This window comes from Mauremys mutica, chromosome 21 (genome assembly GCF_020497125.1).
Source record: "Mauremys mutica isolate MM-2020 ecotype Southern chromosome 21, ASM2049712v1, whole genome shotgun sequence".
Lineage (NCBI taxonomy): Eukaryota > Metazoa > Chordata > Testudines > Geoemydidae > Mauremys > Mauremys mutica.
Window position 1 is genome coordinate 20,058,561 of NC_059092.1, and position 72,089 is coordinate 20,130,649.

The following is a 72,089-nucleotide window of genomic DNA, read 5'->3' on the forward strand; positions in this document are numbered from 1 at the left end:
CTTCTGCTCCGTGTGGCGGTTTCAGTCTCCCTGTGGGGTGGTCCCGGCTCGAGCCACACCACCTGCCCTCCTGGTTCGCTGAGGCTCCGCCTACCCGTCATTCCAGGGCTGTGGGTGAGGTGGGAGGCTGTGGGTGCTCTGGGGTTGGGGAGCGGGCGGGGGGCTAGCCTGGGGCAGGCTAGGGGGCTAGCCTCCCCCAGCCAGCGGGTCATGCGCCGCTCATGGGTCTTTCTTCACTGCAGAATTAACCTGGGCTCCTATTAGGGTGTTGTCCCTAACTTTCCTCCTGTCTACACATAAAGCTTTCTGATGTGAGTTTAGTGGTGCTTTCAACCTGGACTTGCTGGCCAAGCTTGGGGAGAGATTAGAGCTCGCGTGCCACTCTCAACTCAGGCTGGTAACTCACTCATTTTGCAGTGAGGACACAGATTAAATCACCTGAGTGCTGATCAGAGTCCTCCATTGCCCGTCCCACAATTCCCCCCTCCCCCGTGCCTAGAAGGACAGACAACTTCTCCCATAAGTCACTGGGAAAGAATCACAGAACAACTGTGATGGGATCCGCAGAGTGGAGCCTGGAACTGGGGTACTGCTGTGCACCCTTAACTCTCTCCAGCCTGGGCTGTCTCTCACATTGCTTTACTAGTGACAAGCAGCAAACCGCTCCATGTGCTGTGATCACTCAGCATAACAGCATATGGAGCCACACATTCACTTGCATGAATGCTCCCACAGACACTCATGAATTACACAGAGAAAGGCACCAGAGCCAAATCCCCACAGCTCCCAGCACTGTACCTCAGGAATATACCGTCTTTCACTGCTCAAGATGGGCAGTGCAAATTTATTAATCATTCCACCACTTCATCAATGGAAAAGACATACACAACAAGCCTTTGTTAACCTCAGCAGATTTACCACACATTTCAGGCAAACTCACTGGTAAAGATAAACAGTAAAACAAATTTATTGACTACAAAAGATAGATTTTTAAGTAATATCAAGTGAGTTAGTTACCAAAATAAAATATAACAGTCTGAACTCTCAACCCTGTTAGAATGGGCAACATTGAGATTAGCAGTTTTTCTCACCGCACTGGATAGTGCAGTTCATAGTACACAGATTTCACTCTTGAAATCTGGGCCAGTCCCCTCAGTTACAGTCTTCAGAGTGTCCTTATTGCTTACAGCGTAGGTGGGTGAAGGAGAAAGGCCCAGCATGTGGCCACTGTGTCTCTTTATACCCTCAGTCCATGTGCTGGGGGCGTTTCCTGAGTCTCCAGGCAAGGTCGAGCAATTCCCTTGGTGTGGTTTCATGCAAGTGAGTCACTGCATTGTAGCTGGTGACGGGTTGTTTGACACCCCGCTCGGTTGTTGGCTATTTTCCTTCCTGTTGCCTCTGGGGAGCTAATATCTGGCTGATTCCCCCAATTTACAGCATGTTTTATTGACAACCATACAACAGAGTTCTCATAATTTCGTATGCATTAATTATATACATTTATGGATAGAGAAACGACTTTCAGCAGCTCATAACCTTTCCCCTCATACCTTACAACGCATGCTTTATATTCAAGTTCACAATCATGTATAAATGAGGAATATGGGGGTTACAGGGCACTCCCCCAAGGTCACACAATGTCACAGCCACTCAGCTCACTGCAGCACAAAGAGCCATGGGATGTGCCCCCAGAAGTCCTAGCGACACACACAGATGAGTGCAGCCCTAGTGAGGACCCAATTACTCAGGTATGGCTTTGCACTGTGGCTGCTAGGCAGTGGTGAATGTTACACACAAGCATTGCAGGACCACGAGGATCAGAAGTTCCATGACATCATTCCAGACCTTTTTGCGGGAGCCAGAATGGGGTCCTAGAGCATGCCAATGGACTCAGACACCAGCGCTAGGCTAAGGCGAGTACTGAAACATAGGTGCCGATCACCTGAGTTAACTCTGCCATGAAGACTTGTTGCCTCTTAATATGCACATGAGCGCATACATGCACAAACATCCCCACGCACATATAAACACATGTGCATTTATGCACACATATATATACACACATACACACATGGGAACTCGTCAATGTTTTAATAAAGCCAGTATATTCCTATTATGCTGTTTATGATCAATTTCAGCTAAGAGAAGAAAATGTTTGTAGCGTGCCAAAAGTATGGGCTACACCACCTCCCAAAGGAACCTTTTTCCATTTCAAATGGACATCAGTCATTTTTTCATCCACCTCTGCCTCTCCAGTGGAACAACATGTACCCCCCTGTCGCTTGCTTACACTCATTCTGACCACAGGTAGTTTAACCCCATTATTCCCGCTGTGCAGAAACCTGGAACTACGTGGTTTAACCCACCAATACCCCCTCCAGGACCAGACTCACAGTCATTCATGCCCCTATAGTTGTTAGGCACTGGCGAGGCAGTGAAATGTTCCTGTTGAACACACTCTGTGTGCGTGCAGAGGCTGAGAGTGCAGAGTGTTCGGTTTGGTAAGAGAATTGTTTACCTAACTTTTGTTTGACATTTGCCTATTAGAGATTGCTTGCAATCCTGCACTACAGTTCTGGAAATAATGGGCGAACTGCTGGCCGCATGGAAATCAAGGGGTATTTTGCCCTTGACTTTAGTTGAGCCAGGACTTCATTCTCCATCACTTGAGTTCAGCCTTGGTTCTAAACAGTACTGTGTGGGCACCACAAATGGTGGGGAATGTAATAGTTCCTACTTTGGGGATCAGGATGTATAAATAGTGCCAGGCTAGACTCGGGTAGTTCACTTTTCTTCAGGGGTGATGTGTCAATGTCAACCCACTGTGCTTTGGGGTCCTGCAGTGTTCCAGATGACTGTGATCTTCCAGCTGATGGCTTTCTGCCTGGGTCTCCTCTCCACCCTCCTCCTCGTCGTAGCCACCTGCACCGATTGCTGGATGGTTAATGCTGATGATAGCTTGGAGGTGAGCAGAAAAAGCACAGTCTTTTGCTCAGTGTTCAGTGCTGTGACTACGGAGATGCTTTACTTTATGAAGTATCAGTTAAAGGTGTCCGGTTTTTTTGCCCCGTTGCATGAATAGGGCCACAGAACATCTGCATATATTTTCATAGCTGTGTCTTACATGGAAATAGATATCAACTTAATGGTTTTTTTTAATGCAAGCTTAGAATTTGCAGAATATTTCACAATGTAGCAAAAATTGTGGCAGGCTCATGAAATCACTGGCCTGATGGTTCACAGCTGTAGCAAAGAAAGGCACAGGTCATACCATCTCTTCCCTCTCCTTGCTCTGCCCCATGGCTGCACCCCATGAAGCTGAAGATGCCCCAAGGACGGGGCATAGATGGGTAGATCTTATCCACCATATGGTCTGTTGACAGTGTTTTGCATTTAACATGTTTCATGTATTTTATAGGTTCACAGAGTTTAAGGCCAGAAGGGACAATTAGATCAAAGTCTGACCTGCCTAGAACCAACCAGAGAATTTCACGCAGTTACCCCTGTGTTGAGCCCAGGAACTTGTGTTGGCTGACATGTATCTTCAAGAAAAGCAGCCAATCTTGATCTGAAGACATCAAGAGATAAAAAATCCACCACTCCTCTTGGTAGTTTATACTACTACGCTCACTGTTAAACGTGTGCCTTGTTTCTAATTTAAATTTGTCTGGCTTTACCTTCCAGCCATTGACTCTGGTAACATCTTTTTCCACTTGATTAAAAAGCCTTTAGAACCTGGCATTTTCTCCTCCTGAAGATATTTATACCTTATTGTCAAGTCACTTTTTAAGCTTATTTTTGCTCATTTAAGCAGATTGAGCTCTGAGACTCAATGCAAGGTATTTTTTCAGCACTCAAATCATTTTCATGACTCTTTTCTGCTCCATCTCCAGATTTGTGCCAGTGATCTACAGAGTTTTCAAAGTGTCACAATTGTCTGGCAGCGCATAGAATATTAGGGTTGGAAGAGACCTCAGGAGGCCTTCTAGTCTAACCCCCTGCTCAAAGCAGGACCAATCCCGAACTAAATTATCCAAGCCAGGGCTTTATCAAGCCAGGCCTTAAAAAACCTCTACGGAAGGCAATTCCATCACCTCCTTAGGGAACTCATTAAAGTGCTTCCCCACCCTCCTAGTGAAATAGTGTTTCCTAATATTCAACCTAGACCTCCCCCACTGCAACTTGAGACCATTGCTCTTTGGTCTAGCATCTGCCACCACTGAGAACTGCCTAGGATCTATCCTCTTTGGAACCTCCTTTCAGGTAGTTGAAGGCTGGTATCAAATCCCCCCTCACTCTTCTCTTCTGCAGACTAAACAAGCCCAGTTCCCTCAGTCACTCCTTGTAAGTCATGTGCCCAAAGCCCCAATCATTTTCGTTGCCCTCCGCTGGCCTCTCTCCAATTTGTCCACATCCTTTCTGTAGTGGGGGGGCCCAAAACTGGACAGGTGTGGCCTCACCAGTGCCAAATAGAGGGGAATAATCACTTCCCTTGATCTGCTGGCAATGTCCTAATATGCCCTGATATGCCGTTAGCCTTCTTGGCAACAAGGGCACACTGCTCACTCATACCCAGCTTCGCATCCACTCCCCCAGCTTAGTGTCATCTGTAAAGTTGCTGAGGGTGTAATTCAGCTCATCATCCAGATCATTAATGAAGATGTTGAACAAAACTGTCTCCAGGACCAACCGTGCATTGAACCGTTGATCACTCCCCATTCGTTTAGGCTAGCCCCAGAGGATCATGGAATTTTTTTTTGCTTGTGTGTCTCTATCTCTAATTTATTTCTTCCTCTTCTAGGTCAGCCTCAAATGCCGGGGGCTGTGGCGGGAATGTGTCACCAACGTGCAGGATGGCATCAGGACTTGTGACCAGTATGATTCCATTTTAGCAGGCCATCCATGTGAGTCCTGCTTGTTGTGATGAGAGTGGGTGTTCGGGAATAGGGTGTTTTTACAAAAACTTATGTTACAACGTTAAGCAAGTCATTGTGATTTGGACTTTGCATTGAGCTATATAGTTTGCCTCTTCCCACTCTAACAACCAATGCAGTAAAAAATCCACTTTAACCTTTAACTAAACACACATAAAAATATTTAAAACGTTAAAAACCCAAAGTGAAGTAAAACATGTCACCTCTTTTCCTTTAGTTGTTTAGATTCTGATTAGCAGTCACATTTAGACAGTATTAAAAGCTTCGATTGTGTAATGGGGGTATAAAAACCCTGGGCAAGAAGGGGTTAAGAGATTATTTTGGGTTCAGCCAGCCCCATCCGCCAAAATCTGCAGCAAATGCTCCATCTGTTGGAGGAATTAAAAGACAAGAAGTTAGCTCATTTGGGCAGCAGAGCAGATCTGCACCCACAGCTCCAGCAGAGCAGAGGGACGACTAAAGGCTCTGACAAACCTGCCCAAAGGGGCACTACCTGAGGGAAAGGAGGACCCACCCCAGACAACCAGAGAGGAAATAGACCCCTCTCTTCCATCTGTGGACCCTGGATATTTGTTGCCCCCTCATATGTATTTTGGTTTGGACTTCCCAACATGGAACTGGTTTGGACTAAGCTGACCCAAGGGAAGGATGAGAGGAAGTGGCCAAGGGAGGACAGCCTTAAGCAACCTTGTTTGCCAGAATACTGGTAGCACAAAGGACCCGGGCTCCCCTCCCCACAGCGCCCTTGGCAATCAGAGGTTGCGGGCATGACCACTAGGTCACGCCCCCAACCAGACCGAAAGCGAAGACTATTACGGATTAAGATAAAGGGTTGCGCAGATCTCAGCTGGTGTCCATTGCCATGGCTCCAATGATGCCAACGGAGATTTGACAATTTACACCAGCAGAGGAGCTGCCACAGTCAATTTAAGATGATTTTTAATTGTTCTTGTCATTATCCTGAACAAAGGCCTTATCTAAACATACGAGTTCTACCAATGTCTCATACATCGATGTCGACAGTGGGCGTTGACTCTGCATCAGCTGCATTACAATTAAACCATGCGTCCAAACAGCGCTGTGCTACCTGTATAGTCACACTTCATTGTACGTATTTGCCTGGTAGACGTCCCAAAGTTTTAAGTGTGGTGGAAAGGGAAAATAACTATTCTGAAATTCAGGCACCTGTGTCTTGCGTAACATGGTGAAATTGACTTCAGCTACGCTATTCACGTAGCTGAAGTCGCGTACCTAAGGGTACGTCTTCATTACCCGCCGTATCACCGGGTAGCAATCGATTTCTCAGGGATCGATATATCGCGTCTCATCTAGACGCGATATATCGATCCCCGAACGCGCTCATGTCGACTCCGTAACTCCACCAACCCGAACGGCGGTAGCGGAGTAGACATGGGGAGCCGCGGACATCGATCCCGCGCCATGAGGACGGGTAAGTGATCGATATAAGATACTTCGACTTCAGCTACGTTATTCACGTAGCTGAAGTTGCGTATCTTATATCGATTTTCCCCCTTAGTGTAGACCAGCCCTGAAGTTGCGTATCTTATATCGATTTTCCCCCGTAGTGTAGACCTGCCCTAAGTTCGACCCCCCCCCCACCAGTGTAGATCAGGCCTAAGGGTAGGTGCATAATTACCCGCCGGGTCGACGCGGAGAGTTCGAGTTCTCGGAGTTCGAACTATCGCGTCTAATCTAGACGCGATAGTTCAAACTCCGAGAACGCGCTCCCGTCGACTCTGGAACTCCACCACCACGAACGGCGGTGGCGGAGTCGACGGGGGAGCCGCGGAGTTCGATCCCGCGGCGTCTGGACAAGTAGGAAATTCGAACTAAGTTCGACCCCCCCGTAGTCAGGGGCGGCTCTATACAATAGGGCGCCCCAAGCAGGGCGGCGCGCTGCGCCGCCCTTCCCCGGTCCCGCGGCCGGGGCAGAAGTGTCTGCGGCAGGTGCGGTGGTCCCGCAGCTCCGGTGGAGCTCCGTCCGAGCCATGGGACCAGCGCACCCGCCGCAGGCATGCCTGCGGCAGGTCTGCTCGTCCTGGGCTCCGGTGGACCTCCTGCAGGCATGACTGCGGAAGGTCCGCCGGAGCCAAATGCCGCCCCCCCCGGAAAGGGCTGCCCCACGTGCCTGCTTGGCGCGCTGGGGTCTGGAGCCGGCCCTGCCCGTAGTGTAGACCAGGCCTTAGACAACACATTAGGATTGAACAAGGGGTCTCCATGGCTAAGCTAGACCAAGCCAAGGCTTTTTGCAGCTGGGGGTTGTACCAGACTCATATCCTCTTTGGATTGGACTCACAGGGGGACCTGTAACAAACACTCATCTGTGGTTTACAATAGCACACGTGTTACCCATGGAACAGCAGCACGCCTAACACAGAGTGATACAAGGTGTTTGGAGTCAAAGCCATACTGTCATGCTTGTGAGCTGTCCAGTTTTTGCTTTGTTCGCTTTTCTCAGTGAAGATCGTGGTGACGCGAGCCCTGCTGATCACAGCAGACATTCTGGCGGGCTTGGCTTTGATTATGCTGCTGTTGGGTCTGGACTGCATCAAGTTTCTCAAGGAAGCGCCCCATATTAAACTGAAGATGTGCTACATGGCTGGCTTAACTCTTGGCCTTGGAAGTAAGTGTTCCAAAGCACCAGCAATCTGCCTTGTCAATAACAAACCCTGGACCTGGGAAGTGGTGCCGACTGAGTGAAGCTGGGGCTGGTGGAGCTGGATAGGCTAGAAGAATATTGAGTGGGACGGGGCCAGGTCATGGTGATGCTGTGGTGTGTCATGGGTAGGATAGAACTTTACTGTATGTGATAGACTCAACTGAAGGGAGAGGATGTTGAATTGATTGCTGTGGGTCAGTGGCTCTCAACATTTCCAGACTACTATGCCCCTTTCAAGAGTCTGATTTCTTTTGCGTACCCTCAAGTTACAACACACTTTAAAACTACTTGCTAGCAAAATAAGACATCAAAATTACTGAAGAATTGCTACTTTCTCATTTTTACCATACATATATAAAATAAATCAATTGCAATATAAATATGGTACTTACACATCATTGTATAGTAAATAGAGCTGTACAAAGACGTTATGGATGCACAGACTTTAAGGTCAGACAGGACCATTATGATCATCTGGTTTGACCTCCTGCACAATGCAGACCACAGAATCTCACACACCGACGTCTGTAACAAACTTCTAACTATGTCTGTTATTGAAATCCTCAAATTGTGGAGTCCTCCAGCAAGTGAACCGTGGTCCATGTTGCAAAGGAAGGCAAAAAAACTTCCTGGGCCTACGCAAATCTTCCCTGGAGGAAAATTCCTTCAGGACCCCCAACTATGGTGATCCGTTAAACCCTGAGCATGTGGGCAAGACTCACCAGCCAGCACCAAGGAACTCAGATCCCAGCCCATTTAACATCCCATCTCAGACCACTGGGCATACTTACCTGCATCCCCTCCATAAACTTATCAAGCTTAGTCTTAAAGCCAGATATGTCTTTTGCTCCCACTACTCCCCTTGGAAGGCTGCTCCAGAACTGCATTTCTCTAGTGGTTAGAAACCTTCAACTAAAGTCATTGGGAATATGAAATTTTAGTTTGTACTGACTTCACTAGTGCTTTTCTGAAGCCTGTTGTAAAACTAGACAAATCGCTAGATGAGTTGATACACCTCCGAGAAGACCTCTGCTGTTACGTACCTCTGTTAGAGAACCACTGATGTAGGGCAGCAGTAGAGAGACTAATGGAATGGCATTGGGTGGGGCAGGGTGGATGGGGTGAGTGAAATAGCATTGGGTGGGTGGAGTGAGTTTTGGGTTTAAAAAGGATGAGTTGGGAATAGTGAGGATGATAAGAGTGCGATGATAATACATATACATAAACACACGTATATTCTTCTATACAGTGATTTTGGATAGCATCATTGAGTGGGACTTGCATAGAAACCCAAGGTCTGGTCTACATTACAAAAATAGGTTGTTGTAAATCGCTAAGCAATCATATTTGTCTCCAGCTGCCCCATTCATAGAATATCAGGGGTGGACGGGACCTCAGGAGGTATCTAGTCCAACCCCCTGCTCAAAGTAGGACAAATCCCCAACTAAATCATCAGGGCTTTGTCAAGCTTTACCTTAAAAACCTCTAAGGAAGGATATTCCACCACGTCCCTAGATAACCCATTCCATTACTTCACCACCCTCCTAGTGAAAAAGTTTTTCCTACTATCCAACCTAAACTTCTCCCACTGCAATTTGAGACCATTACTCCTTGTTCTGTCATGAGGTACCACTGAGAACAGTCTAGATCCATCCTCTTTGGACCCTCCCCTTCAGTAGTTGAAAGCAGCTATCAAATCCCCCTTCATTCTTCTCTTCTGCAAACTTAACAATCCCAGTTCCCTCACCCTCTCCTCAAAAGTCATGTGCGCCAGTCCCCTAATGATTTTTGTTGCCCTCCGCTGGACTCTTTCCAATTTTTCCACATCTTTCTTGTAGTGTGGGCCCCAAAACTGGACACAGTACTCCAGATGAGGCCTCACCAATATCAAATAGAGGGGAATTATTACGTTCCTTCGATCTGCTGGCAATGCCCCTACTTATATAGCAACACAATATTTATGACAAAACAGTAAAACCACCTCCCTGGAAGGCCTACTTAGTGCAAGTGTAAACACTGCATGAGCTGTGTCGACCCTAACAGTCCTCCAGCAGCTATCCCACAATGCCCCTTTCCCTGCGACAATACCACTATGTTCAAAATTTTAAACTCCACCATCCGTGGGTCACAGAGCCCAGAAGCCACCACTCCTTCAGCGCCACCTCTCTTGTGTGCAACTGCCCACCGACCAGATCAGCTCCATGCTCTCAGAGAAGTACTAGATGCACTTCTGCCTAGAGTAGATGAAAGTATTTGATCTCTTGGGACATCTATGAATAGGTTTGGACAGGGGATGCAGGTGATGGGCTCCAACAGGTATCAACAGCAGTGCTTTGTGAAAGCCAAGGAACTGCTCCCAGCATAACACAAGGCCATGGAGCACAACAATAGATCGGCTGCTGCAGTGCAGACCAGCCATTTCTACAATGAATTGCCTGCCAGACTTGGCAGAGATCCTATCAGCAGCCAATAGCCTACTGTGGATCCATTAGAGACATAGAATGCTGCCACGAACAGCAAAAAGTAGACAAACCAGGGCACCTGGCTCACCTGCTCAAGATTCTGCCACAATCTGGCCAGTCCAACCAAGTGAGCACAGATGAGCCTGATGAAGGGAAAGGGAACTGGGATAAGTGTTTAAAGACGTTTTTCCTTACAATGTGGCCTAATTGGGGTGTGGCCCAGCTGCAATTACTTTCCCAATCAGCCCAGTTTTTAGAGCTCCAGCCCTCTCCAGCGCAGCTTTTTAAATCCCTCAGGGCAGTAGTGGGTAACCACCCAGCTACACAGTACAACAGAGTTGACAGAGTTGGCATCTGCTTTTCATTCCCCTATTGCATTAGGCGGGTGTGGGGAACACTGAACACTTTGTTTATGTGACATTTATTCTCCTGCGAGATCTCATTGAAACTTAGGTGGAGATAATCTGCAGTTCCCTCCCAAAGTTTCTAAGGATAGCTGCCTTATTTCTTCATCCGAGGCAGAACACTTTTCCATGATGAGTTTGGCGGGCACCATTGCAGTTAACAGGCTTGTGGTAAACAAGGAATGGGTGGCTTTGGGACGTCAGAACAATCCGTGGCCTCTGTGCTTTGTGACCCTCAGGCCTTAGATATCACCTAAATTCATCACTGCTTCTGAAACATAGTGCCTATATTCCTACGCCTGTGAATTAGGGACCGAAATTTTATAGCTCCATGCAACAGAAAATCTTTCCCCACCTCACCCCTGACAGGCCCATACTCACCATGGCTGGGGCTGGAGAGGGTGCTGTACCGAGGTGCTCCAAAACTGGTGTCTATATGCAAGTCTTATTAAAAGTATTTAAAGAGAAGGGGAGCTTTGAAACGTCTCTTTCCCTTTTCCTTGTAACTTTAAATCCAGTGGTACAGCTTTTTTTCTCCAGCCGCTTCTGGCATGGTGACCTTGAGGGGTGCCCTCCTCTGACCCACAGACCATGTGACAATGAGGAGGAGGAGAAAGAAGAGGACTAGGAAGAATATGTGCTGTGAGAGCCTTCAAGCCAGTGTTTCATTGGCCCGTGAACAAAGGGCTTGACGTGACTGACAGCATGGACAAGGAAAGAGAGGACAGGAAAAAGGCCCACGAGTCCTGACAGGACAAAGAAAGGGAAATAAGCAGGGACAGCCTGGGATTTCTCACGGAGCAAGCCCAAATGCTGCAGACCCAAGTTGAGCTACAGATCCAAAAGGCCTCGATTCTCTGCCCTTTGCATTCTTTGGAGAACTCCATGATTACTTCGCCATACACCCTCCAACATACCACACAGCATCATGTATTCCTGCGTTTACCACTTCACGCTACAAGGAGAGCAAGAAAAACCACAGCTTCACATAAACTGATCTGTGGGAACCACCACTGGGATATGTGTGGCCACAACAGACTATATTTGTTCATTCAAATGGATGTATATGTTTAATTCCTCTCTCATTTTAAATTTTCATCCCATTATTTAAAAAATGTGTATAACATTGCATATGGGTTTTGTTGCACTTTGATTTTTCAGCATGGTTTATTTCCATCCAATAAAGTACTATGTTTAGATAATCAAATGTTTAGAGTGCATAGTGCTAAGTCAAAACAAACAATATTTGTAAATGTACACTTAGAATCACGTATCAGAAGGATAGCCGTGTAACTCTGTATCTGTAAAGCAGCAAAGAGACTTGTGGCACTTTATAGACTAACGACTTATTGGAGCATGAGCTTTCGTGTGTGAATATCCACTTCGTTGGCTGCATGTCACACAATTCATAGCTTCAGGAAGACACCCAGTCATATTTATAAATATACAGCAAGCACTGCACAATTCCTAGTAGCACCAAAAGTTCCAGGCCCAGAGAACACTCCAGCACAGAACACTGCTGACAGCTAAAGTGCCCTTTCAAAGACGTCTCAACCAATAGCTCTATGTTGGGGGGGGGTCCTGTAATAGCTGTTGTGCCTGGTTGGTCACTCCATCACTGCCCCCAAATCTGGGGGCAACTTTTCCCCACTTTGTCTCACAGGACAAAACAGGCAGCTACAAGCATTGGGATATTTTTCTCTCTGAGATCCAATCTAGTGAGTAAACACTTCCAGCATCTCTTCAATCTACCAAAGTACATTCAGCTGCCATTCTGTATCTTGTGTACTGGTAGTTGAATCTTTCCCTGATGCTGTCGAGGTGGCCAGTGTACGGCTTCATGAGTCAAGGGAGCAAAGTCCCCCAGAATCACTATTGGTGTTTTGTTAGTGCCAGTCTGCCAGTCCCTGCTTCAAGCTTTGTGAAGAGTTCTGTTTTTACAGAGGCGGGGAACACATACCTTCCAGAAGTGCTGAGGGGAATGCATCTTCAGTTGATCAATGGCCAACAGAGCCTTTGTGGACTAGGCAAATCAGGCCCTCTATTCAGAAGTGTTATTGGGGTACTACCAGGCTAGAGACGGCTTTAATAAATCACCTCGCTATTGGCAGACGCCGGGAATTGCTGCACCCCCACGTACATCCTTGGGTGCAGCACAATTGCCTATTGCTGCCACCTTCGACAAATCCCTGGTGAGTCCCTCGGGATTTCTACGGTGTCCCTAGTAAACTCACGTTTCACAAACAAGGTGTAGAGGTGGTTTTTGGCAAAATTCTCCAAGACAGTGTGCACTTGATTATGGCACTCCTGACTTTCAGAGAAAATGAGGATGTCATTCAGACAGCTAATGGCACAGGCGCAGATGCCAGGAAACAGGGCTGAAGGGAGTTTGAGTTTGTTGGGCGGGCAGGGGGAACTGTGCGGTAGTCTGGTTTTGTCTTAGGTTTGTTTTTGTTTGTTTTTTTTCCCTTGACAGCTGCTTAGAGAGGAAGGCAGCTGTGGTAGTGACCTAAGGAATGGACAAGACAGTAAAGATGAACAGATGTGGAAGCTGCGGGATGTACATCATTGTGGAACGGGTACCGAAAAAGAGCTTTGTTTGTATGAAGTGCTACCTGACAGACCTGATGGAAGAGAAAATCTGAGGTTTGGAGATGCAGGTGGAAACTATGGTTGAGGTTTGAAGGTGATTGGACCAGATAAAGCAAGGAAGGCAAAAGTTAACACTCGCAGATGCAAGCTAGGCTGGAGAAATCTGAGAGGTGACTGCTGGGTGAGGAAAGTGACCAGTGGACGCAAGTGACTATGAGAACCAGGCAGAGGAAAAGACGGGCTAGTGAAGGAGAAATAGAGCTCAGGAACAGGTTTGCTGAGTTGGAAAATGAAGACGGGGCACATCAGGCAATAACAGAAACGATGCGCCAGAAAGAAGAATAGGAGAAGAGTCAGAATAAGGAAAGAGTCTTCCTATAAGAAGAGGGGAAGAATCAGATGCGATAGTCAGAGTCCAGCCCCCCAGGCGGACACAGGATGACTCACAAAAGAATGCAAAGGGGAAAAAAGATGAGAGGACTTGCAGCCAGAAAGAACAGGAAGTAGGCTGGAGAACCACACCAACACCAGGAAGAGGCAGGTCTATGTGATTGGGGACGCCCTACTAAGAACAGTCAGGCTTGTAACCCAGGGCTGATGCGGAGAAGAGACAAGTGTGCTGTCGGCTGGGATCTAAAATATTGGATGTGAACCTGAGGTTGAAGAGGAGCCTAATGGGGACAGGAAAGAATCCACTGATTGCTTGCACATAGGAACAAATGCGACTGATACATTCTCAGTAAAACACATCAAGAAAGACTATACCAGGCTGGGGAAGACACTTAAAGAAATGGCTCAGGGACTCTTCAGTGGGATTCTACCTGTCCTTAGAGGAGGAGAATGAAGACGAAGTAAGATTATGATGATCAACATATGGCCCAAGAAGTGAAGGCACCTTTGGGATGTTCGCTCACTGGGAGGCATTCATGGACAGAGAACTGGACTCCGTCGGAGGAGGTAGGGAAATAGACTTCTGGGAAGGAGGTTGACATAACTGATTAAAAGAGTTTTAAATTAGGAACTCAGAGGAGACAGGAGATACTCATGTAATTTCCATGCCTTATTCTAATATTTATTGGAAGGAAAAACAAGTAAGAAAGGACCAAGAACTAGAGCAAGGACCAGCAGTGGGTAGGCGAATGGACCGTAAGAGGAAAGATAGTGCTGATACCAGTGAAGCTAACAGTCAGCTATATAATTATGTGTGATTATGGGAGACTTTCATGTCCTAGATATAGACTGGAGGACGTGATACACACTCTAGCGGGGGTGTAGATTTCCATGGAACGGATAGCTCCCAGATTTCTGCACCAAATAATATGTATTGGTGAGTAGAGAGGACCATTTGGAAGAACTGGTTGTAGGGGACAACCTTGGTTCGAACGATAATGCGTTAATTTAGTTTAAACTAAATGGAAGGACAAACAAAAATAGATCTGCATTTAGGGGCCTTAATTTCAAAAGGGAAAACTTGAAAAAAGGAAGGGCATTGGTGAGGGACGTGGACTGGACTGAAGAACACAAGGATCTGAATATGGAGGAGGCTTGGAATTACTTGTAATCAAAATTGCAGAAACTATCTGAAGCCTGCATCCCAAGGAAGGGGAATAAATGCATAGGGCAGGGTTGCAGACCAAGCTGCACGAGTAAGCATCTCAAATCGGTGATTAAGAGAAAGAAGAAAGCCTACCAGGAATGGAAGATTAGATGGATTAGCAAGGAAAGATACCTCTTGGCTAAGTATAATGAAGAGTTTAGGGATAGTGGCAAGGTGGCTAATGGGAATGAGAATATGGAACTAGATATTACCACATCCGAGGTGATATCAAAATTCAAAGTTAATGGGAATAAATTGGGAAGCCTGGGTAATTTGCATCCAAGTATATTAAAGAAACTGGCACATGAAATTGAAAACTCAACAGCAATAACTTTTCATGCATATGGTTATGCCCTATGACAGAAAGAAACCAACAGGACTCCACTGGTCATCACATACAGTCCCCAGCTCAAACCCCTCCAACGCATCATCAGGGATCTACAACCCATCCTGGACAATGATCCCACACTTTCACAGGCCTTGGGTGGCAGGCCAGTCCTCGCCCACAGACAACCTGCCAACCTGAAGCATATTCTCACCAACAACTGCACACCGCACCATAGTAACTCTAGCTCAGGAACCAACCCATGCAACAAACCTCGATGCCAACTCTGCCCACATATCTACACCAGCAACACCATCACAGGACCTAACCAGATCAGCCACACCATCACCGGTTCATTCACCTGCACGTCCACCAATGTAATATATGCCATCATATGCCAGCAATGCCCCTCTGCTATGTACATCGGCCAAACTGGACAGTCTCTAAGGAAAAGGATAAATGGACACAAATCAGACATTAGGAATGGCAATATACAAAAACCTGTAGGAGAACACTTCAACCTCCCTGGCCACACAATAGCAGATTTTAAGGTGGCCATCCTAGAGCAAAAAAACTTTAGGACCAGACTTCAAAGAGAAACTGCTGAGCTCCAGTTCATCTGCAAATTTAACACCATCAGCTTAGGACTAAACAAAGACTGTGAATGGCTTGCCAATTACAGAATCAGTTTCTCCTCCCTTGGTTTTCACACCTCAGCTGCTGGAACAGGGCCCCATCCTCCCTGATTGATCTAACCTCGTTATCTCTAGCTTGCTTCTTGCTTGCTTATATATACACACCTGCCCCTGGAAATTTCCACTGCTTGCATCCGAAGAAGTGGGTATTCACCCACGAAAGCTCATGCTGCAAAACGTCTGTTAGTCTATAAGGTGCCACAGGATTCTTTGCTGCTTCTACAGAACCAGACTAACACGGCTACCCCTCTGATACTTGCTAATATAGTTGCTACTTTTAAGAAAGGGAAAAAAGTGATTGGGGAAACTACAGGCCTGGTCGTTTGACCGCAATAGTATGCAAGATCTTGGAATAAATTTTGAAAGGAAAAAAAATCCCTGTAGACGTAGATGTAAATGGTAATTATCATAAAATACAACAAAAGGTAGACCAACCTGAACTTTTACTTTGAGAAGATAACTGATTTTTTTTTGACAAAGGAAATGCAGATCTCATCTACCTGGATTTCAGTAAGGCATTTGATACAGTTCCAGATGGGAAATCAATAATTAAATTGGAGGAGCTGGGGATTAATGTGAGAATTGAAAGATGGTTAAAGGGGAGACTGCAATGGGTCATACTGAAAGGTGAACTGTCAGGCTAGAGAGATGTTACTAATAGAGTTATTCAGGGATTGGTCATGAGACCAATTTTTTAAAAAAATTTTAACAATGACCTTGGCACAAAAAGTGGGAGTGTTCTAAAAAAATTTGCAGATGGCGCAAGATGGGAGGTATTGCCAGACTATGATGACCTTGAAAAATGAAGTAATACAAATGCGATGAAATTTAATAGTACAACGTGCAAGGTCAAGCACGTAGGGACTAACAAGAATTTTTTGTTATAAGCTTGGGATTTTTTTAGTTGGAATTGAAAGAGGAGGAGAGCATTGATTGATCACAGGGTGACTATGAGCGACCAATGTGATGGGGCCGTGAAAATGGCTAATGTAGTCCTAGGATGCGTCAGGCAAGATGTTTGCAGTAGAGGAAAGGGAAGTGTTAGATTTACAATTATTACTAACATTGTAATAATTGTAAAAACACTGTATTGCACTGGTGATACCTCATCTTGAGTATTGTGTACAATTCTGGTCTCACATGCTTAAGAAAGAAAAACTCAAACTGGAACAGGTGCAGAGATGGGCTACTAGGATGATCTGAGGAAAGGAAACACCTAACATATAAGAGAACACTCAAAGAGCTTGGCTTGTTTAGCCTAACCAAAAGAAGGCTGAGGGGGGGATATGATTGCTCTCTGTAAATACATGAGAGCGATTAATACCAGGGAGGGGGAGAAGTTATTTAAGGAGAAACAATGTTGCCACAAGAACAAATGGATATAAACTAGCCATCAATAAGTTTAGCCTTGAAATTAGACAACGCTTTCTAACCATCAGAGGAGTGGAATGTGCTCTTGTTACCAAAAAGTCTAATGGTATTTTGGGCTGTATAATTAGGAGCATTGCCAGCAGATCGAGGGACGTGATCATTCCCCTCTACTCGACATTGGTCAGGCCTCATCTGGAGTACTCTGTCCAGTTTTGGGCTCCACAGTACAAGAAGGATGTGGAAAAAGTGGAAAGAGTCCAGCGGAGGACAACAAAAGTGATTAGGGGGCTGGACCACATGACTTATGAGGAAAGGCTGAGGGAACTGGGATTATTTAGTCTACAGAAGAGAAGAGTGTTGGGAATTTGAGAGCTGCTTTCAACTCCATTCCAGAGAGGATGGCTCTAGACTGTTCTTTATGGTACCAGATGACAGAACACGGAGTAATGGTCTCAAGCTGCAGTGGCGGAGATTTAGGTTGGATATTAGAAAAATACTTTTTCACTAGGAGGGTGAAGTACTGGAATGAGTGGTGGAGTCTCCTTCCTTAGAGGTTTTTAAGGCCTGGCTTGACAAAGCCCTGGTTTGGATGATTTATTTCGTGTTGTTTCTGCTTTGAGCAGGGGGTTGGACTAGATGACCTCCTGAGGTCCCTTCCAAGTCTGATAGTCTATAATTCTATTAATTCCATGTAGCGAAACTGCAACTACTGGTAGCAAATATCTACAACTGTTGGTGATGTGACACTAGATGGGGTGGCTCTGCGTAACTACAAAGAATTCTTTTCCAGGTGTCTGAGTGCTGAGTCTAGCCCACATGCCCAGGGTCTAACTGATTGCTATATTTGGAGCCATGAAGGAATTTTCCCCTGTGTCAGATTAGCAGAAATTCTGGGGTTTGTTACCATCCTCTGCAGCATGGGGCATGGGTTACTTGCAGGTTTAAGCTACCATTAAATGGTGGATTCTCTGTAATCTGAAGTCTTTCAATTATGATTTAAGGACTTCAGTATTCAGCTACAGATTATGCGTCTATTACAAAAGTGGGTGGATGAGATTCTATGGCCTAGATTAGCATTATGGTCTTTTCTGGCCTTAAACTCTATGAGTCTATAAGGTTTTCTGGGATAAGGTTTACATTGGGATTCTGCTGCATAATTAGCTAAGGTCCAGAAGCTCTTGAAAGCTTAAATTAAATGCTGGAAAGTTGCAGAGGTGCTGAACAATCTAAATCTAAACAAAACACTCAATGTGACCATAGCCGGTACAGAGAGCAGTATTCCAATTATATCCTTCCCAGATCCTTACCAGGTTATAAGCTTTGTGTAGGTCCAAGTTTATGAAACCTTGGAAGAGTGTAGTCTTTCGGACAGGTCATTAATAAGTGGTAAGAAGTACCAGTTTTTGATTGTAATATTGTTCAGCACTCAGTAGTCCACACAATGCTGAATGGAACAGTCTTTCCTGGCCAGAAATATGATTGGATCCCCACTGGGGATGAGGAGGAGTGAATGAACCTCTTCTGCAGGTTTTCCTTCAGATATTTTGGGAATAGCTGTACTTCATATTTGGAGAGTGAGTAGTTGTGCCCAAAGGGACCCTCTGCTTCTGGCTGGAGGTCGATGGAGTTGTCATGGCAATGAGCCCAAGTGATGAATGAGCTGCATGAACTAGCCCAAACTGAAGGATTCTTAGGTAGTCTGAACGGAAAATTACCCCTAATGGGTAATCACCCCTAATGGATGATTGGTCTTGATGAAAGGAGTGACCTATCTATTGCTTCTTCTAATTTGGGAGCTTCTTTCACTGGATGGGGTAATTATGTGCTTGGGAAAACTTCATGAAACTGCCTGAGGCAAGTGACTCCACCAGTGCTTCGAGGGTGGTGTTGGGCATTGCAGGCCGCCAGAGCCAAAGAGAGTACTGGAGATGTGTTTGACACTGCCTATCGCCGGGGTATTGGTACCTGAGTGTTAGTGTGGGCTACTGGGAAGAGAGGACGGTGCCAACCCAGCTCAACTCGGCTACTGAGGCTGCAGCTTCGCAATTCCCAACCCAGGTGCAAATCAAACCTTGGCAGGACAGGTTGATGCAAAGAGTCCTGTTTCGCCACATTACAGACAGAGGCCCTATGTCCAGTGTTGAGTCTGCTCCAAGTCAGAGAGATGGGTCCAGACATGCTCAACTAGCATGATCCTGAGGTGATGTGGGGAACCAGATCTGGCAGCCTGGAAGGAGCAAGTGGTGGTTGATTTTGATCTATAGGTCAAATAAGGCTACGTCTATACTACCCGCCCGGGTCGGCGGGTAGCGTTCGAATTCTCGGAGTTCGATATATCGCGTCTCATCTATAGCTATATCTATATCTATATCAAACTCCGAACGCGCTCCCATCGACTCCGGAACTGCACCATTGCGAATGGCGGTGGCGGAGTCAACGGGGGACTTCGATCCCATGGCGTCTGGACGGGTTAATAGTTCGAACAAAGGTAGTTCGAGTTCAGCTACGCTATGCGCCTCGCTGAAGTTGCGTACCTTAGGCCTGGTCTACACTAGGGTGGGGGGGGGGTCAAACTAAGGTACGCGACTTCAGCTACACGAACTACCTTAGTTCGAACTTCTTACCTGTCCAGACGCCGCGGTGGTGGAGTTCCGGAGTCGACGGGAGCACGTTCGGAGTTCGAAGTATCGCGGCTAGTGTAGACCAGGCCTAAGACATCCAAACCAGATGAGGATTGCAACATGACAGTTCATCTTTTAAATTGTCCAGGCTGGAAATGATATTGCTGGACAGCCTTTCTCCATTTAGTTTCTACTGTCAAACATTGGGATTCTGCTAAGGGCCAGCATCCCTGTTGCAACACTTCGGCCATACACTGGTCTACCCTAGGGTGGGGGTTCGATCTAAGGTACACAACTTCAGCTATGAGGATAACGTAGCTGAAGTCGAAGTACCTTAGTTCGAATTACTTACCCGTCCTCACGCCGCGGGATCGAAGTCGGCGGCTCCCCCGTCGACTCCGCCACCGCTGCCGCCGTTCGCGGTGGTGGAGTTCCGGAGTAGATGGGAGCGCGTTCGGAGTTCGATATATCGCATCTAGATGAGACACGATATATAGAACTCAGAGAAATCGATTGCTACCCGCCGATATGGCGGGTAGTGAAGACGTACCCTGTTTGTAGAGCGACTGCTCACACTGTCAATGACTGGGATGTGGACGGTCACGCCTAGTGGTTGGACCAGGTGTCAATAGCCAGGAATTGGAGCCCACCTTCAGAATCAGAGGCCAGATGACAGAGACAAGGGTCAAAAGCGGATTACATGGAGTGAGGCTGGGCTGGGGTCAAGGCAGGGGCAGGGCTGCCATAATAGCTATCACAGCCATGAGCATCTGCTTTAAGCTGCCGCTGAACCACTGCTTCTGGGCTTCAGCTCCAGTCTGCTGACTCTTCTAATCATATAGCATAGCCAGTTAGACTACCTACTATAGGCCAGCTATGCTCGTTTGGTTGCCCAGAGGCCAGCTCTTCTGCAGGTCCTAAATCCTGACCTACTGAGGCAGAAGCCACAGGCTGCCCTCGTTCAAGATGGTGCCCATTTCCCTACAGGTGAAAGTGAGGCTGCACCTAGTAAACATGGCCACTGTATTCCATTGTTCCCAATGGAACTGAAGCCTGACTGTCTTTAAAGGAGGATACTCACCCTCGTGCTCTATGGTTAGAAAACTGGACAGGAAATTGGCAGGGGTAGAGGAAAGGGACAAGAGCAGAAAAAGACGGGTGCAGTTAAATGCAGAGCAGGGAATGTTCAATGGAGCAAAGGAAATGGGGGCAGCGGAAGGGTCAGAGGGAGTGAAGGGTAATTTGGAGGGGGCAGGAAGAGGTTGAGGGGTGCAGACAAATAGTGGAGCAGAGACGCAGACTGTGAGGAGTCGAAAGCTGGGAAGGGAAAGGGAGGGAAATGTGTGGGAAGCTGAATTGCAGCAACAGGAGGGGAAAGGAGACTGTTGGAGGGGCGTGGAGGGACAATGTGAGTAGGAGAGGGATGCCTGGTGGAGCAAAGGAGACAGGGAGAGGACAAAAAGGGCAGTAGTAGGGGAGGCAGATGGAGAGGGAGTAGTAGCCTTCTCCCCTTCTCTTCCCCTCCCCAAATATTATAGTATTAAAAAAAAAACCTCCTGACTTTTGGAGTCTGACTCATGACGCCTTTGGATTAGCAGCCCTTGTCAGACTGGCCTGGCCTGTCCCCCTAAGGAGACTGGCTGGCGTGGAGTGTGTAGGGAGCGTTTCGTGCTGGTGTTTCTCAGCAGAATTTGTTCTTTGGCTAGGTGTCCTTGGCATGGTCGGCTCCGTGTGGTATGCAGTGGATGTCTATGTGGAGAGAGCTACTCTGATATTACACGACGTATTCCTGGGGATCCACTACGACTTCGGGTGGTCTTGCTGGCTGGGAATGGTTGGTTCGACAGGTTGCTTTATAGCATCCATCATGCTAACGTGCTGCCTTTATATTTTCACAGGTCAGTAATGGCAATACCAGTATACTAGGGACAAGTCAATTACAAACAGATTTGCAAACTGTCCAGTGTCTTCAGAAATCTAATGACACAAAGCTTGAAACTTTTGGCCCAGATTTAGGAGAAAATTGTAGACGTTGAGGAATCTCATTAATCGAGCAACATTAAACATGTTGCTTTACGTATAGCCATTGGACTTTTCTTGACTAGAAAAAGTGGTTGAGGTTAGGTTAGGTTTAGCTGATATGTGCTTGCTAAACCAGATGTAAACGCGTCCTTTTTCCTCATGCAGATACAGGTTAAAACCTCAAGTTTTGGCTTAGCCTAGAACACAACCATCCCCTTTCCTAGTCAACACCATGCCTGATAGAGCAGAAAACAAGTCTTCTGCTTTAATACAAATATTATTATTATTTAGCCAGGAAAATAATTTAGCTAGCGAGCCAGCTCAAAAATATCAGTCTATGTTCCATGGTCTATATTCAGTTCTGACTTGTCCCAACTGAAATCTAGAGTAACTCCACTTAAGTCAATGTATTCTGGATTTGCCCTGGCCGGTATATTTGGCCTTTTATTGTGATGCTTGCCCTACTCCCCCAGTGCACAGGGATTTCTGTGTTATTCTCTACGCCATAGGTATGTAAAACGCTCACTTCCTGTTAGTGGAAGCTTTGTGACGGGGAGTTTGTAGGCTTGCATGTTAAAGAAGGCTCAGTATTGGCTTTCATCTCCAGTTTGTTTCAAGCCAGTGAAAGAAGAACCTGTAAACAAGGCAACAGTCAGAGCCTCCAGAGTGTCTGGATGGGCCGAGCTGCTGACTCCAGAGCAGAAGCCCTCATGTGGCTGGTCTTCAGACGTGCTGGGCCACACATAGTATACTGAAGTAAATGGGAACTACAAATTGCCGTTGACAATATGGCCCCGGTGTCCTGCCTCACACGATGAGATATTAGCTCCTGTCAAGGCGTCTCCCTCCCCTCCACTTTCCCAGTATCACATGGACACTGAGTGATTGTGACAACCTGCTCCGTGGATTTACCTTCTTGGCTCAGAATGGAAACCCAGCAGCCCAACATAATCAGGTACAGTCACCCCAACGTCAGTAAAAGGCGCACGTTACACATACTCCCCTGGGCTCAGCATCACTCTGGCTTTTCAACACCCATTTCGGGTTTGGAAAACACGGTACCATGAATGTGGGCTTTCAGCAGACGATTACTGGCCATATATTAAAGCATCCCAGTGTCACTACAAGCTGTCCCGTGACTCTCCACTACCTATGTGGCTGAAGCCTCTTCCCTCCATCTACCGCAGGCAAGAAAACTGGAAGCAGACCTTGTTCTAGTTCTCTAGGCCAATGTCCCCTTTGGGCTGGACAATTGTGACTACTTGAGTCGAACATGAGATTCTTAGAAGGCGTGAATATCAGCATTCAAACAGGGCAACCGGAAGACAAGAAGTAAACTGGCCTGGTGAAATGGCATAGTCAAGAGGTTATTCAAGCCGGGGGGGTCTCAGGAAATTGAAGTCCCGTCATGGTGAAGCCAAGAAAAAGGAGCATAAACTATGACAGGCAGAAAGAAAGGAGGAAATTAATTAGAAGGCTGAAATGGAATCTGAAGCACAACTAGCTAAAGATATACATTAAAAATTTCAAGAACACCTACGTTTCATTTTCAAAGTAATTAAGTACCAGATCCTCAAAGGTATTTGCCAAACTCCTCTTGATTTCTATGGGAATTAGTTGCTTAAATACATCTGTAGACCTGAGTCTGAGGTGCGTAGGGGTATTTCAGTAGATCATTATGACCTCAGTGGAGATCAGGGTCATGTTGTAACAGATGCTGCACAGACACAGAGCAAGAAACGCTCGCTGAAGAACTCAGGGTTCAGTTCCAGTTAGACTTAGGGTATATCTGCACTTGGAGATGGAGTTAAATTCTGCCTTTGATCAAGCTAGCATGCAAAAAATAAAGTAGCGCTGCAACTGCAGAAGTGGTGGGAGGAGTTAGCGCCTGCCGAGCACATAACCGTCCAAAATGCTATGGGCTTCACAAGACCATGACGACATTCTATTCTTAGTACACTAGCCTGACTAGAACTTGAGCAAGCATGTCCCCTCAAGGTAGAAATTACACTCCAGATTGGAATTGTCAATGGACCCTAAATTTCACTGAACCTCAACTATGAGTTCTTCATGGAGTGTCTCAAGAAGGACCTGATCTCCACTGGGGCCTCTAGGAGCTCCTGGACTCTAAATATAAAGCTGGCTGTATTTTAAAGGAGCCTTATTGAGGGCGCAGAAACAAACCATCCCGATGTGCAGAAAGAATAGCAAATATGGCAGGCGACCAGCTTGGCTTAAAAATGAAATGTTCATTGAGCTTAAACACAAAAAGGAACCTTGCAAAAAGTGGAAACCTGGAGAGATGTCTAGGGAGCAGTATAAAAATATTGCTCAAGCATGCAGGGCTGTAATCAGAAAGGCCAAAACTGGAGTTGCATGTGATGGGTAACAAGAAGGGTTTCTACAGCTATGTTAGCAACAAGAAAAGTCAGGGAAAGTGTGGGACCTGCAATGAATGGGAGAAGCAACCTAGTGATAGATGACGTGGAAAAAGCTGAAGTAGTCAATGCTTTTTTTGCCTCGGTCTTCACAGACAAGGTCAACTCCCAGACTGCTGCACTGTGGGAGTATGGGGAGGAGGTGAGCATCCCTCGGTGGTGACAGAACATGTTAAGGACAATTTAGAAAAGCTGGACGTCCACAAGCCCATGGGTCCAGATCTAATGTATCCGAGAGTGCTGGCTGATATGATTGAAGAGCCATTGTTCATTATCTTTGAAATCTTGTGGCGATAAGGCGAGGTCCCGGACGATTGGGAAAAGGAAAATATAGTTCCCATCTTTTAAAAGGTGAAGGAGAACCCGAGAAACGACAGAACTCACCTCAGTCACTGGAAAAATCATGGCTCACTTGGAGGAGAGTAACGTGATCAGGAACAGTCAACATGAATTTCCCCAAGGGCAAGTCAAGCCTGACCAACCTGATTGCCTTCTATGATGAGATAACTGGCTCTGTGAATATGGGGAAAGCAGTGGATGTGAGACATCTTAACTTTAGCAAAGCTTTCGTTATGGTTTCCCACAGTATTCTTGCCAGCAAGTTAAAAAAGTATAGGCTGGTCTATAAGGTGGATAGAAAGCTGGCTACATCATTGGTCTCAACGGGTAGTGATCAGTTGGCAGCCAGTATCAACCAGAGGTTGGTACTGGGACCGCTTTTGTTCAACATTTTTATTGATCTGGATGATAGGATGGATTGGACCCTCAGCAAGTTCACAGATTACACTAAACTGGGGAGGGAGAGGTTGCTATGCTGGAGGGTAGGGATAGGGTCCAAAGTGACCGACACAAATTGGAGGATTGGGCTAAAAGAAATCTGATGGTGTTCATTAAGGACAAGTGCAGAGTCCTGCACTTAGGAAGGAAGAATCCCATACACTGCCACAGGCTAGGGACGGACTGGTTAAGTGGCCGTTCTGCAGAAAAAGGACCTGGGATTACAGTGGACAAGAGACTGGATATGAGTCAGCAGTGTGCCCTTGTTGCTAAGAAGGCTAACGACATATTGGGCAGCATTAGCAGGAGCATTGCCAGCAGCTCAATAGATTATTGCTAGATAATTCCCCTCTATTTGGCAATACTCCTAACTTCAGATACAGAAATGACACATGCATACAATAAGATAATCCTATTCAGTAAATCATAACCTTCCCAATGATAGCTCACATGACACATCTTGCAGAAAATATATCTTAGTTATGCCATATTCATATCATAACAATATAGCTACAAAGAATAGTGTCGCAACTTGACTTCACATCTTCTCTAGATTATAATCTTTCTCAATTACATTATTTTAAATCTTTTGTCTCTGTCAGCTGCTAGACCCTCCAGGAGACCTCAAAGGGACATCTACTCCTGTAGTAGAACTGCCACTGGGCGGATGTATGTGATAAACTCCCGAGTGTAATTAAGTAGCCGTACCTCCAAGGATACCTGCCTTCAGTCCCATTCTTTGTGTCTGCTGCGCTCCCAAAGCGATCAAACCTCCTGAAATTGCCAGAGTCAAAGACTGTTCTACACAGCATGGATTCCTTTTCTTTGGATTTGCTTTTGAAGTAAAGACATCATGTCAGGTTCCAGCTTGTGACAGTGGCTTTTTGACCGTGTGCAATTAATTTTCCAGAACCTTGATTTCTTTTTAGGGCAATTAATGCAAGTTTCTGTAGTGTTCTTTAAGTGTAGACTAGTTGGAAGGGTCCTTAAGGTACTCCACAGGTACCTTAAGGTACTCCAGAGGCTGGCATTACGTTGGTAAGATATGGGCGTGTGTAGTGTCATGTTAGCATAATATAGATGTGCTAGGGTGAGCATCTGCTTAATAAAGGTTCGTCATGAGCAGTGTGGATTCTGATTTGGTCTCGTTACATTTTCTATATTTAACTCAAAGCGTCAGCAGGAAAAGCAACTTTTGCCTCCTCCTGAGAAGGGGGCCCGCCCCGTTTCTGAGCTCACCCCAATGAGTCACCAGGGACCATACTGGTATCAGTGGAGTATGTTCAGAATTAGGTCCCAGAGCTGCAGATTGCTACTCGCAGACCCAGGCCTCAAGTGCAAACTGCCCTCTCAGGGGAAAGGGGAGGCTGGGCTATAAAAACTGATGAGTTGGAGCCGGTTCGCACCGTTTCGCAAGAACCAGTTGCTAGATTTAGAAGCCAGTGTAGAACCATTTCCTAAAGGGGCGGGTGCGTAGGCAGACTCAGGTCCGCAGGATACATGCGGCCCGCGGAACCGCCCTTTAACTAGCCCCTGGAGCCCCCCCGCTAGGCCAGGGAAGGTGGAGTTGAGATGTGCATGTACACACCGCATGTTGCAAAATAAATCTCTGGATGCAGCAACCCCATCCCCCTGGAATTCCCACGATAAATGAACCTGTCACGTGCAGCTGCACAGAAAAGCCTCTACAATTAAGCTAAAGGAATAGCTCCATGCATAAGCAATGGTAGTAGGTCTTTGTCCACTCTGCGGACCAGCCACTAGAAGATGACACAACACACTTAACCAGCTTATTACAAGTACAAAAGAGGAAAAGTCATTTGCTTAACCTATCATCTATCACAGCTGTTTTAAACTCCCATTATAGTTAAAGTTTTGCCCAGTTTCTCTGGGTGTTTGCTGAGTGTCTGTGTCACCTATTGGTGAGACTGTGACACAATCATCCTGTTTTAGCACGGTGGAGCCATTGCTCAAACCCAGCTTGCTGGCCAAAATGGCAGCGGTCACTTTTCGTTAAAGACAGAGTAGAGTGCCAAGTCCTTTACAATTATGTTTCTGCCAGTAAATGTGTCATATTCAGGAGGTATTATCCCGAGGAGCAGATGCTATCACAAGGCCCAGTTCTGCATCCCATATTCATGATGGATATTGCTTATTCATATGAGCCATCCCATTGGTTTCAATACCACTGCTTGCTTAAGTAAGTGCCACTCAACATCAGGAGGGCTCCAGCCCCAGGCCTATGATGAGTCATAGATTCCATGGCCAGAAGGGCCACTGTGACCATTTTGTCTAAGCTCTGGTATAACACAGGCCAGAGAATGTCGATTAATTAATTCCTGGGTGATGTCATAGACTTAAGATCAGAAGGGACCATTATGGTCATCTAGTTTGACCTCCTGCACAAGGCAACACACTCTCCCCATTCACTGTTCTTATAAACCCCTAACGTATGTCTGCATTACTGAAGACCTGAAATCGTGGTTTAAAGACCTCACGATACACAGAATCCTCCAAGTGACCTGTGATCTAGAGCAGATCGTTGAGAAACACGTCCATTCTTGATTTTAAAATAATCATAGATGGAGAATGAGGACAATGACTTTTCCTTCTTGCATTTACAGTCAGGGTGGGATTTTCTAAGGTGCTCTGAGTTGCCCTGACTCTGCGCCCAATGATGTGGCTTCATAGATTCATAGATTCCAAGGCCAAAAGGGATCACTGTGCTCATCTTATATGACCTTTGGTATAATAGAAGCCAGAGACCTGTCATGAAATAGTCACTAGAGAAGCTTTTACAAAAACACCCAGGGTATGGCTACACTGGCGAGTTGCAGCGCTGGAAAGCCTCCACCAGCGCTGCAATTAGTAAGTGGCCACACCTACAGGGCACTTCCAGCGCTGCAACTCCCTGGCTGCAGCGCTGGCCGTACACCTCACTCAGCATGGGGAATAAGGATTCCAGCGCTGGTGCTGCAGCGCTGGTCATCAAGTGTGGCCACACACCAGCGCTGTGATTGGCCTCCAGGGTATAAGGTGTATCCCAGAATGCTTTTATAAATTACTCTCTTTGTTTTGTTATGCAGCCTCTCTTTGTTTTGTTATGAACGAGCTCCGATCCAAAAATCCCCTCTGTTTCACTCCCTCCCTGCTTGCCTCTCATTTGATTGTTTACAGCCAGGTACAGATGATCACAGCAAACAGGAGCTCTGTTTGTTTTTTAGATAAGCAACGGAGCTCCGATCGAGCTCGTTCATAACAAAACAAAGAGAGGCTGCATAAAAAAACAAACAGAGCTCCTGTTTGCTGTGATCATCTGTACCTGGCTGTAAACAATCAAATGAGAGGCAAGCAGGGAGGGAGTGAAACAGCGGGGAGTCGTGTTGGCTGCAGGCTGTTTGCAATTAAGAGTTAAGACTAAGGGGTCAGAAACATGTTCTGATTTTTCAATGCAGGAAGCTAAACACACAGTGTTGGCTCCAAAAATCCCCTCTCTCTTTCCCCCCGCTCCCTGTCACACTAGACCCCACTCCACCACCCTCTTTTGAAAAGCACGTTGCGGCCACTTGAACGCTGGGATAGCTGCCCATAATGCATCACTCCCAACAGCGCTGCAAATACTGCAAATGTGGCCACACACCAGCGCTGGTAGCTGTGAGTGTGGCCACGCACCAGCGCTGGCCCTGCACAGCTGGATGACCAGCGCTGCAAACTACCAGCGCTGCAAACCGTAAGTGTAGCCATACCCCCAGACTTGATTTAAAAATTGTCAGTGATGGAGAATCCACCCCGACCCTTGGTAAATTGTTCCAATGTTTAATAACTCTCTGTTAAAAATTTACATCTTGTTTCCAGTCTGAATCAAGCCACTGAATCGTTTTATAACTTTCTCTGCTAGACTGAATAGCCCATTGTCACTTTGTCTGGAGTAACTCCCAACCGAGAGTGCCAAGCTCAGGGCAGATTGTTAAAAAGCAGGAAAGACACCCCAGACTTCTAGCAAGCGTTATAATTAGATTTCACCAGGCAGACTGGCCTTAGTGATAAATGCTCACTTTAAACAAAGATCAAAACAATCAGGTTGATTCCAGTCCCAAGACCCCAGTGATGGTAATATAGCATTCTATTTGCCTGATAGACTCTGGGGTTTTGTTTGCCCATTTGATCTTCTTAGATCCTTACTAATATGTGTGACAAACACAGTGTGTGTTAATTCTGCTTAACCAGCTGGGTTTGTTAGTATAATGAGAAAAGAAAAGAAATAGTGCTAAAGTGCTGCTGGTTTTGGTGGGAGTTTAATGTACAACTGCCTCAACTCCTAGCACAAGAGAAGCGCAAGCAACCAGTTAGGAGGGGGCAAAAGGGGTTGTGGGAGAGGCATAAGAAACACTAAAAATCAAAGAAAAGCCTGAACAGTACACAATCTCAGTCTCTAGCCTTCTCATGGGGTAGAAGAGAGGTGAATTTGTATGGGTTCAGTGAGTCCCGGGCCTTGGCATGAACTCGCATATTGTCTGTCAGTGTCATAGCCATTATTAAATATTTGTTCCCCATATTGATACTTATACACTTGATCAAGTCACCCCTTAACCTTCTCTTTGTTAAACCAAATAGATTGTGCTCCTGGAGTCTATCACTATATGGCTTATTTTCCAATCCTTTAATCATTCTCTTGGCTCTTCTTTGACCCCACCCCCACCCCCCGTCCAATTTATCCACAGCCTTCTTGAGTTGTGGACACCAGAACTGGACACAAAATTCCAGCAGCAATAACACGAGTTCCATACACAGAGATAAAATAACCTCTCTGCTCCTACTCAAGACTCCTTTGTTTATGCATCCCAGACTCCCATTGTTCTTTTGGCCAGTGTCACACTGGGAGCTCATGTTCAGCTGATATCGACGGCAACTCCCGAATCCTTCCCAGAGTCACTACTGGGTGAAGGCCAAGGTATTCAAAAGAGCCTAAAGTTCACAATAGGATGCCAGTTCTTAACTCCCTTGAGACACTACTTGGAAAATCCCAACCCAAGATCTCAGAGCTGTTAGGGGGAGCAGAGTCAGGCCAACATTCTTTGCTTCTGACATTGTATGCTTAATCTAGTCCTATTTTGCCTGGATCCCTATTAAATTCTGCTTCTAGCAGAAAATGAGGACCCCAGCTGGCTATTTCTATTAAATTAATACCTGGTCATACAGAGTGGGGGAGCATTTCCATACAAGCTGTTCTATTGCCCAAAATCAGGGCCACTATGGGCCGATGCCATTTATTCTGTGGTTTCCTAGTTCCAGTCTTTCTTTGCCTTCGATCACTAGCACAGTGATTTTTTTTCCCCAAATGTTGAACAAAAAGAAGTCATTTGGTCTCATTCTTAAGTGCACCATTTGTTGCTTTCTTCTAGTAAATAAGAGGTTTCCTCCACTATAATAAAGTGTAATTAATGTGTTATAGATTAATATGAAAAAAGCTGAAGACAAAGGAATGTCTAATTCTCGCTAGAGCAAATAGGAATGAAGACGTACCGCTGCTTCATAGTGCGCTAACTGCTCTTATCTAAGGGCTAATCAGTTCATTGCTGAGACACTAGCATCTAGTTCACACAGATTCTCCCATTTGCGCGTACACGCACACGTAAAGAGAAATGAGCAGAGATAGAAACCAAGTGTAGCTGGCATTGCCGTCTGTCCCCAGGCTAGTCCTGCTGCTCCAGAGCATAGTGCCCTGCAATGATCCTGCCTTCACCGCTATGCACAGACATCGGGATTATCTCCTGCCCCCAAGGTGACTTGCAGCTTTAACAGTTTCTACAACTATTTGGTGAAGCTGCCTGACCATCGTTAGGCTGTGCTGCATTTCCCGCAGTGCCACACTGACCCTCCCTCTGGACCCGAGTGCAAATCCTTCACGCCTCTGGGACTTGCACAAGTAGCCCCATTAATGTCAGTGTGCATGTGACTGCTCTCCCAAGGGAGTGAGGGGGCTTCTCACAGCACTGGGGTATGGTAGATCTGATCAAAAACTGGGGGTGGGACAGTAAACATTGACAAAAACAAAATTTCTTCTGTTATCCAGAGCATCTTGCACTAAAGCAAAGGCCCTTGTCTTCAGTGGCTGTCAGAGAGTGAAGCGCTCACTGCCTCACAGGTAGGTGCCTTTCCTCTGGGAGACAGATGGCAGGCAGGCACGTGGCTGGTTCCTCCCCCGTCTTGGTGTCCGGATCCTGGGAAAGTTGGCGACAATCAGCAGGATCCCTGTCACACATATGCAGATGGTGCCGGCTGCAGCCATCCAATATGAATAGCCCAGTTCATAGGTCACCCCTGGGATCCCAAGACTGACCTGAAAAGGAAGGTAGCCAGTGAGCTCAGTGGGATACTAGGTGCTGGCAGTAAGCACCAAAGTGAATTTTTCAGCAGGTTTACTGGGATAAATGCTCTTGGAGTTCTTGTGGGGCAGTTCTCTGGCTGTGCAACACAGGAGGACAGACTCGAGGAGCACAATGCGCCTTTCTGGACTTGGACTCTCTGACATCTCCTGGTGACTCCGTGTGCACCCCTTCCAAGTCTCAGACCTTGGGCTGTCACCTGTCTCTTGGGATGGACTTATGCAATTCTCCCCCATCTGAGCCCAGGCGCTGGAGATGGTAACCCCTTCTGGAGATGGTTGTTCCTGACATATTATTTGTTAGTAAACAATTCCCCAAAGGACAGCACTCTGTGTCCCAGGCACTAGGAGGGGCCCCGTTCGGTAGAGGCACCAGGTGCTAAGATACAGTACTTAGGAGACAGACGCCTGAGATGAGAAACCACTCCAAGGCAGCAGGGAGAAAGCTTCACCCACACAATGACAGTGGTAAGTGGTGACCAAAACGGTCTTCTTCAAGCAAAATAGTGCTTATTTAGAACAAATGACTTTAGCAGAAAACACTCTATACACATCTCCAGATTATGGGGACCTTAGCAAGACACTCCCGAGAAACTCTTCTATAAAGCCTCTCTCTGGGGAAGCTTGTCTGTGTTTGAGACAACGCACAACACCCATGGCAGCTCCTGGAGAGTGCCAACTCCTCTTTGCATGGATCAAGTCACTGTAACTGGTTATAGCCCTCTGCTCTGGTAACCTCCAGCTTTGGAAAACAAGCCAGGATCCGTTGCCTTTCAAGTGTGTGCTTGGGCATTCATCTCTGGGAAACCATTGTGCTGCCTTCCTTACAGATTTTACTGACTAGCTAGGCTAAAATGAAGCTTAAGAAACAAAGGAGCTGTTTTTATATAAATAGTCCCATCAGGAAAGAAGAAGCGAACAACTCCATGTAAAGTACATGCTGGGCCAGAAAGATGACATCAGCTGTCATTCGGGTATGAATTGCCATAGCACAGAAAAGCCACACTCCTGAGGGGAGAAGGGGGCCTTTTGGTGCTGCAGTAAGAGACCATGACGTTGTGTTTGGCCACACTCAGGACAAAATCCATTGCACAATTCACTGAAGAATCTGTAATTAGTCATGCTCAGAGACAGGACAATTGGTCTGTACCAGTGTGCCAGCTCTTATATTCAATATTCCAACTCAATAGCCATAAATCAAGACTAGCTCTGGGCGATGAAATGGGAATTTTTTGTAATATTTTATGACTCCTATATGTGCTTCAGTTTCCCTTATACTTTGCCTGGTTACCCAGGAAAGCTCTTCCAGAAAGCTAAGGGACATAAACCTGTGTGTCACCACCCTTTCTGGATGGAATGAAGAGTTGTTCAGGAACTAATTGAAAGTGACGCAGATAAATAAGGGGGCCAGAGAGCCAATGCAAGCCCCAATCACGCATAGATTTCCCCACCTTTCAGCAAGGAAGCGGAGCAGAAACGACAGCTCAAGAACAAAGGACTGGCACGTATGGGTGGAATAAAAGTGTGGATTCAGAAAAGTCTGGGCTCGCTGACCAAAATGGTCCACTATGACCAGGTAATGTCCTCTGAATTCACATAAACCTGCAGCTAGTCTCTTCCAAGGCTTGTGTTAGTTCTGCAGTGTTCACATGCTGGGAACAGGCGGGCTGGGGCGGGGGGGCTGATTGTCCCCTGGGCCTTGAGGAAGCTGGCGCCTATGGTCATAATCCATGTTGTGAGAAATGGGGCAGCACATTCTAGACTGGGCTAGTCAAAAGTGCCTAAGGGATTTAGGCACCCAGTCCTTTAAGGTTCCATTGAAATGCTTGGCCTTTTAAATCGAGTCTTGGATTTTAAGGCCAGAAGGAGTCAGAATGACCATGCAGCCTGACTTCCTGCTTCGCACAGGCCAGTAACCCTCGACTAGTTAGAGCATATCTTTTGGAGAGACCGCTCTTTTTAATTTAAAGCCTCCAAATGACAGAGACTTGACTACCTCCCTTAGGGCTCTGTTTCAATGATCGATTAGCCTCACTTTTCTGGCACCCTATTTCCAGTTTTATCTTTGTTGAGTTCAGCTTCCAGCCGTTAGATCTTGTTATGATTAATTATTTGGTCCTCAGAATAAACACTCTGCCTAATCCCAACCAGTGGCAAACAGCCGCAGTAGCTGAAGCTTGTGTGTCCCTCTGGAATGAGCAGGCTCCGAAGATGCTACAGCACACCAGCCCCACCTTGCACCTTGCCTGAGGCTGCACCCCAGACGTGACACTTCCTGGAGGGGTTGTTGGCACCGAAGTGGAACACGCGGCCGGCACCGGGTCCATCGTCGGAGCCAGTGGGACCGCTGTCGAGAATTACGGCTTCCTGACTTTTCGCGTGCACAGTGGTTCTGACTTTGCAGGGGAGCATGAGGGAGAGGGTTTACTGCCCATCTCCTCACTGCTTCCCAACTATACATAAAAAATGATGGGGTCTGAATTAGCTGTTACCACTCCAGAAAGAAATCTTGGAGTCATTATGTAGAGTTCGCTGAAAATATCTATTCAATGTGCAGAGGCAGTCATAAAAGAAAACAGAATGTTGTGACTCAAGAAAGGGAGAGATAATAAGACAGATAATATCACATTACCTCTATATAAATCCATGGTACGCCCACATCTTGAATATTGCAAGCAGATGTGGTCGCCCCATCTCAAAAAAGATATTGGCATTGGAAAAGGTTCAGAAAAGGGCAACAAAAATAATTCGTGGTATTGAACGGCTTCCGTATGAGGAGTGATTAATTAGACAGGGACTTCTCAGCTTGGAAAAAAAGACGACTAAACGGGGGGGATATGATAGAGGTCTATGAAGTCATGACTGGTGTGGAGAAAGTATATAAGGAAGTGTTATTTACTCCTTATAAAAACAAGAACAAGGGGGGTCACCAAATTAAATTAATAGGCAGCATATTTTTTAAAAAAGAGTATTTTTTCACACCATTCACAGTCAACCTTTGAACTCCTTCGCCAGAGGATGTTGTGAAGGGCAAGACTATAACAGGGTTCAAAAAAGAACTAGATACAAAGAACTATTAGCCAGGATGGGCAGGGATTGTTTTCCTAGCCTGTTTTCCAGAAGCTGGGAATGGTAACAGGGGATGGATTATTGATGATTATCTGTTCTGTTCCTTTTCTCTGGGGCACCTGGCATTGGCCCCTGTTGGAAGACGGGATAGTGAGCTAGATGGAACTTTTGTCTGACCCAGTATGGCCACTCTTATGTTCTTATGTTTCTTCCAAGCTCAAAACTCACCTCTAGCCTATACTTCTGAACAGTGTCCACTGCATACCAGAGAACTGCGATTGCTCCTGACAGCCCTGCAAAAGAAAGCAGGCATTACCCCCTGGGAAAAAGGTGGCACCCTAATAGATGCTAGGCTGATGCTTTGCATTTATGTACAGAAATACATGTACTTTAACATGGGATAGTGCCCCAAAACCTGGGGGAAAATAGCACATAAGAGGGTGTGCTTGCTCTTTAAGGCAGGCTGTGGGACCAGCACTGTCCTGGTACTGGTTTCAGCCAACAATACGTGGAATTCTGGTTATTGTTGTTCCCAGGTGTGATGAAATGGGAATGTTCTTAATGTTTTCTCTGAATACTGTGTGGGTGCCTCAGTTTCCCCCATGCAGTTCTTAAGTATCTAGATGCATCCGAAGAAGTGAGCTGTAGCTCACAAAAGCTCATGCTTAAATAAATTTGTTAGTCTTTAAGGTGCCACAAGTACTCCTGTTTTTTTTGTAGATGTTTAGGGGGTGTGAATTTTGCAGAGCCCTAGAGGTCAGGTGTGATGCTGTCTGCACAGAGAATGTCCCACACCCTGACTGCCCTTCCTCTGCAAAGGTGCCAAATGAAGGTGTAGGAGAACAAATAGACCTGGCCCGGGAAAGAGACAAAGGCCAGAGGAGGGGCTGGAGAGTTTCAGTTTGGAGCTAGCTGGGAAAAGAGAGGATAGCCCAGACCCGGAGTCGGGCCTCTCTGGCCCCAACATGAACCTGACTTAGGGGTCTTGTTTCTGGACCTAAAAGCTCTCTTTCAGACTGTCTAATAAACCTTCAGTTTTACTAGCTGGCGGAGAGGCACATTGGACTGCGGACTTGGGGTGCCGGGCCTTCTGGCTTCCCCAGGACCCCGCCTGGGTGGACTCTCTATAGAAAGTACACAGTGTAGAAAGGGATGTTGAATACTCCTAGCTCGGACCCAGGAAGGTCAAATCTGCGTAAGCTTCTTGCCCTGGAGACAGTCTGCTCACAGAGAGGGGCTTCCCCAGAGTCCTGACTGGCTTCATATGGAGTAGTTCCAGAGCATCGCCAGGTAAATCCGTGACACCAGGGCTGACGGGTGTTAGAAACTGTCAGAGCTAGTAAGGCTGGGAGGAGTGTTAGGGGATGGAAGCAGCAGGGAGGGACCGGGGAAAGGAGCAACCTAGAGAGAGCGAGACTAGGAAAGGGGGAGGAGAGCTAGATCTCTCCAGTCTGAGATCCCAGGAAAGTCTGGGAAGAGCCTTTTTAAAAAGCCAGTGACAAAGCCTGGGAAGAGGCCTAAAAAGACATCAGAGAACTGGATAATTTACCCGTGGAGGTGGCATCGTTTTGCCAAAACAGCCAAGTTCCAAGTGTAATGTAGTAACTATGACACCAAAGGGTTAATAATATATGTCAATCCTATGACCAGTGTTTAATTTGTCATGAAAGAGGTGCCAGGGCTCAAGCAATTCTTTTTACTTTCATAATTGACCTGGCAAGCCCAGAGGTGCCAGGGCTCTGACCTGCCGAGCCCAGAGGTGCACAGGCTCTGAGCTTCCAAGCTCAAATTGCGAAGGCTCAGCCCCGGGAAGCCCTGGCATAAATTATATATAGAAATTAGTGGTGCTGAGGTATCAAAAGCAGCACCTCAGTGGCATTGTAGAAAGGTTACTACATGTCGACATTGCCTTTTTTTTATTCCCCCTCCTCTCTCCCGGGGGACTTTTCAGCTAAGAGTCAATGTCCGGAACTTTTGTGGCGCAGACGTTGCAGCTCAGAAAGAGCCGTTCCACGTTCATTGGTCCCTGCCCTGCGGCCGCCAGATCCCACCCACCCCGAACCAGCTCGCCAAGTAAGCGGGGCTGCCAAGCGCCTCTTAGCTGGGCCACCTGTCCCGCCACAGGGCCCAGATGCAGGGGCTGCCAGGGCCAGGCCCTGTCTCCCCACCCTGGGGGAGAAGAGGCCGTCAGGGAGATTGATGGGCTGGCGCTGCGTTCCGGCCCTGCACCAGCAGCCCTGCCGCTGTAACAGGGAGCGACACTGACCCCTGACCTCAAGAGTGAGGCTGCATGCACCTCCTCCAGCACCCTCCAAATACCCCTCCCAATGCGCACCCCTACTCCAGCACCCCCAATACCTCTCCCAGTAGACACCCCCTCCCCCACTCCCAAATACCTTCTCTCACACACCCCAAATAGATCCTGCACCACCCCTCAAATGTACTGCCTCTCCATCTCCCCGCACCTGGCAGTGTCCTCTATTTGGGAACTTGCAATATGGTAATCCTAATTATAGCCACTGTCTGACCTGATTTTTTGCACATTCAGCAGAAAAGTAGCTGTGTAACCCTGACCAAGCATGTAAAACCATGGCCCCAATCCACAGAGCTCTTAGCAACTCACAGAATCCATCCCTAAGCTTGGCAGATCCAGGGACCTGGTGCAGAACCACCATGGTAAGTAACCCCCCTGCCTCATGCCAATCGGGCCTCGGGCAGAGGAGTTGTGGCGGAAAGAAAAGAGCAACTGGCCAGGGTACCCCTGCATCTAGATAATCCTGGTTACTTAAATGCTCACGAGGGCTGCTGTCAGCTGTTGCAAGACAAACTTGCAGCAGGCACTGGGATGTACCTCGTTTACAGCCACTTTTGCCCCAACCCTGGACTTGTCCTGAGCGCTGTTCAGCTGGTGCAGACAGTCTAGTAATATATATATATATTTACAGCACCAATAAAAGCAGCCACATCTGTGGGGAGACCAGTAACCAGTCAGCACAGTCAGCAGTGTGTGCTTGCAATGAAGAAGCGATCTTGGAAAAACAGACTTCCCATTACTTTAGCCGTGACAACAGAAAAGCCTCTCAAGCACCCAGGAGTTAAACGGCACAAGTGGGTTGACTTAGCAGAGTGTCGGAGGTAGATTTGGCTACTTTGGGGGACTATACAAATGCAGTAGCTGGAGAGAATTCCCAGGTAGATAAGGGCTTGTCTACACCTGAAAATTAATCTGGAATAAGGAGGGGGTGTGAATCGAAAGCTGTTTTTTCCTGATTAACTCCATGGCGTTCCAAACTGCACTTCTTTTTCATAGGGCACCAGGGCTTCTGGCAACACATGCCTGGGACACCCCCTCACAACGGCCTTATTACAAATTAGCTTAATCCATCTTCTGGAATAAAAGCATCCACATATGGAGTAAATCAGGAATAGCTAGTCCTGAATGTAGACAAGCGCTAAGCACCTGCCACATAGAAACTGGTCACCGCTACGCTGTGGCACTGGGTTTTAATACAGCAGTGTTGCCTCTAGGGAGTGAGAAAAAATGAGAAGCAGAGAAAATAAGCACCACCCGAGAACCAAAAACATTCAAGAGAACACACTGACTATCGAGTGCTTGAATGGTGCCTCTTGAGACACTGCATTAAGATAAGCTGTGTACTCACAGACCAAGACATACAGGGCCAACGTCAGAGTTGATTAAAAATGGTGATGCGGGGTAAACTGGTGTAACTAACATGGCCAAATGATGGTGGAATGATAGCAGGAGAGAAACCAATAGGAGGGTGTCAGAAGGTAGACGATCAAATAGCAGACAAGCGTCAGTTGGCTGTGCCCCTGCTATCACTCCACCTTCATGGCTGCTACCTAGCTACACCAATTTACACCTGCTAATTGACGACAGACTTATACTATCACTTACATTGCTGCTGAATTTGGCCCATCGCTGGGTAAAATCCTGGCTCATTTGACGACAAAGGGAGTTTCGCCATGATTGCATTCGGGCTGGGATTTCACCCATTGTCACGAGGCCGTAGGGCGCTACAGAGCCCTGACGACAGGCAATGGGTGGCGTTTTCAAAAGCCTTCCGCACTGGCTGAATGCCGCTCTGACTGAAGTCAGGCCTAGTCTACACTACGGGCTCCCACGTCAACTCCGCCACTGCCACACGCTCCGGTGGAGTTCCGGAGTCGACGGGAGCGCGTCTGGAGTTCGAACTATCGCGTCTAGATTAGACGCGATAGTTCTAACTCCGAGAAGTCAAACACCGTCCGTCGACCCGGCAGGTGTCAAAATTCCCACTGACATCCATAGGGGCAGAGTGAAACCAGTGCCTTGTGCTTTTCAAATCCCACCCCAGGACTCTGAGTCACTATCCAGGAATTACCAAACTCAAGCCACTTTAATGGGTGTATACATGCAGAGCCTAGACTATTTATATTATGCTTGATTTAAATAAAAACATTGATTTTTACCTCACAGAAGGAAAAGGGTCCCAGCAGCAAAGGAAAATTTGTATTTCTGATGGACCTGGTCACTGATCAGCTTGGTGCATTTCAGTCCTGCGATTAAACATGGCACCGCACCAAGGCACAGAATGCCAGTCACAATCACTAAAGCACGAGTAAACCAGGGCAGCTGGAAAGACGAGAGAGACACAGTGTACAGACCATACAAACGAATATGTCTGCTAGCCAAATGCCAACATTAGGTGTATGTTCACCATTTTATGCCAATACAACAAAAACACATGAAAATGCTGGTTTCAGAGTAGCAGCCGTTTTAGCCTGTGTCCGCAAAAAGAACAGGCGTATTTGTGGCACCTTAGGACACTGCCGGGTATGTCTACACTACAAGAGTAGTTCGATTCAACTTAACCCGAATTTGTGGAATCGACCTTACAAAGTCGAATGTGTGTAGCGACACTAAGGACAGTAATTCGACTTTGTGAGTCCACACTAAAGGGGCAAGCGTCGACATTGGAAGCGGTGCACTGTGGGCAGCTATCCCCCAGTTCCCGCAGTCCCCGCTGCCCATTGGCATTCTGGGGCGAGCCCCCAATGCCTGCTGGGGGAAAAAATGTGTCGAAGGTGGTTTTGGGTAACAGTCGTCATTCAAGCGTCACTCCCGTCCTCCCTCCCTGAAAGTGCCGGCGGGAAATCTGTTCGCGCACTTTTCTGGTGAGTGACAGCGCGAACGCCACAGCACTGCGAGCATGGAGCCCGCTGCGATCATCGCTGCACTTATGGCCGTTGTCAACTCCTCGCACCTTATCATCCACCTCTTCCACAGTCAGAGGCTGAGAAATTGGGCGAGGAGGCTCCGGCAGCGCAGTGAGGACATGAAGTGTGAGAGTGGCACAGACCTCTCACAAAGCACGGGAACCCGCGCCGTGGACATAATGGTGGCAATGGGTCATGTTCATGTTCTGGAATGGCGATTCTGGGCCTGGGAAACAAGCACGGACTGGTGAGACCGCATAGTTCCTTGAACTCTGTGAGTTGCTGTCCCCTGCAATCGTTGAGCTACTGGTCTCAAAGGTAGTGACCCTGGGAAACGTCCAGGTCATCATAGGTAGCTTCGCCGCAATGGGATTCCCAAACTGCGGTGGGGCTATAGATGGAACTCACATCCCTATCCTGGGACCGGACCACCAGACCAGCCAGTATATTAACCGAAAGGGCTACTTCTAAACTCAAGGAATGACAGGCTCCTGCTCCTAGAGCGGTCCGCAGTGCCAGACTGAGTGTTTCAACGGAGCCTGCCATCCCTCCTTTTCGAGACACTGTGTGCAGGGGCTATGTGACCTTGTGGCGGGGGAGGACGGTTACAGATTCCCCTGCTGCATGGCTCTGTGGTCCAGGACAAGGACCGCTGCATAAGATCTGTAACAGCCGTCCCCGCCACAAAGTCACGTACCCCCCACCCACACAGAACATGAAAACCACCTCCCAGACCGAACAGGGTGCCTACTGACTGCACTGTGTGTGTGACTTGCTGCTGATCCTGCCCCCGTGTCTGTACCCTGGTAAAGGTGACTGTCCTATGCAATTACCAACCCCCTTCCTCCCCCCTTCAAACACAATCTTCTGTACAAGAACATGACGGAAACAGTAATTAACAGCAAAGTACTTTTAATAATCAACTTGACAGTTAGGGGATGAAACTGGGACGGGGGCTTGGGTGAGTCAGGAAGGGAAGGACTTCTCAAAATTTAGGGAATGAGAGCTTTTTGGTAATTGAGCACTCTGCAGGGGTGGAGTGACAGTTTTCACGGCCCCTGGCGCCCCTCCTTCTTGTTACTTTGGGTGAGGGCGGTTGCAGATACAGTGCGGGGGGGCTCTGTCCTCCTGCCTGCGGTCCTGCAGAACATCCACAAGGTGCCGGAGCGTGTCCGTTTGCTCCCTTATTAGTCCAAGCAGTGTTTGAGTCGCCTGCTGGTCCTCTTGATGCCACCTGTCCTCCCGTTCTCTGTGTGAGCGCTGGTACTGAGAGCGGTTCTCCCTCCACTGTCTCTGCTGGGTCGCCTCGGCTCGGGAGCAGCCCATAAGTTCAGCGAACATCTCATCCCGTGTCCTTTTCTTTCGCTGCCTAATCTGCGCCAGCCTCTGTGAGGGGGATGCTGGGGCAGGTCGGGAGACAGTCGCAGCTGTGTGATGAGAAAAAGAGAGTGAATTCCTTACAAAGATACATTTTTGCGAACAATGAACTAGTCTGTCTCTGTGAACAAGACCATGCACAGCACCTATCTCATGCGCAGTCAGGAAAAGTTCGAATTTTCGGCCTTCGCATTCATTGCCTGGGGTCTTGCACTGGAGATCAGAGAAGCGGGGCAGGGCAGCAGAATCCGTGGAGCAGGCAGGCATGGTATGCCGTAGACTTTTGGCTGCTTAAAACTTAATGTATAGCACTGCCCTCCTGCTGCAGGCAATCCGGAAAGCATGAACTCTGCCCCTGTTCCACCCCCTCGCGGCTGTCCCCGGGAACGATCTCTGTAAGCTGCCACTCTGCGGCCTCCACCACGTGACTGTAAATCGACGCTTATTGTTATGCAAAGGAACAGTGAAGCTTTCCCAATACTAACATTACCCTAATTCCCCTAATTCAATGCAGGAGTCGCTGAGCGAGATCACCCTGAGGCGGATCACTGACAGAGCTAGAGAGCACATGCTGCGTGAAAGCCAGCACAAACCAGGGGCCTATGCTGCCATGCTCGTGGAGGCAATGCTCCCAGAGTACCTGATGATAGCCTGGCGCGGAAAAGTGTGCTACCACGGAGCACCCAATCAGGCAGCTCTCCCCAGGAACCTCATGCGTAGGCTTTTTGATTACCTCCAGGAGAGCTTCGTGGAGATCTCCCAAGAGGATTTCTGTTCTATCCCATATATATTGACCTTCTTTTCACATAGTTCAGTTTCCTTTTCCATTAAAAATAAATGTTTACATGTTTAAAGCACTTACCGACTGATCCTCTGTCTGCCATGGCTTTGGAGACCTTCTTGTAGGTCTTTGCATTCCGTTTTTTGGAGCGCAGCTCCGAAAGCAGAGACTCATCACCCCACACAGCGATCAGATCCAATACTTCCCGGTCAGTCCATGCTGGGGCCCTCTTTCTATTCTGAGATTGCATGGACTTCTCTGCTGGAGAGCTCTGCATCGCTGCCAGTGCTGCTGAGCTCGCCACGATGTCCAAACAGGAAATGAGATTCAAACTGGCCAGACAGGAAAAGGAATTCAAATTTTCCTGGGGCTTTTCCTGTGTGGCTGGTCAGAGCATCCGAGCTCGGACTGCTGTCCAGAGCATCAACAGAGTGGAGCACTGTGGGATAGCTCCCGGAGCTATTAGCATCGAATTCCATCCACACCTAGCCTAATTCGACATGGCCATGTCGAATTTAACTCTACTCCCCTCGTCGGGGAGGAGTACAGAAATAGAACTAAAGAGACCTCTATGTCGAACTAAATAGCTTCGTTGTGTGGACGGGTGCTGGGTTAATTCGATGTAATGCTGCTATTTGACATAAACTCCTAGTGTAGACCAGGCCTTAGAGACAAATGCATTTATTTGAGCATAAACTTTCGTGGACTACATCCCACTTCATCACATTCATGCAGTGGAAAATACAATAAGAAGATTATATATATACACACACACACACACACACACACACACACACACACACAGAACATGAAACAATGGGTGTTACCATACACACTCGAAAGAGCGTGATCAGTTAAGGTGAACTATTACCAGCAGGAGAGAAAAAGAACTGTTTGTAGTGATAATGAAAGTGGCCCATTGCCAGCAATTCACAAGAAGATGTAAGGAACAGTGGTGGAGAGGGAACTATGAATTGGGAAATAGTTTTACTTTGTGTAATGACCATCCACTCCCAGTCTTTATTCAAGCCTAATTTAATGGTGTCCAGTTTGCTAATTAATTCCAATTCAGCTCTCTCAGGTAGGCGTCTGTTTTTTTGTTGGAGTATGGCGACTATAAGGTCTGTAATCGAGTGAACAGGGAGGTTGAAGTGTTCGCCGATTGGTCTTTGAATGTTATAATTCAATGTTATATGATTTGCAAACTGGACATTTTATCATGTATGCTGAGAACCTAAACAAACTTGGCCATCTAATCTTTTTTGTTTGTTTGTTTTACCGTTACTAGACTTTTGGACTCAGCAAGACCTGGGGGCAATGAGTTCCACAGGTTAGTTATGCATTAGGTAAAAAAGGACGTGCCTTTCTCAGTTTTAAATATGTTGCCTTTCAATTTCAGTGAACCTCTCTTTGTTTTTGTACTGTTAGAGTGAATAACAGTACCCGACCTACCCACTCTAGACCATTATTTATTTTGTATACGTCAAACATGTTCCCTATTCTTTGCCTTTCTAAAATCAATAGTCCCAAGCTTTCCAATCTCTCCTTATATGGAATTTTCTTTGTGCCTCTTTCTTGTCGTCTATCTCTGAGGTCCGCTGTTTCTGCTATAGCTTTTCTGCGATGCGGTGACTGGTAGTTCCCACAGCATTCCGAGGGAGGGTAAATCACTGATTTCTGTAACAGCACTGGGATTGATTGTTTCCATCCGATTTGTATTCTGTTTGCTTTTTGTCTGCTGCTGTACATGGAGCAGAGGTCTGCACTGGGCTGTCAATATTGATAGCTCTTTTTTCTTTGATGGTGACAAACCCCAGTCTTAACAGACTCCATCAAAGCCATGGCACCTGTAATGGGTTGGACTCACCCCCGCGGCGCCTACTGCTGGTGACTCCGGGAATTAGCTCTGTTCCAGCGTTCGGAGCGCCCTCTGCAGGCTGGTGATCCACCTGTCTTCTGGCCCCCGTGTCCCTCCATGGACCCGGTGCACTTTCACATGGGGTGCTGCCCCCTGGCAGTAACCCCTTTCTCTTAGGGTCTCCCCTCCTTAGGGAACCCCCACCCTCTATCTCCACCTTGCCTCAGTATATGGCTACTGTCAGTCATTGTCTAGCCCCACATCCTGGGGCAGACTGCAGTATCAGCCTACTCATCACAGGCAAGGAGGGTTTGGACCTGCTGCCTTGGCCTACCCCTGGGCTGCCCTCTGCAACCCCCAGTACCTGTTGGCCCTTCGCTAGGCCGCAGCCTGGGGCTTTCTAGGCTGGAGCTCCCCAGCTCCTTAGCCTTCCCCAGCCCTGCTTCACTCAGGTATCTGGTCTCTAGTTCACAGCAGCTAGGCCCATCTCCCTCTACATGCAGAGAGAGACTGTCTGGCTCCTGGCTTCCCTGGCCTTTTTATAAGGCCTGTGGCTCAGTTTGGGGTGTGGCCTCAGCTGCAGCCACTTCCCCAATCAGCCCAGCCTTTAGAGCCACTGCTCTCAAGCCCTGCCAGGCCACTTTTAAACCCCTCACAGCAGGAGCAGGGTCCACCCTGCTACACACCCCCCACCTCAAGAACCCCTCCACCGGGGGGGGCAGGTGGGGTGCTCTACCGGCCCAGCTTTCTCCTCAGCTGGGTCCGCAGAGAATCTCTTTCTGTTCGCAGGCTCTCCAGCACTTGGAGCAGCCTGCTTGCTTCCTCAATTGTTTGGGTCCCCACCGTAGACCTCTCTGGTCCTACGTGGATTCCCACATCAGTTTGGGTTCCCACCTCAGCACTCTTGGCCCTTGTGTGGGTTCCCTGTTTAAGGTGGGGCCTCTCTACCCCAGCCCCCTTGTCTGTGGGAGCCCCAGTCTGGACTACCCCTTCCTGGCGGCTAGTCCCAGACCGAGCCTTAGTTTCAGGCACTCCCCCTTTCTGCCTCAGGGGGCAATGCCTTTTTAGGTGGCCCTTGGTGTGGCAGTGGAAGCACCCTCGGCGCCTTCCCCCTACCACGGCCCCAGTCATGGTTGTGTGGGCCCTAGCCCTTTCTTCTGGGCTGGCCCGGGCCTTGGGAGCTCCATGAGGGCACTCCCTCTTCAGGTGTCCCTGCTCCCCACAAGCCCAACAAGTTTGGAGCCCCCCTGTTAACTTCACAGGGGGCACTCGAGTCCTGTCTGGGTGAGGCCTCTCTGCCCCAACCCAGTAGGGGCACATCCTTCTCCCGTGTCCCCGTCGCCCACAGGCGAAACAATCTTTAGGCCCCGGCACTGGCCTCCAGCCCAAGGTGCGTGGCCCCTGTTGAGGTCCATGTGCCCGCCCCCGCAGCAGCTGAAGCAGCCATGCTTGCTGCTCGGCAAGCCAGGCCACACAGGCTCTCCAGTAATAGTCTCTTTTCATTTTCTTCTCCACCATTTTAGTTCAGTCTCCAGTCTCTACTGCAGGCAATAGTCCTCAGTCCTTGCCCTGGCCCTTTGTATCAGGGGCGGACCGCACGTGCCCACATTCTCCACAACGTGTAACGGGTTGGACTCACCCCCGCGGCGCCTCCTGCTGGTGACTCCGGGAATTAGCTCTGTTCCAGCGTTCAGCGCGCCCTCTGCAGGCTGGTGATCCACCTGTCTTCTGGCCCCCGTCTCCCTCCCTGGACCCGGTGCCCTTTCACATGGGGTGCTGCCCCCTGGCAGTAACCCCTTTCTCTTAGGGCACGGGTCTCAAACATGCGGCCCGCAGGCCGCATGCGGCCCTCGGAGCTCTTCCCTGCGGCCCACGGAGCTCCCCCAGTTACTTCCTGTCGCCGCCAACTCCCCTCACCCCCGCCCCCCTCCCCGAGTTATTTTCTGTGCCTAAGCTCCCCGCGCGCTGCTCCCCAATATTTGGGGCCGGGTCTCTCCCCTGGCCCCACCTGCCGCCCCCACGCGCCTCCCCCCAGTGTCACCCGGCCCCCACTTGCTGCCCCCTCACCGCCTGGGAGCCTGCCCGGGAGCTCACGCTGACTCCACTCCTCCGCTATGCCGGCTTCCGGCATCACCTGCTGCCGCAGGGTCCTAGCGCCCCCCGGCACTAGGGCCAGGGCAAGCTGCCCTTCCCCTGCATTTCTGCCCTAGTCCTGAGACTCTCCAATGCCCCAAGCCTCTCCAATGCCTCAAACCCCTCACCCTCAGCCCCACAGCCCTCACCCCTGCACCCCCTCCTATCCCCAAACTCCGTCCCAAAGCCTGCACCGAGCACAGAGCCTGCACTCCAGACCCCCTCCCCCACCCAAACTCCAGCCCAGGGCCTGTACTCCAGACCCCCTCCCCCACCCAAACTCCCTCCCAGAGCCTTAGGCAGTAAATCTAAGTGCGTGTTTTGTCCTTTGAGTGAGGTGCATTACTGAGTGTATATATTTATTAAAACTGCTTGGAAATGACTTCGTCAAAAAAAACAACACTCATGGAAGAAAAGAGAGTTTTCCAAGACAAATGGGAGAATTTATATTTTTTCACAGAGGTAAAAGATAAAATTCAATGCCTTATTTGTCAGCAAACGATTGCTGTTCCCAAGGAGTATAACGTGTGTGGAAGCAGGGAAAGCTTCAATAAGGATTTGAAGGGGATTTTAATGCGTGTCAGTCAGTTAGCAAGAGTCAGGCCATACTGTAACCCTAATGACGTGAGACTTGTAGGAGCAAAGATAGTGCGAGGCGACAGGACAAGAACTGTGTACAAAGTTATTACGACCTTGCAATCACTAACCAAAATGCAGGCTTGCTTTTCTTAAGAGAGAGACAAATAAGATAAGCCTCTCTGCTATGTATAAACAAAATGTATTTGTTGCTTTTTACTGTCTCCATGATTGCTAGAAATTGTCTGTAACAAAGGTATAAAGGCTTGATGTAATTGTTTACCAGTTGAGAGACCTGTCCAGGACTGGGGCGACCCTGTGTCCTATGGCACTCTCTCCCTCCATTGTAATTACTGGAGAAATAATAAAGTATTTGATTTTGCTGCACCCAAACAAAAAGCGAGAACTGAGTTTTTCTTCGACACGTGCGTCGGCACTATGACACGATGCACCGTGAAAAATATGATGCATTCACCGGAAAAATCCGAGAGGAAAAAGTTCAGCAACTTAAAGCAGCATTTGCCAAGCAAAGAAATTTATTTTCAGGGATTAACAAGTCTAGCGAAGATTCAGTAAGAGCAAGTTTTGTGATAAGCGAAATGATAGCTAAATCATCGCGACCTTTTACAGAAGGCTTATTCATAAAAGAATGTCTTATGAAGGCCAGTGAAATTTTATGTCCTGATAGGAAGAAAGTTTTTGAAGGCATAAGCTTGTCTGCAAATACAGTTGCCTGCAGGATAACGGATTTAGCTGATAATGTGCAAAAACAATTGATTCAAATGGCAAAAGACTTTGAAGTATTTTCAATTGCTCTTGATGAGAGTACAGATGTATCAGATACCGCACAGTGTGCAGTGTTCATTAGAGGTGTGGACTGCAATTTGAATATAACTGAAGAATTGCTAGACTTAATGCCACTGAAGGGTACCACAATGGGACGTGACATATTTCAAGGATTGAAAGAGTGCATTGAAAAAGCTGCGCTGCCATGGAACAAACTCGTATCTTTGGCTACGGACGGTGCGCCATCAATGTGCTCTGAAAACATTGGTGTGGTTGGATTATTGAAGACCAAACTGAACAGCCTCAATATACCAGGAATTAGCTTCACCAGTATACATTGTATTTTGCACCAAGAAGCCTACAAATGAAAGAAGTTATGGATGTAGTTCTTAAAACTGTTAATTTTATACATGCACGAGGGCTGAATCACAGACAGTTCTCTTCTTTTCTAGCAAGTATGGACAGTGAATATGGGGAACTTCTGTATCACACTCAAGTTAGATGGCTGAGTCGTGGAAATGTTTTGAAGCGGTTTTTTGCACTTAAAGAGGAGATTGATTCCTTCATGAAAATGAAAAACAAGGAGGTTCCACAGCTTGCTGATTCCACTTTTATCTGCAACCTTGCTTTTCTAACAGATGTAACTGATCACCTGAATGCACTGAACTTGAAACTTCAGGGTAGAAAACAGGTGATAACACAGATGTATGACAGTATTAAGTCATTCAAAGTCAAGCTTACTTTATGGGGGAAACAGCTGACTGCTGGCAATTTGGTCCATTTCTCAACTCTGAATTCCTTAGGAAAATTGAACCCAAATCCTTGAAAGAATATGCAGAGATCATTTCTAACTTACACAAACAGTTTGATGTGCGGTTTAAAGATTTCAAGGCACTTGAACCACATTTTCAACTTTTTTCCACACCATTTGCTGTTGAAATTGACAATGTTGCAGAGGAAATGCAGATGGAGTTAGTGGAGCTTCAGTGTGACACGATTTTGAAGCAGAAGTTTACAGATGTTGGAATTCCAGAATTCTACAGGTTTCTTTCACAAGAAAGATTTCCCATGTTATTCTCTGCTTCTGCAAGGATAATGGCAATGTTTGGAAGTACATATATATGTGAACAGTTTTTCTCTTCCATGAAGATTAACAAATCTGTGTTAAGGTCAAGGCTCACTGATGAACATTTGCAAGCAACACTGAGATTGGTTGTGTCTCAGGATATCAAACCTAATATTGATGCTTGGTTGATGCAAAACGCTGCCAGCTAAGTGGCCAAAAATGAAATGACTGTCAAAATTAGCACTGACGTTTCACATTACAGTTAAAGAAGTTAATAAAAAAGTTAATAAATTGACTTTTAATAGCATACTATATTTTAATACTATACTACTATATTACTCTTCATTTTTTTTTCTGCCTACCTCCAGGCGCTTCCCGCCACCAAGCCGCCAAACAGCTGTTGGTGGCGCTTAGCACTTTCCAGGAGGGAGGGGGGGAGCGGGGAGCTTAGGGGAGGAGGTGGAGAAGAGACAGGGCAGGGGCGGGGCCTCATGGAAGGGGTGGATTGGGGGTGGGGCCAGGGACAGCAAGGGGGCGTGTCAGTGATGCGGCCCTCGGGCCAATGCACTAGTCCTCATGCGGCCCTCGGGGTCATTTGAGTTTGAGACCCCTGTGCTAGAATGAGTTCAGAGACACGGTTTCTTCCCACGGAATTCACTCGCTGCTCTTCCATCACAGCCCTTCTCCCCAGAGATATTTACCGGCATCAACTTGCCAGGGGCAAGAAGGCAGTTAGACCCGCTCCCTCTCACTGGCATGAATGAGAAGGACAGAAGTGGTGCCCAGACCCCCTCCCCCACAAGCACAGGATCACAAACATGCGAGCCTACCATGGGAACACTCAGCAGTGTAGACACACCCTCAGTGACAGCCCTTGTCCTAGAGCATGGATTCTCAAACTTTTGTAGTGGTGACCCCTTTCACACAGCAAGCCTCTCAGTACAACCCCCCTCTTTATAAATTAAAAACACTTTTTAAAATATTTAACACTATAAAAAATGCTGGAGGTGAAGCGCTCGTGACCCCCCCCAGGTAATAACCTTGCAGCCCCTTGAGGTGATCCCGGCCCCCAGTTTGAGGACCCCTGTGTTAGGCAGCACCAACGAACCCGCCAAACCTTAAGAAATGGAAGGTTTTTGCAGAGGTTGGTTACACTAGGCTCAAGTCACTTGGGCATCCAGGGAAAGGACCCAAAACCAAGGATAACATTCAATGATAATAGGGAACGATTTGGTTGATGGGGCTGAATTAGTGAGCTAGCCCAAGAAGCCGGTTTGCAGCTCAGCAGGAGAGCTCGGGATCTCAGCGGCAAGTAAAGAATTCACTGTATTATTATGTAAATTGCTGTAGTTCCTAGGGAGATCAGGGCTCTTAGTGCTAGGTGCCGTCCATATATATAATGAAAAGACAGTCCCCTCCCCAAAAAGTTTACAGTCCAAACTTACCATGAGGTTCTGGATTTGCTTAGCAGTGCCTCAGAGAGCACAAAATCATGAGAGTTAGAGGATTCTTGCTGGCCTTGCAAGGATCCCAAGCCTGGCAATCCCGTAGAGAAAAGCACTCACATGCTGGACTGGATACAGCTTATGTTCTAAATTAAAATGCTGGACAAAATCAGCTGGCTTCCCATGCTGCCCTGATTCAGTCAGCACCAAAGTGAATCCTTTACTCACCAGAGTGCTCGTTGAGGTAGGAGATGGGGATGTCGCAGGTCCAGAGGTTGGCCATGTTATCAAACACACATTCACTCCACAGTCCCCAGCACCTGGAGCTCAGACCCACTGAAGAGTGGGGGTCTTTGGCATCTTGCTGCAGAAGAAAAGACATAGTTTGTACAAGGGTTGGGCACCACTTCTGTCCTTCTCATTCATGCCAGTGAGAGGGAGCGGGTCTAACTGCCTTCTTGCCCCTGGCAAGTTGATGCCGGTAAATATCTCTGGGGAGAAGGGCTGTGATGGAAGAGCAGCGAGTGAATTCCGTGGGAAGAAACCGAGTCTCTGAACTCATTCTAGCACAGGGGTCTCAAACTCAAATGACCCCGAGGGCCGCATGAGGACTAGTGCATTGGCCCGAAGGCCGCATCACTGACACGCCCCCTTGCTGCCCCTGGCCCCACCCCCAATCCACCCCTTCCATGAGGCCCCGCCCCTGCCCTGTCTCTTCTCCACCTCCTCCCCTAAGCTCCCCGCTCCCCCCCTCCCTCCTGGAAAGTGCTAAGCGCCACCAACAGCTGTTTGGCGGCTTGGTGGCGGGAAGCGCCTGGAGGTAGGCAGAAAAAAAATGAAGAGTAATATAGTAGTATAGTATTAAAATATAGTATGCTATTAAAAGTCAATTTATTAACTTTTTTATTAACTTCTTTAACTGTAATGTGAAACGTCAGTGCTAATTTTGACAGTCATTTCATTTTTGGCCACTTAGCTGGCAGCGTTTTGCATCAACCAGAGCATCAATATTAGGTTTGATATCCTGAGACACAACCAATCTCAGTGTTGCTTGCAAATGTTCATCAGTGAGCCTTGACCTTAACACAGATTTGTTAATCTTCATGGAAGAGAAAAACTGTTCACATATATATGTACTTCCAAACATTGCCATTATCCTTGCAGAAGCAGAGAATAACATGGGAAATCTTTCTTGTGAAAGAAACCTGTAGAATTCTGGAATTCCAACATCTGTATACTTCTGCTTCAAAATCGTGTCACACTGAAGCTCCACTAACTCCATCTGCATTTCCTCTGCAACATTGTCAATTTCAACAGCAAATGGTGTGGAAAAAAGTTGAAAATGTGGTTCAAGTGCCTTGAAATCTTTAAACCGCACATCAAACTGTTTGTGTAAGTTAGAAATGATCTCTGCATATTCTTTCAAGGATTTGGGTTCAATTTTCCTAAGGAATTCAGAGTTGAGAAATGGACCAAATTGCCAGCAGTCAGCTGTTTCCCCCATAAAGTAAGCTTGACTTTGAATGACTTAATACTGTCATACATCTGTGTTATCACCTGTTTTCTACCCTGAAGTTTCAAGTTCAGTGCATTCAGGTGATCAGTTACATCTGTTAGAAAAGCAAGGTTGCAGATAAAAGTGGAATCAGCAAGCTGTGGAACCTCCTTGTTTTTCATTTTCATGAAGGAATCAATCTCCTCTTTAAGTGCAAAAAACCGCTTCAAAACATTTCCACGACTCAGCCATCTAACTTGAGTGTGATACAGAAGTTCCCCATATTCACTGTCCATACTTGCTAGAAAAGAAGAGAACTGTCTGTGATTCAGCCCTCGTGCACGTATAAAATTAACAGTTTTAACAACTACATCCATAACTTCTTTCATTTGTAGGCTTCTTGGTGCAAAATACAATGTATACTGGTGAAGCTAATTCCTGGTATATTGAGGCTGTTCAGTTTGGTCTTCAATAATCCAACCACACCAATGTTTTCAGAGCACATTGATGGCGCACCGTCCGTAGCCAAAGATACGAGTTTGTTCCATGGCAGCGCAGCTTTTTCAATGCACTCTTTCAATCCTTGAAATATGTCACGTCCCATTGTGGTACCCTTCAGTGGCATTAAGTCTAGCAATTCTTCAGTTATATTCAAATTGCAGTCCACACCTCTAATGAACACTGCACACTGTGCGGTATCTGATACATCTGTACTCTCATCAAGAGCAATTGAAAATACTTCAAAGTCTTTTGCCATTTGAATCAATTGTTTTTGCACATTATCAGCTAAATCCGTTATCCTGCAGGCAACTGTATTTGCAGACAAGCTTATGCCTTCAAAAACTTTCTTCCTATCAGGACATAAAATTTCACTGGCCTTCATAAGACATTCTTTTATGAATAAGCCTTCTGTAAAAGGTCGCGATGATTTAGCTATCATTTCGCTTATCACAAAACTTGCTCTTACTGAATCTTCGCTAGACTTGTTAATCCCTGAAAATAAATTTCTTTGCTTGGCAAATGCTGCTTTAAGTTGCTGAACTTTTTCCTCTCGGATTTTTCCGGTGAATGCATCATATTTTTCACGGTGCATCGTGTCATAGTGCCGACGCACGTGTCGAAGAAAAACTCAGTTCTCGCTTTTTGTTTGGGTGCAGCAAAATCAAATACTTTATTATTTCTCCAGTAATTACAATGGAGGGAGAGAGTGCCATAGGACACAGGGTCGCCCCAGTCCTGGACAGGTCTCTCAACTGGTAAACAATTACATCAAGCCTTTATACCTTTGTTACAGACAATTTCTAGCAATCATGGAGACAGTAAAAAGCAACAAATACATTTTGTTTATACATAGCAGAGAGGCTTATCTTATTTGTCTCTCTCTTAAGAAAAGCAAGCCTGCATTTTGGTTAGTGATTGCAAGGTCGTAATAACTTTGTACACAGTTCTTGTCCTGTCGCCTCGCGCTATCTTTGCTCCTACAAGTCTCACGTCATTAGGGTTACAGTATGGCCTGACTCTTGCTAACTGACTGACACGCATTAAAATCCCCTTCAAATCCTTATTGAAGCTTTCCCTGCTTCCACACACGTTATACTCCTTGGGAACAGCAATCGTTTGCTGACAAATAAGGCATTGAATTTTATCTTTTACCTCTGTGAAAAAATATAAATTCTCCCATTTGTCTTGGAAAACTCTCTTTTCTTCCATGAGTGTTGTTTTTTTTGACGAAGTCATTTCCAAGCAGTTTTAATAAATATATACACTCAGTAATGCACCTCACTCAAAGGACAAAACACGCACTTAGATTTACTGCCTAAGGCTCTGGGAGGGAGTTTGGGTGGGGGAGGGGGTCTGGAGTACAGGCCCTGGGCTGGAATTTGGGTGGGGGAGGGGGTCTGGAGTGCAGGCTCTGTGCTCGGTGCAGCTTTGGGACGGAGTTTGGGGATAGGAGGGGGTGCAGGGGTGAGGGCTGTGGGGCTGAGGGTGAGGGGTTTGAGGCATTGGAGAGGCTCGGGGCATTGGAGAGTCTCAGGACTAGGGCAGAAGTGCAGGGGAAGGGCAGCTTGCCCTGGCCCTAGTGCCGGGGGGCGCTAGGACCCTGCGGCAGCAGGTGATGCCGGAAGCCGGCATAGCGGAGGAGTGGAGTCAGCGTGAGCTCCCGGGCAGGCTCCCAGGCGGTGAGGGGGCAGCAAGTGGGGGCCGGGTGACACTGGGGGGAGGCGCGTGGGGGCGGCAGGTGGGGCCAGGGGAGAGACCCGGCCCCAAATATTGGGGAGCAGCGCGCGGGGAGCTTAGGCACAGAAAATAACTCGGGGAGGGGGGCGGGGGTGAGGGGAGTTGGCGGCGACAGGAAGTAACTGGGGGAGCTCCGTGGGCCGCAGGGAAGAGCTCCGAGGGCCGCATGCGGCCCGCGGGCCGCATGTTTGAGACCCCTGTTCTAGCACCACAAGTGAAATGAAAGACACACACATACACAGTCTCTGACCTGAAGAGCTCAGCAGCTTTGTTATGCTTAGTTTACTCACATTGTCAGTTCGCTCTGTTCTGTGTTTGTACAGACGTTAGCACAGTGACGGCCTGGTCAGTGACTGGTGCTCCGTGGTGCCACAGCAAGATAAATGTTAGAAGGTCCTACCCCAGACGAGGCCAAAAGTTAAAGCTGGAGAAGACCTGCACCACTTTCTCTGCTGTCAGACTGAAGGGTGATCAAATACCCTTGTGACTCTAGCCTCCAGTCTAAGGGCTAGTCTACACTGAGGCTACGTCTTCACTACCCGCCGTATCGGCAGGTAGCGATCGATTTTTCAGGGATCGATATATCGCGTCTCATCTAGACGCGATATATCGATCCCCGAACGCGCTCCTGTCGACTCCGGAACTCCACCGCCGTGAACGGCGGTGGCGGAGTCGACATGGAGAGCCCCGGACATCGATCCCGCGCCGTGAGGACGGGTAAGTGATCGATATAAGATACTTCGACTTCAGCTACGTTATTCACGTAGCTGAAGTTGCGTATCTTATATCGATTTTCCCCCGTAGTGTAGACCAGCCCTTACCTGCCGGGTCGACGCGTTGAGTTCGACTTCTCGGACTTCGAACTATCGCGTCTAATCTAGACGCGATAGTTCAAACTCCCCGCGCGCTCCGGTCGACTCCAGTACTCCACTACTGCAAACGGCGGTGGCGGAGTCGACCTTGGAGCCACAGACTTCGATTCCGCGGCGTCTGGACAGGTGAGTAGTTCGAACTAGGGTACTTCGAATTCAGCTACGCTATTCACATAGCTGAATTTGCGTACCCTAGTTCGACCCCCCCTTCTTTGTGTGGACTTACACTTAATGTGTTGATGTTGTAAAGGCCAAGAGTATAAAACGGTTCAAAAAAAACCCAAAACTAGACAAGTTCATGGAGGCTAGGTCCATCAATGGCTATGAGCCTTTGCTTGCCAGATGCTGGGAATGGGCGGCAGGGGATGGATCACTGGATGATTCCCTGTTCGCTTCATTCCCTCTGGGGCACCTGGCACTGGTCACTGTCAGAAGACAGGATACTGGCTTAGCTGGACCTTTCGTCTGACCCGGTATGGCTGTTCTTATGTAAATAAATAATCATAATACCAAGGCAGGTTTCAGAGGGCTAGTCATGTTAGACTGTATCAGCAAAAACAACGAGAAGTCCTTGTGGCACCTTAGAGACTAACAAGGTAACATAAGCCCACGAAGGCTTATGCCCAAATAAATGTGTTAGGCCTGGTCTACACTGGGGGGGGTCAAACTAAGGTACCTTAGTTCGAACTACTCACCCGTCCAGACGCCACGGGATCAAAGACCACGGCTCCCCCGTCGACTCCGCCACCGCCGTTCGCGGTGGTGGTTCCGGAGTCGACGGGAGCGTGTTCGGAGCTCGATATATCGCGTCTAGACTAGACGCGATATATCGAACTCCGAGAAGTTGAACGCTACCCGCCGACCCGGGCGGGTAGTGTAGACGTAGCCTTAGTCTCTAAGGTGCCACAAAGACTCTTTATAATACCAAGGCAGGATATAATGACATCAAGCCGGGGGAGGGAAGGGAGAGGCAGAGCCAGTGCTGAAAACAGAGATTGTGGGATTCATGCACAGCTAAGGTATAAAAGAACTCTCCCTTGCCCTCTACTGATGACCTGGGGAGGAGATGGTATTTGCAGAGACACACCTACTTTTTCTAGGTCATCAGAAGACAAATCTTCTTTGCCAAAGGGATGAATTTTGGCCGTTTTGGCTTAAAATTCATTTTAATCGTGGATGCAAGGGTAATAAAATGTTACTCTACGACTAAAGGGCAGCAGAGCTGTACTTATGCCCTAATTGAGTGGGGATCACCATAATGTGATACTCACTTGCTAATCAGGAAATAGTGATGCCAAATGTAAGTGGAGGCATGGACTTGGTTGAAGAGTCGTAGGTACTGTTTGAATTTACTCCACCAGTGTTTATACACAGAGTGGATTAGATTTAGTGGAGAGTATCTGCTCAGTGACTGCTAAAGCTGAAATCATTTAGGAGCTGGTCTAGAGGGCTGAGTTGGAGACCTATTGTGGGAACAGCACTGAGGTGAAAGATAACACAGAGGATGCAGCACCAGTGAGGTTCCCTTCTGCCCCGTGTAATCACTAATAATTGTATGGATGTGGTATTACAACTAGAGGCAGAGGTGTCAAGCAGTAGAGGTATAGCTTGAGAGCCCCCACCAGAGGTGGATGTGAACCCATGAACCATTCATCAGTTGGTCTTTCACACCACAAGGTGGAAAACTGAGGCAAAGGACAACCGCTCAAGACACTGTGGGATGGTGTTTACTTAGGGTTTGCATAGTTTAGAATCACTATTGTGGTGTTTTTCCAAATAAATGCTCAGTTCTGTCGCCCTTTAATAATAGTTTCCTTGTGCTATCCACAGTCTCAGTGCTGGTGAGTGGGGAAGTATCGCTCTTAAAGGTGTTCATGTTTCCTAGCTTCCAGGGTGGGGCTCAAGTCTTGTTTTGCAATGTGAAGAGGAACCAAGCCCCTGCTGGTGCTGACCACCTGGAGGAGGGTTCCACAAGTGAAGCTGCATTTGAAGCTTTTGAACAGTGGCAGCTGGTGTCCAAACTATAGGGGAAGGCTGCAGGTAGAGCACCCCCGACAGCTTGGCCGTCAAAGTGTAAAAACTGGGAAAATATGGCCGGGAGCCTCTCAGGGAAGCCTTTGGTTGGGTAGTAGGTTGCTGGGGAGCAGGAGGGGAAAGAAACACGCTCATCCCTCTGATACCCTCTCGCAGAGTGAAACCCTGGGCTGCATTACAGGAAAGGGACGGGTGGCAGAAAACAGGGTTTAGACCCATTTCCCTTTTCCTGCTCTCTCCTAGTCCCAACCTCCCACGCCAATCCCCACTTCATGCGCACACACACACACACACAGCAACTGACTCCATTGCCCCTGCACTTGGTTCTGCCAACCCAACCTATCCCCCTCCAACCCAACACCTGCCTGCTCAGAAACTGCCGCAGACACAATTCTGTCACGAAAGAGACCCCCCTCCTCTTCCTACCTGTCCTCTCCACAGCTCAGAACCACCCCCTTATCCTGAGCCTTTCTCCCATCTGACACCCCCCAGGCCCAAAACAACTGCCCCTTCCAATGTCCTGCAGCCTCAGGAAAACCCCTTCCCAGGTACAGCACTCCCCCTCACCTGGTGATGAAGTGTTCACCCCCACATTAGCCTGGAAGAGCTTAATGAGGCTGGGAAGGGGCCAAGTAACCTGAGACCACCGCTGAGAGGAATTAAGTGGCCTAAGTAATCCCTGAATGGTGCCTGTAGTGACGGCAGTCTAGGGGGTGTAGGTTGTAGGAAGCAACAAGGTCAGAAGTGAGGCCACAGCCCTCGCTATGGGCTGGGGAGGAGGTGGAAATCGGTGATTAGACAAGACAGCACACGCAGAGCCTAATTGGTCTGAGGACAAAGAGGAGCATTAGAGATGTCCACTGATGGATGCTTCAGAGCTAAGTCCTGTTGCCTTTAGCTCCATGGCAGCAGCATCATGTGCCCGTTGCCTTTTGTCCTGCAGTGCCTCTGGAGAGACGGACTGGACCTGCTAACAGGTCACAGCCAACTCTGCATGTTATAACTGAATTCAGTGCTGCTTCATTCAGGCCCGGGGCAGTGAGGAGTGCAGCAGGGCTCTTTACAGAGATTGTGAGGAGTATAGGACCTGACCCCATTAAAGTCAAGAAGATTTTTGCCGTTTTGAAGTCAAAGGCAGTGAAATCCTGGTGACAGCTGGAGACCCTCCACCGGGCAGTTTCTGGAGGTTACAGGGCAGAGGAATGCTGGGTTTCTCAGAAAGTTTCTTCCAGAGGAGAAAGAAAGTGCCGGTGACATTTCCAGCTTCTTAAACTCAGGTAACATTTTAACAAGCGTGAATGTCCCCAGCTGCCTGTTTTCATGGCTGAATGTTGTCATGACAACTCTCGTCTTATTTTACAACAAGGCAATGCGAGCCATGTCATGGCATCTGCTCAGCTATTCAACAGAATCCTCCATTTCCTTCTCCTGGGGCAACGGTCTAGCTCGTTTGGGACCAAGGATATCACAAGGAGAATAAGTAGGAGGAGCTACATGACATTCCAGTTTCCATTGGTTTAAATAGGAGTTGGAGTCCTAAACTGTTTTGCTGGTTTTGTAAATCCCATTAAGTTTGGCCTTTAGGAACATAAATTTCATTTAAAGTTGGATTTGGGGTCGTAAATGAAATGTCACTTTTTAAAAATGAGTCTTAGGCTCCTAAACTTTTTAAGTGCTTTGGAATATTTCACCCCTTGTCTGCACCAGAATACATTACCATTTTTAATCCCTATTGTGAACAGTCCAAGTTAGCTGGAATAATGCTGACCATGATCAATGTGGACCAGGACAATTTTTTTTTACCATTCTGCCATAACTACACCCTGGTCTCAGCATTTCCTCTTAGCCTCACTGATATCTAGTGGTAATGAGTTCCACAGGCTAATTACGCCTACCGTGAAAAATATTTCTTAACTTGAAATTTGCTACCTTTCAATTTCATTGAATGTCCCCAGGTTCTTGCATTATGGGAAGGTAAATGGGAGCACCAGATTTGTTATCGCTGTACCTTTCATTATTTTGTTATCCCTTTATTCTGTTTTCTCCACTCAATCCCAATCTTTTTAATCTCTCCTCCTGTGGAAGTTTTCCCATGCCTCTACACATCATCCGTTTCAAAACATCTGCACTGTTATGAACTGTGGCAAATAGTGACCGAGAAGTGAATGCTGTAATCCAGATGACTGAGAACCATTGAGGGAGATAATGCCAAAATGTTCAGCATTATTTGCTACCCCATTTCTTAGGCAGGCTAATAGTTTGTTTGCTCTTTTGTCCGCACATGGAACAACTGCCTTTACTGACCTGTCCACAGTGGCATCCGGGTCCTTTACATGAGCAGCTACAAGTAATTTTTCAACCAAAAAAACATGCATGAGCAGTTGAAATGCTTCCTCCCAATGTGCACTACCAAACATTTGTCAGCAAGTAATTTCACCGGCCTTCATGTTGCCCATATTTCAGATCCTCTGGCGCTCCTCACAATCCTCTCTAGTCTTGCTTAACTGAGAGAATAATCTGTCAACTGCAGATTTAGCCACCTTACTCTTCACCCCCTTTTTCCAACTCACTGATAAAAATAGTGTATGGGGTATACAGAAGAGGTAGCAACTGATTGAAACTTCCACACTCCTTGAGTGGTTCTTTTCCTCTCTGTACACCAAGTTCTCACCTATGGCTCCAAGTAGCTGTAAATTTGTGACAGTGGCCACACCCTGGTAAACTGCCTCAGCGGGCGGGCTAAACCAGGGGGTTAACCGGAAGTGTGGAAAGTGACGGTGATCTAGGGATTGTACTCCCATGCATATCAAGACTGTTCTGATAGCCAAGCCAGAAGAGCCCATATATTACTCTAACAGCTTGAAAAGCATTGCAGCAATGCATTGTGGAAAGCGAAAGGCACGACGGGGCACTAGAGAAGTCATGGCTATCCACTGCAGCTAAAGAAGCTAAATAACAGTATTTGTTACACTGAGCCAAGCTTCAGCAGCCGAGAGAATGGGATGGTCCCGGTGCAAAGACTCTCCCTTTTCAATCAAGCTCATGGACACTCCATTCATGCACACCTCGCTTCAAACGTCTGGTGGTGAAAGGGGAGTGGCAAGCGACAGGTGAAGATGATTCCTGGAAGCCATAGCAACAAGCCTGCACGCAGGGGGCCTGGACATTTGTTGCCCATCCCTGACCCAAGGGCAGCAGGGGAGCTCAGCAACAAAGCAGTCCTTTTTAGGATTGCACTGCTTTCCCTTTGTAAGGGAAGGGGCTAGACAAAGTGCCTGCCCAAAATAAATTCAGCCAGTTTACCGCGGCTGGTGGATCATCCTAAATCCTGACCGTAAACCAAACATAACTAAAAAAGCACTATCACTTGGAACATCAGGATTATGATAGACAAACACGATTAGACTAGCTCTCCTTTCAAAAGAGCTAGTCCAGTATGAAATTGACATGGCAGCACTCAGTGAAACCAGATTGGCAGACAAGGCCTTTATTACAGAGCCGGCTGGGGGTTACAGCTTATTTTGGAAGGGAAAAGAACCACATGAAGATCGAATCCATGGAGTTGAAATTGCCATCAAGACCAAACTCTTGCAATGTCTTGAAGACTTCACAACATGCATCAACAAAAGACTCAATAAATCGGGATTTGCTACCATCCTCAGTGCATATGCACCCACCTTAACAAGCCCTGACGATGAGGAACGGTCCTACTCTGAACTCGACTCACTCATCAAGGCAACACCACAAAGTGACAAATTCATCATCATAGGAGATTTCAATGCAAGAGAAGGTAATTTCTCAACTCCTGGCAAGGTGTGATTGGAAAAAAATGGCATTAAAAAAAGAATGAAAATGATCTACTCTTAAGCAAGTTTCATCCCAAAGAGAAACAGATACAAACACCTGAAAAGCAAGACATAAAGACAACTACGCGCAATTCAAGATAAATGGTGGGAGAAGATAGCAGAAGACACTCAAATGTATGTGGAAACAAATGAAACAAAGAATATCTTTGACTCCTTGAAACTAATCTTTCAAAGGTGGGCACAGGTTCACGCATGATGGCTGGCGGCAGGACAGTCATCAAAGACAAACATGACATGGAACAGCGATGTGTTGAACACTTCAGCCAACTACTGACCAGACCATCCTCAGTTGAAACAAGTCCTATTAACCAAATACTTCAAAAGCCTATTCAGGACCACCTTGACTCACCACCCTCACTTGAAGAAATAGAAAAGGCAATCGGTATGATGAGCTCAGGAAAGTCCACAGGCAAAGATGGAATACCAGCAGAAATATATAAAACTGCTGGTCCAAACACGGCAAGAACACTCCAGAAGATCCTTACTGACTTTTGGGAGAATGAAGATATGCCACAAGATTCAAAGATGTCACAATTATGCCTTTATTTAAAAATAAAGGCAGCAAAACAGTCTCTGATAACTGTGGGATCTCTCTTCTATCTGTTGCTGGAAAAATCTTTGCTCGTGTCCTTCTAAACAGACTGATTTCATCTGTCTCAGAAGCCAATCTAACTGAGGCTCAGTGCAGATTCCGATCTGGTCGTGGCACCATAGACATGATGTTCAGTATCAAATACAATAAAAAAATATCAAACAAAACCGATTCAATGTCTTCATTATCTGACTAAAGTATTTGCTATAGTCAACAGAGAAGGATTATGGGTGATCATCAGCAAACTTTGTTGCCCCCAAACTGGTAAAGATCATTTTATTAGTCCATGAGGTCAGGTACTTTTTAATATAGAGTTTACTGACTCCTTTCCCATTTCAAATGGAGTCAAACAAGGCTGTGTCCTTGCCGCACTACCGCTCAACCGCTTCACCCAAGTTCTCAACCAGGGGCTCAACAGAGATCTATACATCAGATACAGACACAATAGCTCAGTCTTCCATTTTATAAGACTTAATTCAAAAACAAAGGTAACAGAACTACAGAATTAAGGGCTGGTCTACACTGGGGGCGGGGTATCGATCTAAGATATGCAACTTCAGCTACGTGAATACCGTACATGAAGTCAAAGTACCCTAGAATGATTTACCGCGGGTCCTCACAGTCCGGGATCAATGGCTGCGGCTCCCCGTCGACTCCGCTACCGCAGCTCACTCTGGTGGAGTTCCGGAGTCAATGGCAGCCGGTTCGGGGATCGATATATCGCGTCTAGATGAGACGTGATATATCGATCCCTGAGAAATCGATTGCTTCCCTCCGATACAGCGGGTAGTGGAGACGTACCCATATCGACAGGGGCAGCTCTAGGAATCCCACCGCCCCAAGCAGGGCGGCATGCACGGGGGGCGCTATAGCGGTCGCCGGGGAATCTCCTGCAGTCATGCCTGCGGGAAGTCCACTGGTCCCGCGGCTCCAGGGGACCTCCCACAGGCACGACTGCGGAAGGTCCGCCGGAGCCGCCTGCCGCCCTGCCGGCAAAATGCCGCCCCAAGCACGCACTTGGCGCGCTGGGGTCTGGAGCCGGCCCTGCATATCGAGCCCAGGAAAAAAGCGATCGCTACCCGCCGATACGGCGGGTAGTCTGGACATACCATAAGGATAAGCAGTCTTTGCAGATGAGTGTGCCCTCTTAGCACATACAGAGTGAGATCTCCAGTGCATCATAGATCGATTCACTGAAGCATCAACATTGTTTGGCCTCACTGTGACACCCTGACACCCCCAATATTCACCACTGTCATGTAATTCGGCTATACAAAGTAAGTCATGTAAGGTATCATTCTAAAGGTCTTGAGCTACTAGACATTACTATCTCATTGGATTGTATGTGCTAGCGCCGTATGTGAAGTTATGAAGCTTGCCTATGTGTGTGTTACTGAAACATATGAGGTTGAAAGCACTCAAAAGCAGCCTTTCAGGTACAACAGTAAAAAGGCCGAACAATGTTACTGGCTTATTGAGGAAATGCATACAAGCACCAGGCTTACTCCAGGAACTAGGTGCAATGGAAACGTCTCAGAGACAGCACTGCACACGGGGAACTGTTTAACAGCAAAAGAACTCTCCAGCAAATGAGAAGATGTAAAAGGAGGCAATGATATCATGGGCGGTCCTCAAACTCCGTGTAACAAGACACCTGGAAACACTTGAAAGGGAAGGACTGTGGGAAGTGATGGTCCCAAGCTAGACGGATCTTTAGCCTGTGTATGAAAACCTGGGAAAGCCAAGGGAATTTGTACCTTAAGAGGCTGCCAGCAAGTTTATCACTCAGGGTGAGAATTTGCTAATTTATATCCTACCTATCTCGTGTGTTAAGATCAGTTTGCGTCGTTTGTTTATTTACTTTTCTCTGTTGGCTATCCCTTATAACCACTTAAAATCTTCCTCTTGTACTTAATAAACTTGGTTTGGTTTTGAACCCAGTTTGTGTAATTCCTAACATAGGGGATATCTATACTACCCACCGGATCTATAGGCGATAAATCTATCCAGGCAGGAAGAGTAAGCGGAGACGAGGGAGCTGTGGCGGTTGACTCGCCGCGGTGAGGCCAGTCAGGTAAGTCAAACAAAGACTTCAGCTACGCGAATAGCTTAGTTCGACCCTTCCCCCTCTCCCTGCTAGTGTAGCCCAGGCCTTAAGGGGCAAAAAGCTGTGCATATCCCTATCCACACTGGGGGGTGGGGCAAATTTCAAAGAGCTCATACTACAGTTCTCTGTGAAGCACAAGACAACACAATTTTGGGTTTAAGCTCCAGGGGGGGAGTGGACTTGAGTTCTGCACAATTCCCTAGCTGAAGCCTTCCCAGGCAGAGCTGATCTCAGGCCTGGTCTACACTGGGGGGGGGGGGAGGGTCGAACTAAGGTACGCGACTTCAGCTACGTGAATAGTGTAGCTGAATTCGAAGTACCTTAGTTCGACTGACGCCGCGGGATCACGAACAGGATACAAAAAGTATCAGAGGGGTAGCCGTGTTAGTCTGGTTCTGTAAAAGCAGCAAAGAATCCTGTGGCACCTTATAGACTAACAGACGTTTTGCAGCATGAGCTTTCGTGGGTGAATGACTTGCATCCGAAGAAGTGGGTATTCACCCACGGAAGCTCATGCTGCAAAACGTCTGTTAGTCTATAAGGTGCCACAGGATTCTTTGCTACTTTTACAGGATACAGAAAGCTTCTCAGTCACAGGGCCGCCCAGAGGGGGGGGCAAAGGGGGCAATTTGCCCCAGGCCCCGGGCTCCGCAGGGGCCCCCAAAAGAATGAGTGAGGCATGGCTCCGGCAGGGCTCCCGAGCTCCGCCCCGTTCAGAGCCACGTGGTAAGGGGAGGGCTGCGAGCTCCAAGGGGGCCTGGGCTTCCTCCACTCGGCCTGGAGCTCGCAGCCCCGCCCCCTTACCACGTGGCTCTGAGCGGGGCGGAGCTCGGGAGCCCTGCCGGAGCCATGCTGCGCTGCTGTTCCGGGACACTGCTGCATACGACGCGCTAAGGCTCCGGGTGAGCGGGGTGCCGGGGCTGGGGCGAAAGGGGGTTGGCTAAGGGGCAGGAAGTCCCGCAGACAGTCAGGGGATAGGGAAGGTGCAGAGGTGGGGGGGGCGGTCAGGGGACAGGGAATGGAGGGTTGGATCGTGGGCGTGCTGGGTGTCTATCAGGACTCAGCAGGGGGGTGGATAGGGGTTGGGGCGGACAGGAAGAAGGGGTGGGGTCTCTGGGGGACGGTGGGGGGACAAGGAGCAGGATGGGTTGAGGATTCTGAGGGTGGCGTGCAGTTGGGGGGCAGGAAGTGGGGGAGTCAGGGGGCAGGGCCAGGCTGCTTGGGAGGAACAGCCTTCCCTACCCTAAAGCTCATTCTGCAGTTTGAGGCTTGCAGAAGAGCCAAGCTGTTAGCTTTTCCATTAGGGCTACCATCCCTTTCACTTCTCAAATGCCACATTATAGTCTATGTTTAATGTCAGTGCCACAGGGAGATTCATGTCAGGGGAGGGTAGTAGCTTCATTTAAAATTAGCCACTGGGGGAGGGATCACATGAGAAGAGCAATATCCTACACCACCTACCTCCTTCCCGACCCTACCAAGGGAGACCCCCTCCCTCCCCTGCATTCCCTGAGGCTTCAGAGGGGTTAATTCAGTGGTTCTCAAACTTTTTTGTCCTAGTGACCCCTTTCACATAGCAAACCTCTGAGTGTGACACACACCTCCCTCATACATTGAAAACACTTTTTTATATATTTAACACTATTATAAATACTGGAGACAAAGCGGGGTTTGAGGTGGAGGCTGACAGCTCGCAACCCCCAGTAATAACCTTGTGACCCCCTGAGGGGTCCCGACCCCCAGTTTGAGAACCCCTGAGTTAATTTAATTTTAGCACCCTGTGTCCATTCACATGCATGTGCTATTTTGAGCATGTCAGTTTTCACAACATAGGTTCATCCCAGATTCTGGAACTAGCTCAAATGCTCAGTTCATGGAGTATGTGCATAAGTGATACTAAAGACAAACCCACAGTAACCGTCTCCAGTTTGTGAGGGACCACATGGAGCCAGTCTCTAGGAAACATAAATGTATGGAGGTTAAGTCCGTTAATGGCTATTAGCCAGGATGGGTAACGAATGGGTAACGAATGGTGTCCCTAGCCTCTGTTTGTCAGAGGGTGGAGATGGATGGCAGGGGAGAGATCACTTGATCATTACCTGTTAGGTTCACTCCCTCTGGGGCACTTGGCAGTAGACAGGATACTGGGCAGGATGGCCTTTGGTTTGACCCAGTATGGCTGTTCTTATGTTCTAACCTAAATGAACCCAAAGTTATGGAGACACATATGAGTCAAGGAAGCCAGCAGAGTATCAGAAACCTGGAACAATCTCTGACTGGATGGGCTCAGGCGTTTGGTCACAAGCTGAGGTGGTTCAAAAGTTTTGGATTTTTTTAAGCAGAATTTTTTAGTGTTTCTTTAAACAATCAAACACAGTAAGCAGCAAATATTTGGCCACACATTTCTGAAACCCCAAACCATATTCAGGTTTTGGCAGACTAATTTCAGCTTTTCAATTAAAAAAACCACAACAAATTTTGAAGGAAAGCAGACATTGTCCATGATTTTTTTCTGCTTTTTAAAACCCCCTAGTTTTCGATCCAAAAAAAGTTTTGATGGAAAATATTTGTCCAACCCTTTTAATGAGCTTTAGTGCCTTTTTTAGCACTAGCTGATGCTGAGAACCAGTGATACTTTGTAAAGAAGTTTTCTCAAAACTGGGTTTGTGCCGAGATGCGGAAGGTTTATTTTTCCCAGGGCCACCCCTGGCGGGGAGCAAGTGGGGCAATTTGCCCAGGCCCCGTAGGGGCCCCCACGAGAATATAGTATTGCTATTTTTTTTTATGGAAGGGGCCCCCAAAATTGCTTTGCCCCAGGCCCCCTGAATCCTCTGGGCGGCCCTGCTCAGTCATTAGGAAAATGTGTCCCTTTTTTCCCACAGAAAAAAAATGTAAACTCTGGCTTTAGCCAGGAAGGGACCAGCCTGATTTTAGTCTAATCTGCTGCAGAGGCCAGGCAGGGCATCCTCACCCAGTGACTCCTGCATCCAGCCCAGAACTGCCGCCTAATCGAGCGCAGCTCTTTAAGAAAAAACATCAAATCTCAATTTAAAGCTTTTAGCAACCATTTTTTAAAAAGCAATTCCTAAAGCAGGAAGCAACTAAAACTAATCCAAGTCCTTTCCCTTGGAGGGCAGATGGTTTTTGCCATTCATCTGCCTCAGAGCTCAAATCAACGTGCTGCATTAGTCAATGCTTATCCCGGGAGAGCAAAACCTTCCTTACTCCCCAAATCCACAGTGGCTGTAGCCAATGTACCATTCCCAAGGCCAAATGCTAGGTCCCAGCACCACTACAGTCCAGGGACATCGGCCGGCTTCTGAGACCAGGAGTGCTTTTACCAGTTCATTTTTTTCCACCTCCACAACCCACCTGCATGAATTCGTGTAAGTTGAGCTTTCGTCACTTATAACAAACCCAGCTCCTAGTTTAAAAGCCAATGATTATAACGATTCTTACCCTCCAGCAATCTGTTCTAGTGCACAGGACGAAAAAGAGAAGGCCCAGCCCTCCTACTGCCATCCCCAGAATATCCACAGCCGCTGCTGTGGTTGGGATTTCCATCCTTGCTAAGCAGAAACTATTCCTTAAGAAAGGCCCTTCCACACAGCCAGCTCAAGAGAAAGCTAAGCAGCAGTTCAGAGCAAATACTGCTCTCTGAGTCCTTCTCAAAAGGTGGGTAAGTACCATGATCTTCATTTTCCAGGGGGTGCAGCAAAGTTCATACAGGTTATGCTCCAACCTTTCGGTCACACTGTCCTGCTAACTCTCATTCTCTACAATGCAGCTCTGCTCAGGATTATCATTATAAAAAAAAAAGATCCTTGGCTAACAGGAGTGCTAGCAAGAACGTATCAGCAACTTACAGTGGAGAACTGTAAGAGAAGAGTGTTGAAAAGCCCAAACAGCTAAAACCTGGGAAGTAAGGAGATGGCATTCTCTCTGTATTGGGCTTTGGTGAGACACCCCCCCTCACTGGGCTACTGTGTCCCAGTCCTGGGGTTCACACTTTTAAAATATCTAAAGGGCTATTAAGGAAACGTTTTACAGTTGAGAAAACCTGGCTCACAGTGAAAGACTAAGTGAAAGACTAAGGGGGCTCAATCTATGTAGCTTATCCAAGAGACGGCTTAGGTGATTTGTAATTTCATGTGTGCAGAGAAGATGTCTGGTAGCAGAGAGCTCACAGACAGACAGTGGTTTGAAGTTGAAATCAGCAAAGTTCAAAACTGAAATGTCATTGAGCGGAATGCAGGAGTCTCTGGGTGAGACTGTCTGAGCTGGGCTTTGCAGGTTGTCTACCTGCATGCTCATCATAATCCCGCCTGGCCTTCAAAGCTATGAAGCTAAAAGAGGAGACAGAGGACAGTGCCGGTGGGGGAGTGGGAAGATGAGTGGAAAGGGACAGAAATAGAACAATTCTCACTAGAGGGAGCTGGAAGCAATTCCTGGTTTGGGGAGGGACCCGAAGGAAGTGACTCTTCCACCGATTAGGAAGAAAGCACACAGACAGCGCGCGAGAGAGACTTTCATCTAGGAGTTAAAAAAATCAGAGAACAGACCCAAAAAAAGGTATTTTTATCTTATTTTTAAGCCAATATAATGATTTTCTGCCCCGTGGCCATAGAACACATGGGGTTCTTGATACGGCTGCTGTGTGAAGAGGCACAATAGCCACCACTGACTGACATTTCAAAGTTAACATTTGTTTAACCGATATTGCGAGACTCTAGGCCTCATCCCACAAGCTCCAAGCTGAAGAGCAGATGCGGATCTGCACTACAAAGCCCAAGATACAAGATAATTCTAGGAGGGAGCACGGCCAGTGGCGGATTAGCCACTGGGCTGACAGTGCTGAACCCCAGCTGCGGCCCCGGGACTGGAGGAGCTCCCACTCTCTGTGGTGGCCCCAGGGCCATGGTGGAGGGACAGATTTGCTTTGGGCTTGCGGGGGGTGGTGGCAGTGGGCAGAAAGGAGCAAACAAGTTGCGGTGCTGTAGTGGGGAAGATGGAATGGGGTGGGACTGTCGGTGGAACAGGGACGGAGCCACGGGGAAATGGGTAAAATGGGACGGGACTGTGGGCAGGGCCACAGACGAAAGGGATGGAATGGAAGTGGGGCCACAGGTGGAAGGGGTGAGAACCCCCCACTTGCTCTGGCCCAGGGTCCCAAGAAACCTTAATCTGCCTCTGATCATGTCAGCCATTCGCCACAAGGAACTCCACCGATGAGTGCCGGAAGAGCAGGTTTGTCAATATACAGAAGCGCGGTAACTGAACTATAATTCTCAAGTGGAATCCTGACACTAGAGGTGCTTGGGGGAGGGGCGGAGGAAAAACAGTTTCCGGCGAAATGTTTCAATTTTGCACGGTTCAAAATTGAATCTATTCCGTAAACATTTCTGAGACGTTTTAACTGAAATTGTTTATGAAAGGCTTGGTTTTCGATAAATGAAAATGTTTGATATCGTTATTGAACAATTTCATTACTGAAAACTCAAAATGATCAATCTTGCTTTCAGTTAAAAATGTTAACTGTTTCAGTTAACAAATGTTTCAGAAGCTTTTGCAAAAAATGGAAAATGTTTAAGCTGTCTGCATTTGCTCAGATTTGTATATGAATTGAAAGGTGTCATCTCTTGCAGCACCCCACCGTTGGCTTAATTTATTAATTGGCACTAAGGCATAAATTTTTAATGGGGAAAGTAATAAACCACTGGAACAATTTACCCAGGGTCGTGGTGGATTCGCCATCACTGACAATGTTAAAATGAAAATTGAATGTTTTGGGCATTCTCTGGCCTGTGTTACATAGGTGGTCAGGGTGATCACAATGGCACCTTCTGGCCTTGGGAATCTAGAAATAATTTAGATGGAATAAATGGGCCCAAAGAATCAAAGGTGTTACAGTGACTCTGTAATTGTCCAACCTGAAACAGTGTTAAGCAAAGTTCAGGGTTTGGTACACAGAGACATTCAGCCATACACATGGCAAATGTATAATTAAGAAGCCTTACAGATGCTTATTAAAGATACAGGGGGAAAAGTAAAACCAGTTACAGCATCTGAAATGCCAAGTATTAAGCCAGGCTTTCACTGTAACAACGTCCCTTGTCCCCATGCCCTTTAGTCAGGGGCGGCTCTAGAAAATAGGCTGCCCCAAGCAGCGCGGTGTGCTGCGCCGCCCTTCCTCGGTCCCGCGGCGGGTCCCCTCTTCCCGCGGCTCCGGTTGAGCTCCCGCGGCAGGTCCACCGGAGCCCCGGGACGAGCGGACCTCCCGCGGGCACGGCTGCGGACGGTTCGCGGGTCCGGCGGCTCCGCTTGAGCTGCCGCAGTCATGCCTGCGGGAGGTCCAGCCGAGCCGCGGGACGAGCGCCCCCTCCGCAGTCATGCCTGCGGCAGGTCCGCTCGTCCGCGGCTCCGGTGGACCTCCCGCAGGCATGACTGCGGCAGGTCCACCGGCTCAGCCTGCCGCCCCCTAGATTTGGCCGCCCTAGGCAACAGCTTGGTTTGCTGGTGCCTAGAGCCGCCCCTGCCTTTAGTGAAGAGAGTTTTTAGAAAGAAATCCATTTCCCAGATGGTATTAAAGATGGTACTAACTGTCCTTTTGGGGAAGAGAGAAGCCGTTAGTTGAGACAGGCTGGAACGGTTATTGTTGGTGTCGTTAAAATCCAATCCTGTTTCTAGAAGACAAAACAAGACAAACCCACAGAAAAGGGGAAAGGCAAGAACAGCAATGATAGAAACTACTTCTGCCTCTGGTGTTAATTCTTGCTTGCAACCTTGGTGCTGAAAAAGCACAGGATCTTATCAACCACTTGAAGACTAGGCAAATTTGTACCAGCATCGGGCTGCCTGTGTAGCTTCCTTTCTGGTCACAGGCTTACAGCAGTGTTGCAAAGTAAGTCTTGGCCAGCTAAGCCAGATTCCTATTAGACAGAAGGGGATAGGACTGAAAAGAAATAAGGCGGGCAAGGAAAAGGATACACTGAGTTAGTGACGCCCGGCTGCCAAAAAAGCAAGCCCTATAAACCCCTTTCTCCTTTGATTAAAGCTTTGTATGTAAAGAACAACACTGACTCCATGTGGCTGCTCTCTCTGGAAAATCTCAGAATTCAAAGTGCCCCATCAGCTCATGCTTTAGAGAGTCAGCCAGTGTCTACCTCTTCCTGCTTCTGCTCCACCCCGCACCCTGAAGCTTCACACCTAGTTCCACCCCCCCATCGCGCTGCATCCTCGCTCTTCCCTCCCAGCCTCCTGCCAGTCACAAAACAGCTGTTCGCAGCAAGCGGGACACGCGGGGGCGGGGGAGGCGCTGATCCATGGGGCCTGCCAGTCGGTGGGAAGTGCTGGGGAGAATTGGGGGGGTGGCTACCTGTGGTCAGCACGCACCATTTTTTCCCATGTATGCCCCAGCCTCAGCAGCGCACACACGGAGTCGGCTCCTAAGGTAAAAGTAATACCTCATGAACAGTTATAACATATAACATTTAGCAAACTCACGGAGTTGGTAGGTAAGATCCCATGGGAAGCACGTCTAAGGGGAAAAACAGTTCAAAGGAGCTGGCAGTTTTTCAAAAATATATTATGAAGGGCATATAGCGGAGTGATCACCCACTCCTGCTGTGCGAGGCTTGAAACTGCCCAAGAGAGGGCCGTGGGGTGGGGCAAGAAGCCTGGGCTGATTGGGGAAAGTAGGCTCAGCTGGGGCCATGTCCCAGTCAGGCCCAGCTGGCCCCTATAAAATGTTGTGAGCCAGCAGCACGAGCGGCACAAGCAGGGCGGGAGAAGGGCCTGGCTGCAAGGTCCAAAAAGGGAACCTAGAGTGGAGCAGGGCTGGCGAAATGCCTAGGGAGCCAGGGAGCTCCAGCCTAGGAAAGCCTTAGGCTGGAGGTCTGGTAAGGCCTATTAGGTGTTGGGTTGCAGGGGGCAGTCCATGAGTAGGCAGAGGCAGCAGGTTCGAATCACCTTTGCCTGTGATGAGTACAGTCTGTCCCAGTGAGCAGGGACTAGACAGGGACTGTCAGTAATCAAACACTGAGGCGGAATGGGGATTGCGGGGGTGGGGAGGGTTCCCCTGGGAGGGGGAGACCCTGAGGCTGTAAGGGGTACAGCGGGGGGGGGCAGCACCCAAGATAAGGGCAGCGGCGTCCGGCGGGGGGAGCACGGGGCCAGCAGTAAGGTGGATCACCGGTTTGCAAATGGCACTCCGGACGCTGGGAGCGCTAATTCCCTGAGGACGACCAGCAGGAGGCGCCGTGGCAGTGGGCACAAAAACAAACTATCACACTGTAGGAAAGCTAGGAAGTACAGCACGAGACTATCTTGGCTTAACCAGGAGAGCGTCAGTGATCTAAAACTCAAAGAAGAGTTCTACAAAAGGAGGAAACTAGGTCAAATTACAAAGGATGAATATAAACAGATACAAGTATGTAGGGACAAAATTAGAAAGACCATGGCACAAACAAGATTAAGCTAGTATCATAAAGGGTAACAAGACAACGATCTTCAAATACATTAGAAGCAAGCGGCAGACCCAGGACAGGGTAGACCCGTTATTCAATGAGGGGGAAAAACAATAATAGAAAATGTGGAAATGGCAAAAGTACTAAATGACTTTGCTTCAGTTGTCACCAAAATGTTTAGTAGCAGTTAGATATCTAACTTAATGAACACTAGTGAAAATAACGTAGGATCAGAGGCTAAAATATGGAAAGAACAAGTTAAAAATTACTTAGACAAGTTAGGTGTCTTCAAATCAGCAGGGCCTGATGAAATACCTCCTAGATACTCAAGGGTTGACTGAGGAGATATCTGAGCCATTAGAGATTAGCTCTGAAAAGTCATGGACGACATGAGAGAGTCCAGAGGACTGGAAAAGGGCAAATCTATAAAAAGGGGAATAAGGACAACCCAGGGAATTACAGACCAGTCAGCTTAACTTCAGTACACACAGAAGTAATGGAACAAATTATAAAGCAATCAATATGCAGAGATCTAAAAGATCATAAGGTGATAAGTAACAGTCAACATGGAATTATATAACAAATGTCAAACCAACTAACAGCTTTATTTGAGAGGGTTACAATGTGGGGGGAAGTGGTAGATTGAAAAAAATTGGGTTTGTTTAATCTGGAGAAGCGAAGACAGAGAGGGGACATGATAACAATTTTCAAGTACATTAAATGTACAAATGTACAAAGAGGCGGAAGAAAAAATGTTTTCTGGAACATCTAAAGATAGGACAAGAAGCAATTACCTTAAACTGCAG

At 47.6% G+C, this 72,089-nt stretch overlaps 1 protein-coding gene across 1 annotated transcript; it reads left to right on the forward strand.

Moving 5' to 3' along the window:
* Nucleotides 1-2,851: 2,851 nt before the first annotated feature.
* LOC123354514 (claudin-16-like) lies at nucleotides 2,852-43,085 on the forward strand. Its single transcript, XM_044996631.1, has 5 exons — nucleotides 2,852-2,965; nucleotides 4,802-4,904; nucleotides 7,414-7,578; nucleotides 21,388-21,579; nucleotides 43,039-43,085. The coding sequence occupies exons 1-5, from the start codon at nucleotides 2,852-2,854 to the stop codon at nucleotides 43,083-43,085; spliced, it is 621 nt and encodes a 206-aa protein (XP_044852566.1).
* Nucleotides 43,086-72,089: the final 29,004 nt, after the last annotated feature.

What these genes read in the sequence shown, in the direction of transcription:
- LOC123354514 (XM_044996631.1), top strand. Translation starts at nt 2,852, where the DNA reads ATGACTGTGATCTTCCAGCTGATGGCTTTCTGCCTGGGTCTCCTCTCC. An exon ending in ATGCTGATGATAGCTTGGAG is followed by an intron (nt 2,966 to 4,801) that starts GTGAGCAGAAAA and finishes TTCCTCTTCTAG; the next exon opens with GTCAGCCTCAAATGCCGGGG. An exon ending in CATTTTAGCAGGCCATCCAT is followed by an intron (nt 4,905 to 7,413) that starts GTGAGTCCTGCT and finishes CGCTTTTCTCAG; the next exon opens with TGAAGATCGTGGTGACGCGA.